Here is a 72,089-nt window from a genome sequence, read left to right as displayed (position 1 = left end):
CTATGTGGCAGCTCTCCTTCAAAACAACGACAACAGTCAGGCAAGTTTTCCCTCTTAACACATTGATTTGATGAGGACAAATTTATACACCAAAAATGGAAGAGGCAGGAGGTAGGAGAAGAATGAGGTGGGAAAAAATAGTGTATAATTCTAAAGCATATAATTACTGGGAAAGTGCTGAATTATTAAATAAAAGGACACTGTGTATGATGATACCAGATAATTCAATATGAATATCATATATGTGTATAATTTTTCTTTACAGGCAAAGCCAACAGATGTTCTGAGCTCTTCCCATGTAAAGCAGTAGAGGGAATAAAAAGACACATGAATCAGTTATTGCCCTAGAGGTATCTCTAATCTGATGGGAGAGCAACAAGCTAATGAACATTTATCCCACACAAATGAAATAAATCCTGTTCTTGAGGCGTAAGTACTTGACCGCACGGGGAGAAGTATGATTAACTCTGAGTGGGTGCTGGAGAGAACTTCAAAGTGGAGCCGGCCTTTGAGCGGAGTCTGGGAGGATGAGCAGGATGTTCAGAGGTAAAGCAGCAGCGGCCCACGGTCTGGGCGTGAGCAGAGGGTGGAGAAGGGGCAGGGCACCGGCAGTCAGATGTGAACACTGCACAGGGCGAGGAGGGTGTGGAACAGGAGGCTGGAGAGGTTTCATTACCCTCCAAAGTTCCCTCTTGTTCTGTCCTCCCCCAACCCTTCTCTCTAGGGACCACGGACGTGTTTTCTGTCCCCATCGTCTGCCTTGCCCAAAATCTCAAAGAAATGATATTGTACTGTATGCACCTTTTGAATCTGGCTTCATTCACTTAGCATAGTGCATTTAGGATTTATCCACGTGCCAGTAATTCTGTCCTTTCTGTGGCTGAGTAGTGTCCACTCTGTGCATGTCCGCAGTTCCTTTTTGATTCACCAGCTGATGGACATGTTGGTTGTTTCCAGCTTGGGGTGATTATGAATTTAAAAAAAGTCTCCATGAACACTCATCTAGATATTTCTGTGTAGGCCTCTGTTTCATTTTTTGTGGTTAAGTACCTAGGAGCAGGGAAAATGTAGATTGAACTTTGTAAGAAAGTGCCAAGCGGTGTTCTGAAGTGGCTGTACTGTTTTGTACTCCCGCCATCAAGGTCAGAGAGTTCCAGGTGCTCCGTGTCCTCGACAGTGCTTGGTACTGTCTGTTTTCTTCTTTTTTTCCTGACTTTTTTTCATTTTAGCCATTCTAATAAATGCATGATGACATCTTGTGGTGTTAATTTATAATTCTATAATGATAATGATGTTGAACATTTATTTGTGTACTTATCTGCCACTCTTACATCTTCTTTGTAGTTAAATATTTTGTCTACTTTAAAAATGAGGTTGGTTGTTCTCGTATTATTGAGTTATGAGTATCCCTACATATTCTAGATACTAGTTCTAGATACAGAAGTTTTATGGCTTTGGGCTTCACAGTTAGGTCTGTAATCTCCTTTCAGCTCATCTTTGCCTATGGTGTAAACTATGGGTCAGGGTACCTTTTTTTTTTTTAATGGATATTCAGTTGTTCCTGCACCCATTTGTTTAAAAAGACAATCTTCTTTCCATTGAATTGCCTCAGCATCTTTCTTAAAAGAAAACACCTATGTCTATATATGGGTAAAAATATTTCTGGACTCTATTTCTCCACTTACTTCTTGGATCTATCCTTTGCCAATGCCATACTGCTTTGATTACTCTCAATTTATAGTAAATCTTAGCACCAAGAAGTGACAATTCTTCAACATTGTTCTTCTTTTCCAAAACCATTTTGACTATTCTAGTGTTTTTGTTTTTCCATGTTAATTTTAGAAGCAACTTGTAGATTTCTACAAAAATATCATGCTGGGATTTTGTTTAGAATTGAGTCGAATCTGTCACTCAATCCAGGAGGGAAATTCATCTCAACAAAATTGTCTTCCAATTTGTGAACATCCCTCCACTCACTATCTCTCTCCATTTATGTAAGTCTTTTTTGTTTCTCTCATCAGTGTTTTATAGTTTTCAGCACACATATTGTTAGATTTTTGTGTAGATATTTTTAAATTTGTTGGTGCTATTGTAAATGATATTTAAAATGCTTCCCATGTTTATGACACTTTTATTTCTATATTTATTACAATTTCTGTAACTTATGTATTTAACAAAATTCATCTGCCCTAGGTATTACTAACATTTTTGACTCCACTTTTTAATTCTGTTTATAGCCAAGTATTTAAGTCTTTCATTCATGGTTACTCCTTTTGCATAGATTCTTGGTATTTCAAATTATTTTAATTATTTTATCTATATTTTTTCATTTTATCTTTATGATAATTACAGTAACAACAAAAAGACACTGTTTATTCTTCCTCTACAGTTTAATATACTGATATCAAAAGATTATTATTATTTCTCAAGGCTACAGTTTGATAGAGGCATTGTTTAAACCAGACTCTTAGGTAATGTGATTCTCTTATAAATACTTTTCACAAACCTGCACTCAAAGAGCACACAGTAATAGGAAAGGAGATTAAAAAGTGAAATTACTAGGAGTCTGCCAGGAAGATGGTGGAGTAGGAGAACCCTCAGCTCGCCTTGTCCCATGGACACAACTAGATGACACTCACAGCAGTGTAAATAACCCAGAAAATGCCCTAAAGTCTGGCAGAACAAACTCTATGACTAAAGCAGAGAAGAGGCCACACAGAAGAAGGTAAGAAGGGTGTGGTCTGGGAGCCAAATGGACTGTGGTCATCCTGGTGGGGAGGGAGCTGGTGATGCAGAGAAGGGTGAAAGATAGAGTTTCACACCAGGGAGCCCACAAAATAGGAGGGCAAATCTCTGTAAGATTTGCCTTTGAAAGTGAGAGGGGCCGAACTTTATGAATTCTTACAATCAGCAGGACTTAAAGCCTGGAATTTAAAAAATCAGTAGGCTGGGCTCTGGGAAAGCCTAGAGGGTGTTAGGAAGGAAAGTCCCTGCCCTCAAAAGGACAGCACCTTAAAGAGTCCTTGCAGATACAGCTTAGAACCAGTGGGTCGAAAACCACCAGGGGCAGACGGGAGAGCGATTTGCTCACCTGGGAGCATGCATGGTCAGACAGACTGGGACCACGGGTGGGGGTTAAGGGAACCACTTCAGGAACTAAGGAGCTGGCACCTGCCATGTCCTCTCCCCCTCCCAGCATAAACAACGGCCACATGTGGGAACAGGCATTGTGCCCACACCTGCTATCTACCTTGCTTACACCAAGCCTTGTCACTCCTTCCACCACACTTTGGTGCATCTGTGCTTCCCAGCCACACTGGTGGCTGCAGGCCACCATAGTGCTGCAGGCCATCCCGCCCCTGGTAGACCAGCCCAAACCCCTGCCAACGTCACATCTCTTGACCTAGAAATGCATCTTGCCAGACCTCAGCTCTGGTGGCGGTGCAGCCATCTCATTTCACAAGCAGACCACTGTATACCTTCTTAGAATGCACTTTACCCCTGCTGGGGACCAAATATTGTCCACAACAGGCAAAGAGATCCTCTGCAGACAACTGGACTGAAGGAAAAAGAGGCCACACTCAACAACAGAGCACACAGACACATAGGAGACACCATCTGAAGTGCCAGGTTCTGGGAAGCAGGGAACACTGCCCTGAAGGACTCTCTTTCATAAGACTATTACTGTTAAGAGCAAGAGACATAGTTAACTTTCCTAACACCCAGGAACAAACACAGAGATGCAGACAAAATGAGACAGAGAAACACCTCCTGAACGAAAGAATAGGATGAAACCAAAGCAAACAGATATAAGTAATATTGATAGAGAATTTAAAGTAATTATCATAAAGATACTCACTGGACTAAAGAAAAGAGTCAGAACATCAGTGAGCCCCTAACACAGAGATTAAAAAAAGAACCAATCATAGATCAAGGATACAATGAATGAAATTAAAATACACTGATAGAATAAATAGCAGGCTACTTGAAGCAGGGAAACAGACTAATGGCCTGGTAGACAGCGTAATGGCAAGTAACCAAGCTTACCAAAGGAAAGGAAGAAAATTATGCAAATTGAGAATAGACTTAGGGAACTCAGTAACTCCATCAAGTGTAATAACATCTGCATTATGGGGATCTCAGAAGAAGAAGAGAGAGATAAGGGAGCAGGATATTTATTTGAAGAAATACTACTAGCTGGAGGGGGAATTGGGTGACTCAGTTGGTTAAGTGTGTGACTCTTGATCTAGGCTCAGGTCATGATCTCATGGTTCATGAGTTTGAGCCCTGTGTCAGGCCCATACTGATAGCATAGAACCTGCTTGGGATTCTCTGTCTCTCTGTCTGTCTGTCTCTCTCACTCTTCCCCTGCTCCTGCTGTCTCATTCTCTCTCTCTCTCAAAAAAAAATAAATAAACATTAAAAAAAAGAAAGAAAGAAATACTAGCTGGAAACGTCCCTAATCTGGGCAAGGAAACATATCTAGATCCAGTAGGCACAGAGATCCCCCAAAAATTCAACCCAAGGAAGTCCACACCAAGATAATTAAGATGGTAAAAGTAGTGATAAAGAAAGAAAAATTGAAAGTAGCAAGAGAAAAGAAGACAGTTACATACAAGGAAGACCCCCACCCCATAAGGCCATGAGTAGATTTTTCAGCAGAAACTTGCCAAGCCAGAAGAGTGTGGGAGGATTCATTCAAAGTGCTGAAAGGAAAAGATCTGTAGTCAACAATACTCTATCTAGCAAGACTGTCATTCAGAATAGAAGGAGACATAGAGTTTCTCAGACAAACAAAAACTGAAGGAATTCATGACCACTAGCCAGCCCTGCAAGAAAATTAAAGAGGAGTCTGAAAGGAAAAGAAAGACCATAAGTGAGATTATTAAAAAAATTTAAAAAATTAAAAACAAACAAACACAGGGAAGTCTTGGGTGGGTCAGGTGGTTAAATGTCTGATTCTGATTCAGCTCAGGTCATGATCAAATGGTTCATGGGTTTGATCCCAACATCTGGCTCTGTGCTCACAGCATGGAGCTTACTTATAATTTCTTCTCTCCCTCTTTCTCTGCCCCTACCCTGCTCGTGTGCCCTCTATCTCAAAATAAATAAACTTTTTTTAAAAAAAAGTAAAAAACACAAAAGCAGTAAAAATGAATATTTTGGGGGGCTCCTGGGTGGCTCAGTTGGTTAAGCGCCTGTCTTTGGCTCAGGTCAAGATCTCATGGTTCATGGGTTTGAGTCCCATATCAGGTTCTGTGCTGACAGCTCAGAGCCAGGAGCCTGCTTCAGATTTTGTGTCTCCCTTTCTTTCTGCCCCTTCCCCACTCATGCTCTGTTTCTGTCTCAATAATAAACATTAAAAAAATTAAAAACAAAAACAAAGATCTTTGTAAAAATTGGTTAAGGGATCCATAAAATAAAAGCATGTAAAATATGACACCATATGCCCAAAACATGTCAGGGAGAGAAGTAAAGAACGGATTTAAACTTAAGTGATCATCAACCTAATATAGACTGCTACACACAGGAGTTATATACAAACCTAATGGTAACCACAAATCAAAAACCAGTGACAGATATGCAAAGAGTAAAGAGAAAGGAATCCAAGTGTATAGCTAAAGAATGCCAGCAAACTATGAAAGAGAGCAAGAGAAGAAAGGATCAGAGAAAATCTATAGAAACAACCACAAAACATGTAATAAAATGGCAATAAATACATATCTATCAATAATTATTTTTAATGTAAGTGGACTAAATGGTCTAATCAAAAGACACAGGGTGACAGAGTGAACAAAAAAATAAGACCAATCTATATGCTGCCTACGAGAGACTAATTTCAGACAGAAAGATTGAAAGTAAAAGGATGGAGGAGCACCTGGGTGGCTCAGTTAGGTAAGCGTCTGACTTCAGCTCAGGTCATGAACTCATGGCTCATGAGTTCTAGCCCCACATTGGGCTCTGTGTGGACAGCTCAGAGCCTGGAGCCTGCTTCCGACTCTGTGTCTCCCTCTCTCTCTACCCTTCCCCTGTTCTTGCTCTCTCTCTCTCTCTCTCTCTCTCTCTCGCTCTCTCACTCTCTCTCTCGCTCTCAGAAATAAACATAAAAAAAAGAAAGTAAAAGGATGGAGAAACATTTCTCATGGAGCTAGATACCAAAAGATAGCTGCGGTAGCAATACTGATATCAGACAACACAGTCTTTAAAATCAAGACTGTAAGAGAAGGGACAAAGAGGGACAACATATACCAATAAAGGGGACAATCTAACAAGAGGATATAACAATAGTAAATATTTATTACCCAAAATTGGAGCACGCAAATACATAAAATAGTTAAGAACAAACATAACTGATAGTAATATAATAATAGTAGGAGACTTTAATAACACCACACATACATCAATGGACAGATCATCAAAACAGAAAATCAACAAAGAAACTGGCTTTAAATGACACATTGGATCTACCACATATGTTCAAAACATCCCATCCTAACATAGCAGAATACGCATTCTTTTCAAGTGCACTTGGAGCATTCCCCAGAATAGATCACAAAACAAGTCACAAAACAAGTCTCAACAAAGTCAAAAAAATTTAAGTCCCTTGCATATTTTCTGACAACACTGCTCTGGAACTAGAAATCAACCACAAGAAAAAAATATGGAAATACCACAAATACATGGAGATTAAATAGCATGCTACTATACAATGAATGGGTCAACCAAAAAATAAAAGAAGAAATAAAAATTTATAAGAAAACAAATGAAACTGAAAACACAACAGTCCAAAATCTCTGGGATGCAGCAAAAGCAGTTCTAAGAGGAAAGTTGATAGCAATACAAATCTACCTCAAGAAGCAAAAAAAAAAAAAAAAATCTCAAATAAACAACCTAACCTTATACCTAAAGGAGCTAGAAAGAGAAGAGTAAAAAAGCCAAAAAAAAAAAAAAAGCAAAAGGAAAGAAATAATAGAATCAGAGCAGAAATAAATGATATAGAAACTAAAACAACAACAATAACAGCAACAACAACAACAACAAACAGATCAATGAAACCAGGAGCTGGTTCTTTGAAAAAATCAACAAAATTGATAAAACTCTGGAAAGACTTATCAAAAAAAATTTTTAGAGAGGACAAAATAATAAAAGAGAAGAAATAGCAACCAACACCACAGAAATACAATTGTAACAGAATATTATGAAAACCTACATGCCAGCAGACTGAAAAGCCAAGAAGAAATGGATAAATTCCTAGGAACATATAAACTACCAAAACTAAAGCAGGAAGAAATAGAAAATTTGAACAGACAAAATGTCAGCAATGAAATTGAATTAGTAGTCAGAAAAACTCCACCCCCCCGCCCCAAAAAAAGTCCAGAACCAGACAGCTTCAAAGCATTTAAAGAAGGGCTAATACCTATTCTTCTCAAACTGTTCCAAAAACTACAAGAGGAAGGAAAACTTCCAAATTCATCCTCTGAGGTCAGTATCACCCTGACAACAAAACCAGATAAAGACACCACAAAAAAGGGGGACTACAGGTTAATATCTTGCATGAACATAGGTGCACAAATCCTCAACAAAATACTAATAAACTGACCCCAACAACTTGTGAAAAAAATCCTTCACCACAATCAAGTGGGATTTATTCCCAGAATGCAAGAGTGGTTCAAAATTCACAAATCCATCAACATGATACATCACATCAGTAAGATGAGGATAAAAACCATATGATCATTTCAACAGATGTAGAGAGATACTTGACAAAGTACAACATCCATTCCTGATAAAAACCCTCAACAAAGTAGGGTTAGAGGGAACACGCTTCAATATTATAAAGGCCACGTATGAAAAAAACCCAGCCAACATCACACCCAGTGGTGAAAAGCTAAGAGCTTTTCCCCTAAGGTCATGAACAAGACAAAGATGTCCACTCTCATCTCTTTCATTCGACTAGTACTGAAAGTCCTGGCCACAGCATTCAGACAACATGAAGAAACAGAAGGCACCACAATTGATAAGGAAGAAGTAAAACTTTCACGGTTTGTAGATGATAGAATACTACATATAATACTAAATACTAATATACTACTAAAGACTCCACCAAAAACTGCTAGAACTGATAAATTCAGTAAAATCACAGAATACAAAATCAATGTACAGAAATCTGTTGAATTTCTATGCACCAATAATGAAACAGCAGAAAGTGAAATTAAGAAAACAATCCCATTAAAAATTGCATCCAAAACTATAAAATATCTAGGAATAAACTTAACCAAAGAGGTGAAAGTACACTGAAAACTATGTAACACTCTGAAAGAAGCTCAGGACAATGCAAAGAAATGGAAAGCTATTTCATGCTCATGGGTTGGAAGAAAAATACTGTTAAAATGTCCATACTACCCAAAGCAATTTACAGATTCAATGCATTCCCTATCACAATACCAAGAGCATTTTTCTTTCTTTTTTTTAAATTTAATTTATTTATCTTGAGAGAGAGAGCGAGAGTGTGAGTGGGGGAGATGAAGAGAGAGAGAGAAGTAGAGAGAATCCCAGGCAGCCTCTGCACTGACAATACAGAGCCCAATGCGGGGCTTTAACTCACAAAACCGTAAGATCATGACCTGAGCTGAAACCAAGAGTGAGACATGTTACAAACTGAGCCAACTAGGCGCCCCACCAGCAGCATTTTTCACAGAGCTAGAACAATCCTAAAATTTTGTGGAAGACCCCAAATAGCCAAAGCAATCTTGGAAGAGAAAAACAAAACTGGAGGTATCACAATTGCAGATTTCAAGTTATATTACAAAGTGGTAGTAATTAAAACTGTATGATACTGACATAAAAATACACACACACAGCAATGGAATAAAACAGAAACCCTGAAATAAGCCCACCATTATATGGTCAATTAATCTATGAAAAAGGAGGCAAGAATATGAAATGGGAAAAAGACAGTCTCTTCAACAAATGGTGAGGGGAAAGTGGTCACAACATGCAAGAATGAAACTGGACCACCTTCTTAGACCATACAGAAAAATAAACTCAAAATGTAAGACCTAACTGTGAGACCTGAAACCATAAAAAATCCTGGGAGAGAGCACAGGCAGTAATCTCTCTGACATCAGCCACAGCAACATTTTTTTTTTCTGAATAAGTCTCCTGAGGCAAAGGAAACAAAAACAAAAATGAACTATCAGGACCTCATCAAGATAAGAAGCTTCTGCACAGAGAAGGAAACAATCAACAAAACTAAAATACACCCACTGAATTGAAGAAAATATTTGCAAATCACCTTTCTGATGAAGGGTTAGTATCCAAAACATTAAAGAACTGACACAACTCAATATCCAAGAAATAAATAATCCAATTAAAAATGGGCAGAAGACTTAAACAGACATTTCTCCAAAGAAGACACCCAGATGGCCAAGAGACACATGAGAAGATGCCCAACATCATTTACCATCAGGGAAATACAACTCAAAACTCTGAGATACCAGTTCACACCTATCAAAATGGCTAAAATCAAAGACACAGGGGGCACCAGGGTGGCTCAGCCATTTAAGCGTCTGACTTTGGCTCAGGTCATGATCTTGCGGTTCTTGAGTTCGAGCCCCATATTAGGCTCTGGTGTTGATAGCTCAGAGCCTGGAGTCTGCTTTGGATTCTGTGTCTCCCTCTCTCTGCCCCTCCCTCACTCATACTGTCTCTCAAAAGCATATAAACACTAAAAAAAAAAAAAAAAAAAAACAAAAAAAAACCCAAGAAAACAAAAAACACAAGAAACAACAAGTGCCCAGCAAGATTGTGGAGAATAAGGAACTCTCTTGCACTGTCGGTGGGAATGCAAACTGGTGAGGCCACTGTGGAAAACAGTGTGGTTCTTCAAAAAATTAAAAATAGAACTAACCTATGATCCAGGAAGCTCACTACTGGGTATTTACCCCCCAAATACAAAAACACTAATTCAAAGGGATACATGCACCCCAATGTTTATAGCAACATTATCAACAGCAGCCAAATTATGGAAGCAGCTCATGTCCACTGACTAATGAATGGAAAAAGAGGATGTGGTGTCTGTATCCAGTGAAATATTACTCAGCCACAAACATAATGGGATCTTGCCTTTTGTAAGGACATGGGTGGACCTAGACAGTATAATGCACAGCAAAATAAGTCAGCCAGAGAAAGACAAATACTATATGATTTTACTCAAATGTGGAATTTAAGAAACAAAGCAAATGAACAAAGGGAGAGAGAGAGAAAAAGAAACCAAGAAACAGACTTTTAACTTCAGAGAACAAACTGATGGTTAGCAGAAGGGAGTGGGTGAGGGGATGAAGGAAACAGGAGATTGGAATTAAAGGGTACACTTACCACGATTTTTTTTTTAAAAAATGAGAACAAGAGTGAAACTAATACACCTACAGCAGGGGTGAGAGGAGGTGCTGGAACCTGGCCTCTGAGGTTCCTCAGGTCGGTATTCCTAGTCTGCCCAGTAGCGGACATAGTGCCTGTATCACATGATAAGTCAGTTCCTGACTGAGGCAGAACTTATGGGACTGAATTTTAAGACTTGCTTTACATCATTTTTAGGACTTTTGACTTGTGTATTTTTTCTAATTGAAGACTCAGATGACATCCTGTCATCTGATAGCTCCCACATGGGGTAAACCAATATTCTACATGTAAATTCATGTACTACTTAAGTGAAAAACAAAAAGCAGCATTCAAAATACCCAAATATAGAACATATTACCGTCATGGATAAACCTTTGGAAAAGCTTGCATGTGGGTCAAAATGTAACATAATATTAATGGTACCGTGGACTTGCCTGCCTATTGGTAAAATGTACAAAGATATATAAAAAATGAAGAATACTAACTACCTTCAGATTAAGATCACATTACGCGTTTAAGAGAATGACACATGTTTTCCACCCTGGAAAATATTACTAATTATCAAAATACAGGAAATAGCAGGGGATTGTGTACAGGATTTCAGCAAACAAGAGGATATTTCCTTAAGCTAAACATACGCACTGATCAGTGGCCCCGGTTCACTCTGTTCCCAGAAAACCTGCCCAAACCCAAATTGCCTTCACATACGACAAAGCCACCACTGTGACTCAAGAGCTAGAGCTGGTGGTAAATAAGATAGATGATTTAACAGAATATTCTTAGTCTTCTGAGGGAAAGAGATCTAGCCTTAGAAAAGATCAGAAATCAGGATTATTCAGGAAATTCCTGTTTGGGTCTTTGCTGATCACCCAAATCGTAATAAATCCTCCAGACGCAAAAAACTTTCCATTTGAGGACCACCGACCCACTCACCTGTCAACATAATTCAAACAAAGGTGAATTGTATTGGTTGCAGAGATTTTCAGTTTCGTTTAGGTAGAAAGAATCAGCTTTGTTTTTTTATGAGCTGGGACAAAACATTTTATTCAACACACGTTTAAATATACTTTTGGTCAACTTTGGTCCAAAGAAGGGAAGAATCCAGGTAGGAAAAGAGAAAGGATAAGAACAGGAGAACTAAGAGAAACCTATTTTCAAGAATGCATTTAAGGACAACTGTTCAGCTTGAAAAGACTGAACAGAGTAAGGAGCAGAAATGGGGACGCAGGAGGGAGCGGAAGGTGATGGCCAAGAAAGAACAGGGGTACATCCCACAGGGAGGCACACACGGTAATTGGGCGAGGACATAATGACGCAGAAGTCAGGGGACAGTAACTGAATGGCAGGTGTGTGAACACTTAGAAAAGAAAGAGATGTTCCCTATGAACCAGTGTGGTTGCGTTGCTGAGATCAAATCATATCAGCAGATCTACTTTCCTTCGATAACAGGCGGTGCCATCTTTAGATGAAGGGGACACGTCCATCGATTTAGGGTACAGCCGACACACTCTCTCAGGAACAAGAGGGAAATGTAATGTGGATGTTGGCGCAGCCGGGACAGGGGGACACCGAGTCGGATAAGTGTCTGCACAGCACGTCGCTAGCATGTCACTGCTCGTCCACTGCTCACTCTCCCAGTACGAGTTTCCGTGAGGCAGCTCCCACCTGCCAGCCGCCACCACAGCCTCAGGGATACTGAGGAGTCCAAGCTCACAATCTGCGCTCTCACCGTGTGTGAGGGGGACACCGTTCTGCCACCAATAACTGTACTAAACGGTCTGGGAACTACGAGAACAATCGGGACTAGAGGGAGATCCTTTTGTTTAATGTTTATTTATTAGTGAGACAGAGAGAAACAGAGCGTGAGCGGGGGAGGGGAAGAGAGAGGGAGGCACAGAATCCGAAGCAGGCTCCAGGCTCGAGCTGTCAGCACAGGGCCCCACGCGCGACACACAGACCGGGAGATCACGACCTGAGCTGAAGTCGGCCGCTTAACTGCCTGAGCCACCCAGGCGCCCCATTCAGGGAGATCTTTAATGAGAAGAAGAGACACTCACAGGGCCCTCCCAGGCCCTTCCTTATTCCGCATTTTTACCAGGAATGTAGCTAGTGACAGAAAGGACTTCTCATTCTGGCAGAGGTCAGGAAACCTGAACGGGTAGCTCTGCCTCGGAAGGTGAGACCCAGAGGGTGATGAGTGCAATGACTTGGGGTGTTGGGCTAAAAGCACAGTGGAAAAAATAGAAGTAAGTGCAGAGATCTACATTTAGATGAAAAACCACAACTGTGTGCACACGGGCCCTGAAGACCTAGCTGGGCAGCTGTGTGGACCCGACTCTTCACAGCACTCAGTCTGGACACCTTGAGGCTGTGGGTGTCACCGAGCGGTGGTGTGTCTGAGCCTGTGCAGGGGTGGGGGGGGGGCCTGGGGCACACTTCTCTGAAACACCTGACATTTCAGACAGGATTAGTGTTGACCACAGCGAGGAGGAGTATTTACGTGAAACCCAGCCCTTTTATACTTTTAAAGATATTTAAGGAAACAGAGCTCTTCAGTCTCAAGGAAAGAAGATGTAATGAGGCATGTCACTGTTTTCCTTCACAACGAGTAGAATTATTCTATGAAGTCCCAGAGGGTGAAATAGTAACTAACTTTTCAGTTGGGATTTAGTCTTTGCAGAGGACTGTCCTGTGCGTCATAGGACAGATTCTCTTAACGATGCTGTGAGGCAGGGATTATAGTAGGCCTTTCGTGCCTAGTACCCATTACCAAAATTCCACAGGTAAGGAGACAGGTTGGGGAAGGCTGGGCTTTACCTCGAGTGAAAACAGTGGGGTGCAGATCCCCACTCCCCGTGCTGTCCCCACAATCCCAGGCCGTCCTTTCACATAGAAGCAGATTTTATGTCGGTGTAAGGAAAGCCTTTCTAATCATAAGGACCACACGAGAATGAAACAGGCTGTCTCAAAAATTTATGACCTACCTTTCCCAAAAAGAGGCAAACGGGCTGGCAAACTTTGTGCCAAGGACACGTTGGAGGTGGTGACTTCTACTCCTAGAGAAAGTTGGGTCAGGTGATCCCCAAATCCACTTGAATTAGTGTTTACCACAGGCAAAAGGAGGAAAGCAAGCAAGCAAGTGATAATTTTGAGAGATTCAAGGTGATATGCATGAGTCATCCATAGAATTCATTTGTTCATTCAGCAAAGTTCACTGACCACTTACTATGTGACACTTAGTCCTGGAACAGTGATGAGACTTGAAAATAGAAATCTTGGCATTAAGTACTCACTGACTCACTTATCAAGTATATACCTCTTCGAGGATAAAAATTTCCATATGTTCACTGTGCATTATAAAATCCATCGTGAGCATGACAAGATTGGAGGAGATAACATTTTCAAAGGACTAAGTACAAAGTAGGAGCTCAGCAAGTGTTCATTCACTTCTCTTTAATTATGAGAGGTGCCAGGCAGTTCCTGGGAGGTAGTGTGCAAGAGTAGAATAGGCCAGTAAGACAGGGCCTGGCTGCCTGTCCTGGAAGACGGGGCAGCAGACCAGGGGGCTGGTCTCAGGCTTAACTTTGTAAGTTAGTTCACCAGCCTCGCGTCTAACATGCTCTGAAACTTGATTCAACTGAATTCTCAATCTGAGACTTCACTGATACTTGTCCGGCGCTGAGTGTTTTCTTCTCAGAACTGCATAAAGGAGGTATTAGCCTGGTGGTTTCTCTTGCAGACCAAATGCACATGGGTCTTGTTTTACAGTGATTTGTGCCTCTCACACAATATCCATCCAAAGTCACTTTGAACGTTTAATCAGAAAAAAAGGAACCATCTGTCCAAAGCCAAGGAAATGTCCACGCAGCAGTCACACATCTCTGTTCTGACGGTCGAACCTCTTGGCTGCATCGGAGCGGCTTGCTTAGCAGGTCATGTTTGAGATAGTTTTGCGAATTTCGTGTTCCAGCCAGAAACAAGAAGACCTCGGGGACAGCGGCCCGGCTGGTTATGAAGACTGTTGGTTGGAGCCTAAGCTCACAGCTATGGAAACGTTGCTTGTAAACAAAACCCAGCTTGCTCAGCCCTGCTGAGCTATTCTTCCAGAAATAAATGTGGGCAAAGACTTTATGTATTTATTTTTTCCTGTTTTTAACACAGAAGCTAAATATTTGCTCAGTTCTCACTTTAAATTGCTAACAAAAGCTATGAATTCCTACCAAATACAGAGTGGTTGGCCCACATTCATCACCACCATGTACACAGACGGGTAAAAGATACTGAAGCCATGTAAGTGACTCCGTGCCTGGGTCACATTGAGAATACATACTTCACACGCATGAAGTGAATGGACCACAATATAACACGTATTGATGTTTAGAACAAATATATACTTTGTACCTAACCTATTTAGTGCCATGCACGCCCATCCTGGTGAATGTGGAGGGTGTGAGATACGGACAGGGTAGGGCGGGTTTCATGAGAGTTTAGGACCAGGGCACTATCAGGAGGCTATGGGAAGATAAGATCATGTGTCTGTGTATACACACATACACACACGCACACGCACACACACCCACACAGAGGGAACGTTCCAGCCAAGCATTGCCCTAGATGGATAACTTGAAAATTACATAACACAAAGTTTAACAAGGAATGCAAAATAGGAATTCAGTTTCTAGCACATTCAGGGTCAAAACAAGAACTCTCACCTCCTAAGTATGTAAGGATCACCTGGGAGCAGGCTAAATGCAGATCGAGATTAACAGCAAGACCTGTGCTTCAGCAGGTCTGCGATGGGGCCCTGGCTTGTTGGTTTAAAAACACCAGGTGACTCTGATGTACATGATGTGCAGATCTCATTGTGAATTATTCTACCAAGGGGAGAAATTAGGGAAAAAATGGGATACAGCTTTTTCAAATCACAGATTCCAAAGATTTAAAATGCCTTGAACAAACAAACAAACAAGAAACAAAACAAAACAAAATCAATTCCTTAAAAAAAAAACTCTAGGAAAGAAAGAACTGTTTTTAAAAATAAAAATAATAACCCTGATCATTGCCACATTTCCCTCTTCATTTCCAGATGCTAATATCCTCTGAAAGGCTGCGAAGTAGGATCATCTCTAAGAAGAAAGCTAAGAGACTAGAACTTGGATGATAGAATGAACTATTAAAGAAGAGGCGAGATACTTTTTCCCCTGGTATAATTACGTTATGACTACATGACATCAAGCCATTAAGGAACCTAAAATATTGCACGTGAAACTACAAAAGCACGTGAAACACACTCACACAATACAATTAATGTATGGTGTGGACAGTAAGCCCTGGACCGGCTCCAAGAGTGCTCCTGTGCTCCGCTTGGATCTGGGAAGAAAGGGAGGGCTGGATCCTACCCCATAGACTGCCCTGGAGCTGGAGTCCAGGCTGTGCCAGGGGGAGGAATGGCCAATACCTAGCACCCTACCTCATCTGCCAGGCTGCGAAACCCATGCCAAGGTTGAATTCTGCAGTCATTCTGAGCTCGCCAAGTCATACCTTCAGTTTTTCAATGATCGAAACCAGTAACACGAGGTGGCAATAACAAGGAGATGAGGCAGACACAAATAAAGGGAAAATAAATTCCAACACAATTATTTCTGCAGTTAGGCAGACAACACATTTCCTCACGGAATACTCCTGGGTTGATTTAAAGGAATAATTGGAAGAAAACGGCCAACGTTTCCTGAACACTGATCATGCATCAGACACCGTTACAAGCACTTACATTATTAATTCCTTTAATCCTCCGACAAATCCTGTCAGATGGAAACTCTTCCCACAGTATTATCAGGGTTTCTAACAGCCCAGGACCCTCTAAAACAAGGAGCTTTAAAGCAAAGATTAATCCCATTCGGTCATTTTCAATACTCCCTGTTTTTATGCATCACAGAAGTTTGTGTTAGGAAAATACCCTTAGTTTCCATGAACAGTGCCTTAAAGCAGTTGAAACGTGAGTTTCACAAGTTACAATCAGGAAGTCCCTATTGAATGTTTAACACAAACTTCACATCTATTTGCCTTATGTATACATTTTAAAAATATTTTGTATTGATGAGAAACAAAGTATACACACTGGTGTCTCTAAGAGAAGGCAGTAAGGGTAGACAGAGGAAATGCAGAGGGCGGTATCAGAAGACAGCCATGCCAGCCAGAAAGAGCACAGCCCTGACCTCACGGTGGGGGAGAGTGGGGGGTATCTGCTGCAACCCTGCATTTATGGGAACAGACCAGTCCTGTCAGTAACAAGTCAAGTGGGTTTAAGGATTACAGCTCCTACTACTTAAACTTCCCAGCACTTCAGAAAAAAAATCAAGTTGTTTGTTTTTTGCAGTTGAGTTTTAGGGGTGACTCTTCTAGATAATATTCACAATTCCAAATATGTCTTCTGTTCTACTCCCAAATTCACTGAGCAAAAATTAATGACTTAAATGCAGATTCCACCTTGCTGAGTAATTGTAAGTTTCCCTTTGACACTAAGCACGCCTTCCGGGAACCTCGGTTTCCCCACAAACACCAAGCAAGTTGTCCCTCCAATGACTGAAGAGGTTCAAACCACTAAGTGGCTTTAAAGTCAGTAAAATAGTCAGTGATGTGTTAATTCCAGTTGTAGAGAACTTTATGGTGACATATTTAGTGCATGAGTTTCTAATCACGTCTAGCCATCTGTCATTTGGGAATTGTGTGAGAAATTGTGCATTTCTCACCATTAGTTGCTGCATATTGCTGTCATTCATCCATCTGAAATTACTGAATAGCATTTTAGATCCTATGCAGTACTTTGCTGTGCCGTATCTTATTAGAACCTTATGACAAATGCTGGGAATGATCCAGAAATCATCTGGCTTCTAATCCACAGTTCTACCACTAATAAATAAGGGTTATAAAAATCAAAGAGGACAGTGAACTCCCAGCTAAAATTGGTCAGATTTTCTAGTTTCCAGGGAACTAGTTTTCTCCAGTCTAACTTTTGAAAGACTCAGACCAACCCCAAAAAATCGATGTGCAAATTCCCTTGACATATTGATCTCATTCACCACATTCACCACAAAAACATGGACAGACCATTTTCCCAGAAGCGCAGAATTTTATATTTAAAAGAAGTAGCTGCTGGTTGAGATAATCAATCTCTGTGGATCTCTCATTTACTTTTAGATATTATTGGGCTTTATCTCAACCATTTCTATTTTTTTAATTAATTATTTTGAGAGACAGAGCAAGTGGGGGAGGGACAGACAGAGGGAGAGAGAGAATGCCAAGCAGGCTCTGCACTGTCAGCACAGAGCCTGACTTAAGGCTCAAACTCACAAACCGTGAGACCATGACCCGACCTAAAGTCAGATTCTTAACTGACTGAGCCACCAAGGCGCCACTCAACCACTTCTATTTTTTAAGTACTTGATCACTTTTCTAAATTCACATGTTAAGCACTTAGAGGCTGTGGCAGGGCTGGAATCTGGTTCGTGTGGTTTCCTTTTCCTCCTTGTCATTCTTTCCATTTGATCACCCTCTGGAAACGGGCTTGTGAGTATCATCTGACTGCCCCATCGAGCAAGAGAGTAAGGATTTGTTTATGCTTCTTAAGAACTTCCTGTTTTGTTTTTCCCATTTGGCGTACACACATGTATCAGAAGCTCAAACAATTTACTGGTCTTCCATTAGCCCTGTTGACTTCTTCTCATGCCTTTTTCCAATCAAAGGAACAGAACGATGGTTCACGTCACTCCTAGCATTACTTGGTGTCATCTTGCTTTGCCTTTTCCATCCCTACCACAGTCTACTCTGTATCTCTGTTTCCCCTATATTTTGATCCATTCAGTGACCACTGCCCGTACTATAGGCATTTGCTGCATTTGTTTATAATAACTGGCAGGAAGTAACTTACATAGTTCTGGCCAGACTGCACATGAATCTATACTGGGAACTGCATTACATCACAGCTTCTATTTCTATGAAAGCTTATATCATGTTAAAACATAACAAAGGTTAGGGCGCCTGGGTGGCTCAGTTGGTTAGGTGCGCGGCTTCGGCTCAGGTCATGATCTCACAGTCTGTGGGTTGCGCATGAGCTGTCAGCACAGAGCCTGGAACCTGCTTCAGATTCTGTGTCTCCTTCTTTCTGTGACCCTCCACTGCTCGAGCTGTCTCTCTCTGTCTCTCAAACAAACAAACAAGAAAAAAAACATAAAAAAATTAAACATAACAAAGGTTGTTAATAATCACTTAAAAATTTTTTTAATGTTTATATCTGAGAGAGAGAGAGGAAGAGAGAGATGGAGCCCAATTGGTGAGAGGGACAGAGAGAAAGAAGGCGCAGAATCGGAAGCAGGCTGCAGACTCTGGGCTGTCAGCACAGAGCCCAATGTGGGGCTCAAACTCACCATGAGATCATGACCTGAGCTGAGGTCAGACGCTTAGCCTACTGAACCACCCAGGTGTCCCAATAGTCACTTTTTTTTTTTTTTGCAAAGTCCTTTTATGTTAAGGAAAAGTGTTTCATGAGTTTAACAAGGTCTTGAAAATGAAGTTACTAAACTATGAGCACAGCTAATTGTACAAATAGATAGGAGAAAGCATGGAAGTGAAAATAAAAGCAAGAATGTGTCAAGAGCGAAGAGTGGTGCCAGAAGGCGAATGCTCAGTGACCATGGCAGAAGGTGGAAATATTATGCTAAGCGAAGTCAGTCAGAGAAAGACAAATAGCATATGATTTCACTCATATGTGAAATTTAAGAAACAAAACAAGTCAGCCAATGGATAAAAGAGAGAGACAAACCAAGAAACAGAGAACATAAATGGTGGTCACCAGAGGGGAGGTGGGTGGGGAGGGGGAGACAGGTGAAGGGATGAATGAAGGCACCTGTCCTAATAAGCACAGGGTGATGTATGTAAGTGTTGAATCACTATATTGTATACCTGAAGTTAATATAACACTGTATGCTAACTAACGGGAATTAAAGTAAATTAAAATAGAGTAAAATAAAAAAGATATTTTCGGGGACCTGGGTGGCTCAGTTGGTTAAGTGTCCAACTCTTGATTTCAGCTCAGGTCCTGATCCCAGCATTGTGAGTTTGAGCCCCACTTCAGGCTCCACACTGACAGCATAGATCCTGCTTGGGATTACCTCTCTCCCTCTCTCTCTCTGCCCCTTCTCCCCACCCGCCTCAAAATAAATAAACATTTTTAAATTAAAAAAAGAAGGTATTTTCAAGAATGAGGTAACCAGTCCCTTACACCTGAAACTGCCTGTATCACTTCTGGAATCTTATGTTTGTTTCTAGGTTCAATATTTTAAGAGGATTCAGGACGCCTGGGTGGCTCAGTTGGTCAAACATCCAGCTCTTGATTTCAGCTCAGGTCCTGATCCCAGGGTGGTGAGATGGAGCGGGGGAGACTCTGCGTTGGGGGTGGCGTCTCCTTGGGATTCTCTCCCTCCTTCCTGTCTCTGCTCCTTCCCCACATATACTCATTCTCTTTGCCTCTCTCTCAAAATACATAAACTTAAGAAAATATCTTAAGAAGATTCAAAGAATTATAAAGTACATTGAAATAATAGTGTATTTATTTGTTCATCTGTGAATTCATTCATTCTTTAGCAAACAGTTCTTGAGCACCTGCTGTATACCAGAACCACATTATGCGCTAGAAGATAGATTTATTCACTCCCTCGTTTGCTCATGCATGCCCACCATGTTCCCGGCACTGTGAACAAGCCAGTTAAGGCCCCACTGTCGCAGACCACACGGCTACGTAATAAACTTAGAATACAGTATGAAAGTCACTATAGAAAAGGGTGTGTAGAGCACAGTGGGGCATCTGTGAGGCAGAGGCCAGAGGACAAGATTTGGCTGGGAAAAGAAAGGCTTGGGATTGGGTCTTGAGGGATGAGGGATCACGTGCTGGAGAAAACAGCACTGAGGGCAGAAGAATGCACGTGCAGACAAGGCGGTGCAAAGTGCAAACAGGCTGCATCAAGGGGAAGAACCATGTGGTTGTAGGAGAAGCAGGCAAGAGACTAGAATCTTCCAACCTGGAGAAAGAGAGACTCAGGGCTGGGGCATTACTGCATTATTACTGGAGGTCTACCATGTGGAAAAAGGAATTCCACTCCATTCTTAGCACAAACCAGAATCAACCTACAGAAGCACAGAGAAATATATGCAGGGTCAGGGTTGTAAAAACCTGCAGCGAGAGGTGTTCCAGAAGTAAGGGGGTGCCTTTTTTGGAAGTCAGGTCCAGCTCCAGAGAACGCAGGTGCACCTGAACAAGGGTGAAGGCCGTGGGGACGGCTCATAAGGTGGCATGAGCACTGCCCTTTGGTGTCAAGTGTGAGTCTCCAGGTTCTCTGAAAGGTAGGTCAGGGCACAGTATCCCAGGCCAGCATGTAAGTGACCCCTGGACAAGAGAAGCATCTGATTATTGAATCCCCACCTTTCATGCTCCAGACAAGAAAACTAAAGCCTTGGGTAGATAATGGCCAGTGTGAGTTCCTCCAGCAAATCTGTGGCCCTATCTGGACTAGAACCAGCTCTTCTACCCGTGTCCTGATCATCCTCCAGAATATAGCTCTGCTGCTCTGAGGTGAGTGGGTTCTGGATCCAGAGCCTGGGTGAGTACACAGGTGTATAACAGAAGCAGTCTGTACTGTGAGGGGGTGTGTAGATGGCTAGAGATGGCTGTGCGGTTTTCATTAATTCTCGAAAATGAAGAAGGTGGCTTCTCCAAAACGCAGCCCCATGAGATCTTTCCCTCAACCCAGGGGAAATTCCTACACCAGCCTCACGAACAGTCATAAAGACGATCCCAAGAAACCAACACAGAGAACAATTCGTTCCAAAGTAACCCTTCTCTCCTTTCTAACGTGGTAAGAAAACGCATCTGTTTCTTCCATCATTCATTTCTTCATCTTATCAACGAGGAGAGATTTGTTTGAACACCTGTGACAGGTCTCACACTGAACTAAGCACATGGGCAAAATGAAAGATCATAACTCTTTCCGAGGAGCTCAGAAGAACACAATGCAAATGTGAGAGGTAAGAGGCCATGTTGGGGAGTGGGTGTGGCTGAGGAAAGCCTTCCCAGAAGCAGCAGGGTCTCCACGGGACTTATCTGAAGCATGGGGGTGAATTAGCTGGCTCAGGACTTTGGAGGCGGAGAAGGCAGCATGCAGAGAGTGACGTGCTTGGGACACTGCAGGGAGCCTAGTGCTTTGCTGGAATGGGTGTTTCTGCAGGGATACTGTTGACAAAATCTATAGAATAGTCTTTTTGCATAATATAAGTATACTATATAAACGGTACTGACTGGCTGAAGGGCCCCTCTCCAAGAGTAAAATGCAAGAAGTTGACATGAAACACAGCCGGGGGAAGGGGGTGGGAGGGAGGCTGTGAAAGGTTTTAACTAGCTTTGTTCAACTGTATTTATGAGGTTAAACATAAAGCAAAAATATAATTTGAGGGGGAAATAGCTTTATAATGACTAATATAGGAGTTTCACAGATATGATGCTTTAGTTAGCTAGAAATTCTTGAGACAAAGTGAAGCCAGTTAAGGCCCTTAAAGATACTGGGGAAGAAATACGAGCATCAAGTACAAGACTTCCTTCACTTGGAGGACTAGTGTGCAGAGGAGTGTTTTACAGGACAGGAAGCCTGAGTGACTGTGGCCTAGAAAGAGGATTTCCAGATGGCAGTCTAGATGTGCTATTTCCGATCCATTTACTCTTGGGCAAATCTCTTTGGGATCCTTTTCTCTGTCTCCAAACAGAGAGGGTTGGACCAAATACTCTTTATTAAATTCCAGGTATAAAAAATAAGTGGAGACACAGGTGTTGGGAATGGAGAGGTCCACCCTCCAGTATTAACACAAGTAAGCCACAGGGCTGTGCCGCACAGCAGGAGTAACACTGCAGTAAGTTTGGGATGGATGGTAAGGAGACTCAGCATGAAGATCATTTCATGAAGCATAAAAACACCAAGTCACTGTGATGCACACCACAAGGATTTTGTGTGCCAATTCTACCTCAATAAAAACAAACAAAAACCCAAAATACAATTAGCCTTCCAGCATCTGACTTATCCTTAGCTCCCAAGCTGTGAGGCCATGGTAGGACCTCCACGAATATTTCCTGAGTCAGTGAACAAATGAATGGATGAATGAATGAGCGTTCCTCTTGTGTAGGCCTCCAGCGCACCCTAGGACACCCTGGCTACCAGGGGCAGGCAGGCAGGGAAAATGGTCTGCTGCACTGGGTCCCTGTGAACATTCCTAGTTTGTTGGTCCGTCTTCCTTCACTGGGACAGCGTGTATAATCAGCAAAGGGGAAAGTATGCTCCTTTATAAGACTTTATTTTGAAATTACAAAAGTAATACATACTCAGTACAGAAAATGGCGAAGATGATGCAAAAATTAAACCTCCTGGTAACTCCATCCCTGAGACGCCACCATTTTTCCTGTTGTGGTCCACAGCCTTTCGGTCTTTCCCGACACACGGACACACACACTGGAGGGAGCAATCACCCATGTTGCTTTAAAACCTGTTTGTCCTCCATCAATAATAAAGCATGGATTTACCAAGGCAGAGTACCCCCAAGTATGAATATATTATAATTTATATAACCAACTTTTATATGGTTAAACATTTAGGTTATTTCCTTTCCTTCCCCCAACTATAAACTAGATTATGGTAATCATTTTTTTTTTTTACAAATTTGTTATTTCTTCTTTAGGATAAATTCCTGGGCATGGAATTGGTAGGTGAGAGGAGATAAGCATTATTAAGGTCTTTGAATACAGTTCATTACATGCCTTCCAGAAAAGGTTCTGCCAATTTATATTCCCTTCAGCAAAATATGAAAACCCTTGTTTTCCTGTCCTTTATCAGCAATGGGGAGGATTAATTTTAAAAATCTGTGCCAATTTGGGAGGCAGAAACATCCTAATTGTTGTAATACACATTTCTCATTTGCATTTACCTTTGATTCTAACTGTAATAGGTCAACATTAAAAATAAGGCTGTATTGGAATGTCTACCATACAGTGAAAAAAATGCACACAAGATAATTACACATCTTACACAAGCAAAACCATTTATTTGTTCACCTTCATTTGCTCCATTTATCAAGTGCTTTCCCTACACTGTGGGAAGTTGTGAACACTGGAGAAACAAGGTAGAGAGAGAATCCTTGTCACAGTCTGGTTAAGAAAACAAATGTGTAAATTATCAACACTCTAGGAGAAGTCTATACAAAATTGATAGTGGCTGGAAGATGGGCAGGAAGGATGGGTCTCAGGAAATAGACCCAGGATAAGGGGGGGGTGGGACCCTCCGTGACCTGGGGAGGCAGCAGAGACCAAGAGCTGTGGCTTTTGGCCAGAAGGAAGAAGTTACAATAAATCCGATCTTACATCACAAAGACCAAGCTTGCTATTACCAACTCATATATCCAATTTAAAAAAGAACTGTATTTTCCCTCTTTCAGCTGCTGGCCTGCCACCAATTAGTCTTCAATTATTTTTTTCAATTATTGTGTAACATTAGCCCAGTCAATGTAACCATCTTATGACCAAATTTAAAACAAATTACCAGGGAGGGAATAAAGATGATTCATTAGTAAGGAAAGAGGCGAGCAGTTAAAGCAAATGAAGCGTCCCTCCCGCAGGAAGCTTTCTGTACAGTTTACTTTGTGGTTTGCCTCCCTCAATAAGGCAGCATCCTTAGGAACAGTGTCAGCCTGCAGAGCCCATGACTTACTCACCCCTGACATAACTTCAGAGTCTCAAAGAAGTTTCCAAATGATCCCAAAGCCTTTCTTCTGACCATGAAATTGGGTGGCTTCACATGTTTACTTTTCTTCCCGTAAGCGTGGACAGGTTTATCGGCAGATGCAGGGGCCGCCACCCCAGGGCTCCACTCTCATTAGTCAGGATCATGTACTCTCTGTCATCCAGCAAACGTTCACTTGGAAGCCATGTGTTCAGAGCAGGGCATCAGGTCTTCCCGAGCATTTTCCCGACACTACGAAGCATGGGATCACAAGTGCACCAGTCTTCCCTCTACTTCCTAGAGGAGGCGGCTGTGTTCCCGGGATCAGTGAAGCCAGGACGGCGCTCAGATGCCTCCACTCGGAGCCCAGGGCTCTGTCCACTCGGTGCCTTGTGTCCGGGTGCGTGTCCCCGGCCTTGTTTTCTGCAGCTAATTCCCATTTTGTGATACCGGAGTGGCCCTCCTTCAAGACACACACCCTCACCAAGTGTCCTGGGCTCTGGGAGCCCATCCTGGTCCGTAAAACTCTCCCTCCTCGGAGCTCCAGCTTGTTGCTCATGTTATTGAACCGGCACTAACTCCAAAAATGCTTAGTGAGGTAATTTCGGTGCCCCTCTGGAAGACACGGTGGCTGTGTGAGGCTTCCCTGCTATCACTGAACCTCTTTTCAGTTCTACAGACGTACCTGACAACCGACCATGAGTCAGGAAACCATGCTCAGAGGTGAAGATGTGGTCCCTTCCCTCAAGAATCTGAGTCAACCCAGAAGGTAGACATAGAAACTTTTATGTTCATACGTGCACATTTTCATTCATTCAGCGATTAATTCTGTAAGTCAATGCTTTAATTTACTCGCCACAGAAATATCAATGGAACACAGTCTCTGTCTTTCAAGTTTTCATTCACTTGATAAACATCTATTAAGCCCTTATTATTTAGTGACCACAGTGTGGGGGACGACATGTGACTTGCATGAGCTCTGCTCTGCCACCACTGGAGGATTAGAGTCCTTAAAGGCTGAGACTAGGAACTACCCTCTGGTCTGTCCTGTGTGAGATGGGGCCACAGTGAGGCCTCAGCATATAGACACTCCCTTGTTCATTCATTCACTCACCCATTCATTCCAAACCTCTCTTGGAACATCTTACTTCACTCCTCCTTTAAGACCAATCTAGATAATGAAGCTATGACAGAATGGTCGTAACGTTATCATTCTAAGATAAACATTTCCAGTAATGCTGGGAACACCTCTTGTCCTGTGCCATACTAAAACAATGCCAGCCAATTTTTGGCTTTTATACAGAGAATGAAATAGAAATTTCTAAATAGATCCACATGGATCTGTTCATTTGGAAGAGCCAGCTGCAAACGTGGGAGCAGCATTTTTCAGAACATGCCTGTCAGAAACCTCCGAGTCCCTGCAAGGCTTCTCTGAGGTGACAGTGGTGGTGGGAGTGCGAGTGGGGAAGACCTGGATGTCTCACATCAACCAAAGCACATCCTGCTATAAATACTGTGCTTCTAAGTAAAAGTCCTTTTGGAAAAAAGTCCTGGTACTTAAATTTTTTTTTTTTTTTTAAACAACTGACTTAAGAGACTCAAACAGGGGTGCCTGAGCGGTTCTGTCGGTTAAGCATCTGACTCCAGCTCAGGTCATGATCTCACGGTTTGTGAGTTGGAGCCCTGTGAAGGGCTCTGTGCCGACAGCTCAGAGCCTGGAGCCTGTTTCAGATTCTATATCTTCCTCTGTCTGTTCCTTCCTCACTTATGCTTTGTCTCTCTCAAAAATAAACATTAAAAAAGAAAAAGCCCTTGCTATGAGGTCACACTGATCCACTTTGAAAGACCACTAGAGGGGCGCCTGGGTGGCTCAGGCGGTTAAGCCTCTGACTTCGGCTCAGGTCATGATCTCATGTTCGTGGATTTAAGCCCCGCATCGGGCTCTGTGCTGGCAGCTCAGAGCCTGGAGCCTGCTTCCGATTCTGTGTCTCCCTCTCTCTCTGCCCCTCCCCTGCTTGTGCTCTGTCTCTGTCTCAAAAATAAATAAAACATTAAAAAAAAATAGAAAAAATAAAAAAGTCCACTAGAGAGCTAATGTTAGTTACTCAGCACTTATTACTTGCTGCCAAGTGCTCTCCAGTTCATGTCATTTAGTCATATTTAATATCCCTTTGAAAGCCATTTCACACAGCCCTACATTAGTAGAAAACAAATTATATCACTGACATTAAAAACTAATTTCCTAAGAGATTTCCATTTTTGAAGGGATCTGATGTAGTGGATCGACTTTTTATTGCCATTTATTTGATTCTATTATATAATAACAAAACATTCAATGAACACAAATCCAACCTACGAGGTCCAAACTCATCTGTTTTTTTGGATGGCAACATAGCTAACACAGCGTGTGCTATTTCATTTCATCTTCTGTAAGATCCTTGTTTTGTAGGTAAACCGAGTGAGGAACTAGCATGTACAAGTAGGGACCCTAAAGGAACTGAGAGAAAGATCACGTGTGGACAAACTTTCTGGGTGAAAAGTGGGAATAGGAGAAGAGTACCCTTATTCTAGAAAGTTCTCTTTCACCTCAAACTTCTTGGATTAAACAAGCCAGACACAGGTGTCCATCTTCCACCCCAGTAACAATGAGAAGGCTAGACCCACACTGTCTATGGATACCAGCAGGTTGTTTCTCCAGTGCTCTTGACCATGAGGGCCGAGGAACACTACCTGATAGGGTAGCAGGGTAGGGGGAGATGGAGGGTTGGAACCCCCCCGCCCCTAACCACTCTGAGACATGTGGGTTAATAGGAGAGGCTTCTTGCAGGGAAATTTTCCGAGGAGGAACAAATTCCCTCAGTCTGGTTTTTTTCTTTCTTTTCTCTTTTCATACACTATGAACTAGCTTAAGTACCGAGCACTGTGATGGGCATGTGAAGGTGCCAGAGATAAAGGAGGCAGGGGCTCGAACACTGGGGAGAGAAGACATATACACAGCGCACACACTGTGAAGTGCTATGAGATGCTACGGCAAAGCTCGATGAGGCGGGGAGTGTGTTTTACTTGTCTCTGTAGCCCCGACTCTTCCCACACCTGACAGCACAAAGTTAACAGCTCAATACATGTCCTGAATAAACCATGTCCAGTCTCTTCTGACCGACTGTGCATGAGTGTGGGTGGGGCCCTGGGTCACACCTTCGAGGCAGCGAGCTATACCCGTCTCGGTCCCTGATGTGCAAATACTCCCCCACTCCCAGTCCTAGACGTCTGGACACTGACCAGCAGTCTTGTTTTGTGCTTTTCCAGCAACAGAAAATACAGAGCACATGGTCAACCTATCGCCTGTGACAAGTGCATTCCAGGGTCAGGGCTGAATGCAGGGACTGTGCTTGGCAAGGTCAACCAGGCTGCGGGTTGTGCTCTGCACAAACTGGGAGCAAGCCCGCCCCCTAGTGCTGACGCTGTGACAATCAGGACAGCGAGTCCCGGTCACCGGAGCTGGTATTTGATAGGCTTAGACAGTAAAACTGCACCGTCCCAAAACAAAGTTTCGTTCCAGGAATTATATGGAATTCACTCTTTAAATTTAAGTACCACATGCATGTTTCTGTTTTCCATCTTGACTGTTTAATCTCACTGCTTCCAGAACATAACAGAAAGTAGTGATTGCAGTGTGTAGAAAATATTAACATCACATTTCTACTTCAAAAATCACCAGTCAGCCCTGACCTTCACTAATCATGTATTTGCCCTTTGGTTTTGTTCTCTGACTATACTTATTCTTACTCAGGGACCCATCCATGTCCTGACTTAAGAGAGGGCTGTACACAGATGACTTCCTCCAACAATGCAGGGCGAGAGGTGCCACCCCGCGTGACTTGACTCCCCCAAACCTTAACCACTCAAAGCCTGTTACCCGGAGGCCTGAAGGACAGCACAGCTGATTAATGCCTATTTTGTAACACTGTACATGTTGTAGACTGTGTTCTTACAATGAAGTCAGGTAGAGAAAAATGTTTTTAAATCTTAAGGAAAATGCTGTGCTGGAGTTCATCAACAAAAAAAGTATTTATGAACCTGTGCTGCTCAAGGTCAACTATGTTAAGTGTGTGTCAAGCTTAGACCTCCCCATTCAACTCAAGAGTCAAACATCCATCACTCGTTCCACAAGTCCCCTGGGACATCTAACAGGTGGCTTCCCAAGCTCCCCAACCTGCTCAGCTCAGTTCTCCTACATTAGTAAATGGCTGCTTCAGCCTTCAAATGTTTCAAGCCAAAAATCTTAGTCTTCCCTGGTTCTTCTTTTTCCTACCCTCATCCAATCTATCCACATAGAATATTTGCTCTACTGTCAAAATACATGCCATATCTGACTGTTATTTCCACTGCCCTTGGGCTCACTTAAACTATGCCATTTTTCATCCAGATTACTGTATCACCCTCCCAACCTAACACTACAGGCTTCCATCCTTACGTTGATCAGAACCCTGTCTTCAGAAAGGCGGACAAGGCCCTATATGATCACCTACAATCAAGCACTCCCCTACCCCCTGTCTCTCTAACCTCAACTTCTAGTCCTGGCTACTCCTCTCCTCTTGCTTTCTATAGTCACAATGATCTCCTTGCTGTTTCCAGAAAACACTAAGCACATGACCAGCTCAGGGCCTCAACATGTAATATTCCTTCTGCCTGGTAAGTTCTTCCCCACATATGCAAAGGGCCCAGTTGCTCACTTCCTCAGATCTCTGTCCAGTATCACTTTGTCAGTATATATATACTGTTTAAATAGCAACCATATACTCACACACTCCCCAGATCTCTTCCTCGACTTATGTCCCCTTAATTACTTTGTCATTATGTAATAAACCACACACACACACACACACACACACACACACACACTCAGACCTATAACACCTGCTGGCATATAGCAGATCCTTTGGATATACTGAAATATTTAGTCCAAGGGAACGTGAACAAGCCTGATTATAAAACCAAATGGTAGAATAGAACAAGAACCCCCTTGGACTTGTTTATACAAGATAGAAAATTTGTTTAACCAAACTATTATAAATTGTTTTTTGTTCAAATAGTTGTATTCATTTAACACTGACTAACTGCTATGGAGAAGCCCTGTTTGGGCTCCCTAGCAATTCTGGTACATGTTAATGCTCTCTTACAGATGAAACTGAAGATAACAGATGTCAAGTGACTTGTCTAAAAGCGACATAGCAAAATGTGGCAAAGAGAAAACCAACCAGGGTTCTAATAATTACTTCTATAAACTCTCTTTCAATATTCAAAGTCTTTTAAGGAATGACATGAATCCAAAACAGGTAAATTTTCCACATTTGTGGATAAAAGTGTCTATACATTTGCTACAAGCCATTCTATTTGCATGTCAGAAGAATACTGCTAAAATGCTCAAGGTAAACTGAATACCACGAAAATCAGTTTTACTAAGCTTGATAAATTAATACTACTAAGTCTTAAACGACAAGTTGTTCAAATAAAGTATTAGTTTTTCATCTTACGCAGTTAAAATGCAACTGTCAGCAATCATATGAAAACAAAATTCTCCTTTCACCTTCAAAATACGTGAAGACCTTTTATGCACAATATGTCTTCTACAAGGAAAAATAAATTATGGGTACAGATTTACACATATTCAGTAATAGTCAATTTACACACACACACACCCAAATGAGTTTTGGGTAAACCTGACTTTGTACATTTTATTTACTCCTGTTAGCTTTAAAAATTAATTGTAAGGGTGGTATCTGATTATTTCAGAATACCCACATTCTAACTTAATATGTGAAATAATCCATACAACGATTTTCATTAATGCTTTAAAGCTGAGACAGCCAAAACACAGAAGGATAAAACTTCAAAATGATATAAATTTAGAGGAAACTAAAACATTTTAAATAAAACTTTTACTATAACTGTTCCACTTCTGCACCATAGATCCATTAAATAAATACAACAAAGCTCCAATGAAATTGGTACTGTTAAGATTCTATACTCATGTTAAAGTCTAACCTTGTAATAGATCTTAAAGAATATTTAACACATGGTAAACTAGAACACTTGCAGAAATGGCCTTATCATTAAAGGCTCTAATAAATTACAGACAAAGCACACAAAATAAGGAGAAAATGGTCAAAATAATAAAAACTGGTCTAGGGAAAGAACAAGGAAGCACTATCTGTATAGGATTCAAAGGGCTATAATGTGGATATGACAAATTTAAGATGTTTTAGTACGACTGAAGTTTGGCGAAAGGTAAATAAATAGTGCCTTAAAAGCTCTAAAGACTAGCTACAATGAAATAAAAGTTCACCAGAAAAGTCTCTACAGTGCTGAATTAGTGATAGTTCACCTATGTCTGGGGGCTAAAATCCATCTTTCCACAATCGATAACCTATAAAAAATGATCATAAAAGCAGACTGCTTTGTGGGTTTGCAAATACTGCTCACAGGTTAACTGCGACCGCCAAGAGAAAAGACCAAGTTGAAAGCAATCTGTTCTTTTAGTTATTACCAAGCACTTATGGAACTCATAAAGCTATGTTCATTTAAAAATCCTATGATGCAGAATATTTAGTAATTCACACTAGCCTTTCCTACTGAGGACATCAATAGATTTTGCTGTTTGGGTTTTTTTTTTTTTTCCTCCTAAAGAGAAAATGTACTTTCTTCGAAATGTTTCCTTGTAACATATGAGATGTGACATAAAACGTCAGCAAAGGAGCCTTTAAAGCCCAAAAAACCATTATCAGACTATGAATTATCAGTTTTCAGTGCACTTCTTCAAGAAAGCAGTCAAACTCAGTTCACATTCTATCTGCTTGTCAAGTTAACCACAAAATATATTTCAATAAATCCTTTCATAATTTCACATTAACAACTAGGCAGAAAGGACATGTTTTGTTGCAGAAACACTGAGTTCAAAGAGAAATGTTTCAGTGTGAATACTCTGTGTGTCCTGAATCTAAGCTACTCTATGTAACTCTCATCTGCCTTAAAAACTCTAGTTCTCTTAACTCTCTGCTCCCTTCCTCCCCTCCCTGCACAAAGCGATGGCATTCAATACTGTTAAGGGTAAATTTTTGGTTTACTAGATGAAAAGGCATTTACGAGAAATACTCCTCAGGGTCAGTCTGACATCCCACAGAAGGCCAGGTTAAGAAATACAGAGGGTACTTCAAACAGAGTAAAACCCAAATCAGCAAAACCTATACATTACACATGAAAATACTATTACTGTCAAACATGTATTATGTCAAGAACTGTACAGGCAGCATCTAAGAAACAAGAAATCATTTGATAACGGTAAAAGACACTATAATGTAGAGTCAGATCAGCACAAAGCATATACCAGTTTTTTAAATCTCCCACGCAGGTAAAACTATGGTAGCTGTTTAGAGACAACACTGTGTTACTTGAATCCCTGGCAATTTCCTAAAGGCACCAGGCTTCCTCAAGAATCACTGGCTCCCAGAGTTAACTGGACAATAGCTGAACCCACTCCTGCTCTACTTCCGGTAGTAGGACATTGGAACGCTCCTCTAGAAGAAGCAAGTCCTTTCCAACCGTAGAGCGACAAGGAGGATTTCATCCTATACAAAGAAAGTACTTCTGAAAACTGTACGGCAGGACTCCCGGGAAGGCACCTGAAGCTAACTAAGACACAGGAGAGCGGGGCAGTTAGACTTTTCTGCACTGCAGGCTCCTTACTGCTGTCCTGGTTGCTGATGCCACTAAACCTCTTCTCATAGGTTTCCCACTAAATTAAGTATAATTCAAACCTAAATTAAGAAGTGAAAGCCAACGAACGAGCCCACACCCAGACCGCTGAATTAGTAAACGAGTCTCCAAAGCAGGTGAGTGCCAGGACCCTCTGGAGGCACAAGATCCAGAAGGAACAAGAGCACAATGCAAGCCTTGCCCGGGTAGCTGACTTCAGGGCAAAGAAGTTTCATTTGAGATTCCAAAGTCTCAATGTATTTGGGGTAAGTACAAAGCAAAGAGTTTCACATATTTTTTTTTAAGTCATCTACATGTTCTGAGTGTTCCTTATTTTACTTAATAAAGATGACAAAGACTATTACTTCAAAGGCTATGATCTAACAACTTGGAGGATGTCATTCAAATCCTATTTTTTGAAATTAAACAAAAGTGGTCAACATCCTTCAAAACTTTAGAAGTTGTGCCGTGAAAGAAAGAGTCTATTAAATTATAAAGATTCAAATGTCTAAAAATCTGAACACTTTTCTTATAAATAAATCTGATAGGAAAACATCCCTCATGATGTTAAATTGTAACATTGTTGGTATGTGCTCAGTTCTAATAACTCACTGATTCTAATAGGAGGAGCATTTCAGTGTGTGAGTGGAGGAGGTAAAGAGATTTAGCATTTTTAAGACATTTAGAAAAAAATATTTTCCACTGCTGTATCAGTATTTTACAAAGTTGTACAAAGTGATTTCCTTAAAAGGCAAGTAAGACAGTAATCATCTCCTAGCTCATTAACCAAGAAGCAAACAAACCATAAAAATCTTTGTATCTGATTCTCCCTTACAGAGTCAATACTGAAAGTCACTCATGCCAATAGAAGTGTCCTTATTATGGAAAAATAATCTCTTTACCTCCTCCACTCACACACTGAAATTAGGAATGCTGTTGGGGTTGTGGCCAGACAGTGAAGATGGACAGTTCTTATGTCTGAAAAGCAGTGTCCAAACAGCCCTGGTTCCTGGTACAAAAGATGCCTTTCACATGAATTAGAAAGGCTGTCCTTTCCTCAAGAGACTTTATTGGTAATGTTTAGAAAATTGTGATAATTAGCAATACAGTGACCGTACCAATCTAAACGACCCGAGTTCTCTCAAGACACCGTATTTTATGACCTTCTCTTCCTATATGTATTTTAACTAAACCCACAACATCAGAGCTAAGGTTCTCTTTACAGCCAAACCAAGGTCCCTCACCAAAACTCTCCATATCACAAGATGACAGTTAGATATCACATATACAACAGTGATGATGACACAACTTTAATACTCGTCTTGATTCTCTTGTAAGGCTAATTTTGAGACCATTTATACATGACACTTGCTCTTTCAAATAGAGATAGAACTTTTAAACTAATGACAGAACACAGAAAGCTTAGGTTACATTAAGAATATATATGCAATGCTGACTTACACTTATTGACCAAACTATTTAATGGTTAGGAAACAAAACAGCTGGACTTAATGTATCCAATTTTTAACTTTTCAGATAAAGTATGTGCAAAGGACCATAGTACTTTCACAGAAAACCAGAGCTGCAAGCTGGAGAGCCCCCAGTATCCAGGAATGTGTTTATCTGCTGTACCAGAAAACCGTTATCCTAGAAGTGAAGCCAACACTCCTCCTAAGAGCACGCAGATGAATGTATGAGCCGTACCGTCAGCAGACCGTAATGCCAACTAGTGAGGTTGTTCAAAATCTTTAAAATTCCAAATTCATGGCAAGAAAGATCCTCCAAAATTCAAGAATGAAAATTTACAAAAATAAATACCACTCTGACACTCAAGGGACATCTTCACTGTAAGGCCTTTGTCACAAATCTGAATCTTTATTGTTCTGAAATAAATGTTATAAACATAACCCAAAACAAAAACTTGGATATTCAGTCTCAGAAGAGGTGTGGCTCAATGCCCATCACATGTAACAAGAAAACTTCCTTTAAAAAAAAGGAAAACAAAGTACTATGAGAAGTCTTTCACAAGAATGAAAATGCTCCCTTCGGATTCTTCCTCATCTCATCAACCTGTACACACGTGGGCATCAGAAGGTTTGCATTTTCTCCACAAGAATTCTTGCTATGATGTTTGACGGATTTTTTGCCACTCAACAAATTCATCGAGAAGAACAGGCCCTAGAAGTAAAGAAGCACTTTTTGTTAGATTCAGTGAACTCACTCACCCCTGTCACTATAAACACACTCTCCCTGAGCTCTGAAGGTGATGGGGACAGACCCCCCCACTGCCTCCGGCGTCTTTCCCTTCCAGCTGTCTGCTTAGTGTCCTTTTCTCTCAGCCTTGTCTTTTCTGACAGAAGGGACTTTCCACAAGGGAAGGTTGTATTCACTGCAACTTCCTTTGCAAGGTTGCAATGTTGTAAGAACTCTCCAATAACTAAGTCAAGATTAACCTCTCCTTTTGTCTAAATGCTCACAGGATTCTGTTACTGATATTAAGGAATATGAAAAGTGTTTAACATCTTTCTATGTTGCCTCATGAAGAGCCTGTAAGCCTGTTGAAGGGGTGGCCATATAAGAGACTTCTATTGTTCCAGTAACAGGACCGACTATAAATCTAAACACAAAGCAAGTGCCTAATGAATACCTGACATAAAAACTATTCTAAAAAAAGATTTGAGGGGCACCTGGGTGGCTCAGTGGGTTAAGCGCCGGACTTTGGCTCGGGTCATGATCTCACAGTTCCTGAGTTCGAGCCCCATGTCGGGTTCTGTGCTGACAGCTCACAGCCTGGAACCTGCTTTGGATTCTGTATGTGTGTCTCTCTCTCTGCCCCTCCCCGATCTGTGCACTGTCTCTCTCTCTCTCTCTCTCTCAAAAATAAACACTAAAAAAAATTAAAAATTAAAAAAATTATAAAGATACTTGTGTAAAGCAGGGTGTCCAAACTCAATTTCCTTTACAGAAGCCATTCCTTAAATGAGCTCACTCTTTTTGCTTAAAGAGGGGGAAACTCACTGCCAGAAAAAAGTATGCTGTCCCTAGTTTTCTTTAAACACATACCCCTCAATGGTCTTTCTCTCGTTTTTCATCGATGTACTTCTCTACTCTAAGAAAATCGGCAGACAGGCAGAATCATAATGGCAACCAGAACGCACCCTGGCGGCTGGCAAAGCTACGGGCCAGCCAAGTGAGATGCAAGTCTGACACGAGCTACTACCTGGCTTCCATCACTAACTCCAGGGAGTTATATCAGATTTTCGATCTTTTCAAACAAACCTGGAAGCTATATTCTTATTAAAAAACTGTTTTATATGTTGACTCAAACACACATGAATATACACATGTGTAGGCCTGCCTGCCAGCTTACTGCTGCTACCAATGTATTGTTTCTAAAGAATTACTGACTTTAGAACATTCTGGGGGAGAGGTCCCAATATTAACTACAAGGAGAATAACGTTATCCTTTCTTCAGCATTTTGTATGATCTTCAGTGCTGCAGAAAGAAGTCCACATTTTGATTTACTTTTATAGGAATGTATCCTATAATGTACTTTAAAGATCTGTTCTAGGGCATTCTGCCCTTTCCATTGAAGAGTATGGACAGATATTTTAACTTTAATGATTGAAAATTGGTATTTCATCAATTGTTTTACTCAGGCATCTGCGAGGGAAGTAATTTTGACATTATCTGCTATGCCATCAGGGGGTGCTATGATTAACCCTGAAGATTTTTCTACTGTACTTGCTGTTTAGCTTTCCTCTTTTTTAAATCATTACTGTTCTTTTCTTCCAGAGGAAAATGTCAGGGACGGCAATAAAGCAGAATTTTAGCTTTTAGATGCAGAAATTATCATTTAAACTGACCTATGATGTTCCATTACATTTCTGAGAGACTGGAAACATTCTACTTATCACCAGAGACTTTATAATACCACTCAATCTAAGCCCTCTCCCACACCTTCAACATGATGACATAAAAAGTTACTGTTACGAAGTTTGAATCCTTTATGGTACCACTACCCAAACGCGTGTTCTCATGTAACCGCTTACAGAACTTTACTGTCACGGGAAAACACAGCATTATACTTACAAGCACCATCTTCATCGTAGTTACTAAGATCTGCATGGACAGTTCTGCTGAATTCTAACACATTGTACCACTGATCTTTGTTCATAACACGATACTTTGATTGCTGTAGAAAACGATACAAATGTTTGGAATACAGAACAAACATTATCTATTAGGCCTTGACTTAAACCTAGCTATACCACTTTTTTGTGATCTGGTCTTTCTTAAAGCATTCACTCCCCTAATTACTTGGGGCTTCTAAGACAATCCTCAGGGATATTCACATGTTAACATCATCCAATCTACTTCTTTTTTATCTTTCTTTCATTTTTGAGAAATAATAGGAGCACCAAAGGTACTAATCGGATTCAGAGTCCAAGGTACCAATCGGATAAAACCTGGTTGGGTGTCTCCCGCATATGCACTTCTGCAGCCGTCACTGAAATCAAGTTATACAGCGTATCCTACGTGCACGAAGTTCCCTTGCGCCACTTCCCAGCACACCACTCCTCTGCGTGACATTCAATGTTTAGCCACATTCCGAAGTTGCCATTTTGCAGGCAGTAGAAAGAATACTGGCTTGGGTTAAAATCCCACTTGTGTCACTTAAGTGACCTTGGGAACATCAGTCAACAGCAGAGCCCATTTCTTCATTTGCTTACCAGGGATAAAACTTAATTCTAAGCAGTGTCAAACACCCTCCCCATAACAAGTGATGAAAATACTTAGTTCTCTCAGCTCCTTTTAGAGGTGAATATTTTTAGATTCAGTCCTATTTATTTTTGCCTCAAACTAATAGGAGGAAGAGTGGTAACTTCCCCATCAAAAACATATACTTTATTAGCCTTTCCTAAGCCTGCTCTACCAGGCTTAAAGATCTAAATGTACCCAAAACCCTCACTCAAGTCCCTGTCATATCACCTCTCAGCAGAAGCTTTCAACAAAATTACTCAAGGAATTTGCTATGATAAACGGCTTCATGAGAAATCATTTTCAAAGCAAAAACCAACAGTGTCTGTATTCTAGAAACATTGAGATCTACACCTTTGAAAAGGCACAAAAACATAAAATCAAAAAAGCAGTGGGAAAAAAAACCAAACAGTAGCTTAAGACCACTGCCGGAGGTAGGTGCTATGCTAAACTTTACTTCATAAATTCAGCAGACATTTTAAAGTTGTCAGTACATTTAAATAATTATAGTCATTTTCATATTTGTAGACATAAATTTTAATTATGTATATTGAACCCAAGCGGAAAGGAAAGTTTTAGTACTACACAATTAGTTCCCTTATGTGGCTATTAGCTCAAGATCCTGTAATTACAAAGAAACCTGAAACCTGATTTAGAAGCTTTATATTTGTACATGAGCATCAATTTTCTGTCAAAAACCGAAGAAACTAATTTTGCATGAAAAACGTCCTTGCTAAAACATATTTCTTGATGTTCATTTTTTTTTATTGGGGGTGGGGAGGCAGGGCTGGAATCAAAGTGTCTCAGTACAGAATATATTAATGAACATGAGCTTGTGTCTAAAAATGACGGTGTATGTATACACATTTTATCAGAAACTTTTTACTTAAGATTTTCTTAAAAGCACAGCATTTAAAAGTCCATTTCTTTTCCCTCACTTAAAGGTGTATTTTCAGAGGATGTTTTAGAACTAACATGGACTACTCATGGAAGAGCACAGCACATATACCTCCAGGTACTGGTAAAACACTGAGAACAGCGGCCACGTCCTTCCAAGCAGCAAGGCGAGCATAGACTTAGCGGTATCGATATCAAGGCTTCTCTGATCTTTATCCTACAATGGAAGTAAAAAAGTTTCCTAAGTGTGATTTCGAGATTTAAAAAATGTTACAATTACAAAACATGGAAATTCCACCTACCCTTGCAAAATCAAAGGCATATCTGTAGATATTCTTAAACGAAGAAATATCATTCAACTGTGAGCGCAAAAAGTCAAATTTGTTCTGTAACTTTTCTGTGCAGTCACACCTTAAATTAAAAAAGCCAAATACATTATATCATCCATAAAATTAAATAAAATCGTCATTCAGGGTCAGAAGAAATGTGTTAAGAAGAAAGCGAGTGCATCTATGAATTAATCTAGGTTTAAAAATCTGATTTACAAATTTACAGTTATTAAAAACTTAATTGCCTTGTACCTATGAATGGGATAAAAAGGGAAGATGGAAAAAAAGAGAAAACCTGGCAATCAATGAAAGTTCAGTCCAGTGACCTTCCGTTAAAAACAAAATACAACTCAATCAAAAACTCCAATATAATCACAAATGTCTTAAGAAGAGATGCGTGAAGATGTGCTTTTACTACATGTAAAGTTCAAAAGATGGCAGAACAAAGGAGATTAACCAGGCCTGTGTCACAGATTTCACTGGAAAATTCTCAGGCACAGCTTGGTGAAAAGAGATTATCCATTAGTGGTTTTAGAAATTCAGGATCTAACCCGAGAAAATTAACATATTATATTAATGCTTCAGTCATAAATTCAGATCCCTACATTTTTAGTGACTAAACACCAAGGTAAATCGGTGGCAGCACCTGACCTCAAATAAGGTATAGATGCCAAAGAACGCAAACAAGTTCCCGGTGTTTTCTCTAAAGATGAGACACTAAATATAAAGTACAGAGAATGCTCACGGACACTCACAGACGCTCTGACTCTCAGGGGCGGACATAAATTCCATTGCTCAGCAAGAACCAGGTCACCACGCCCCTGTGCCCTAGTCACAAGGCACTCACCATTCACCGAGGCCACAGCTATGTTTGTGTCAGCACAGATCACAGCTTCTACCTGCAACAGCGCTCCCTCCAACATTCTGACAAAACACTCACCAAAACCTGCCCCACGTGTTGCCGTCACTAAGCAGTCACCTGACTCCCTTTCAGTACATGGGTCACGCCACCTAATGTGACCGCAGTATTCCTCCCACAACTGACTTTTACTTCTCATCATGTACCAAAGACATCCAGCACTCCCACATTTAACTAAGACCTTCACTATTCTAAACCAACAATGTGACTTCTAACTTTATTAAGGTTTAAGCCTTTTGGATAAATTTTTTTTTAATTTTTTATGCCTTTTATTTATTTTTGAGAGACAGAGTGCGAGCAGGGAAGGGCAGAGAGAGATGGAGATAGAGAATCAGAAGCAGGCTCCAGGCTCTGAGCTAGCTGTCAGCACAGAGCCTGACACAGGGCTCTAACACATGAACTGTGAGATCATGACCTGAGCCAACACCGGACGCTTAACCGACTGAGCCACCCCCCAGGCGCCCCTTGGATAAATTTCTAATGTTGATTAAACCTTGCATTCCTAGAATAAGCCAAACTGGGTAATGTCTGTTACCTGTTTCATACATTGCTAGATTTTTTTGCTGTGTTCATAAGTAAGACTTGCTTGTAAATTTCATTCCTTCACACTTTATTAATTTTGATACGCTCACAGCATAAACCTCAGAAAATGAAATGACAATTACTCTTTTTTTCTATTTTCTGAAAAAGCTTACCGAACATTAGAATTAGCATTTGGCCAAAATCAGCTGAAAAGTCTGTATTTTTATTTATTTTTGCTTTCTGTTTTTCTTAATCATCTTGCCAGAATTTCCTAATTATTTCAACTGCAGGTTTGCTTTCTCTTTTACTAATGTCTAAACATCTTTTTATCTCCTCTTCTTCAGATTGATTCTTTCCCTAACTTATTAAGTTTGATAATAGTTTATTTGGTTTGAAGCTTTCTCATTTTTTTTAGTTTTCTTTAATGTTTATTTTTTGAGAGAGAGAGAGAGAGAGAGAGAGAGAGAGAGAGAGAGAGAGAGAGAGAGAGCTGGGGAGGGGCAGAGAGATGCAGACAGAATCTGAAGCAGGCTCTGAGCTGTTAGCACAGACCCCGAAGTGGGGCGCAAACCCACGAGCTGTGAGATCATGACCTGAGCCCAAGTCGGACATTCAATTGACTGAGCCACCCAGGCACCCCAATTTCTCTTTTAATGTAGCATTTAAGACTACAGATTTTCCTGGGGCGCCTGGGTGGCTCAGTCGGTTGAGCCTCCGACTTCGGCTCAGGTCAGATCTCACATTTGTGGGTTCGAGTCCCGCATCAGGCTCTGTGCTGACAGCTAGCTCAGAGCCTGGAGCCTGCTTCTGGTTCTGTGTCTCCTTCTCTCTCTGCCCTCCCCCTCTCATGCTCTGTCTCTCTCTCTATCAAAAGTAAATAAAAACATTAAAAAATTATTTAAAAAAAAAAAAAGACTACAGATTTTCCTCTAAGTACAACTAAAGCTTCACCCCAGTTCTGATAAATAGTATTGCTTTGATTATTCACTTGTAAATGATGCCTTGACATGATGGTTTCAGAGGAGTGGTAGAGATAAAGTCTTACTAGAACAGGTTTAGGAGACACCAAGAAGAGGGGAATCAGATAAAATAAGTAAAAGTGACCCTTGAACAACACAGTTTTAAACCATGTGGGTCCACTTATATGAGGATTTTTTTCCCGGTAAGTACAGTATAGTGCTGTAAATATATTTTCTTGATAGTATTAAGAGCATTTCTTTTCTCTTACTTTATTATAAGAATATAGTATATAATACATTTAACATACAAAATATGTTATTTGACTGTTTACGTTATGGGTAAGGCTTCCAAGCACCAGTAGGCTGGTAAATTCTAGGGAAGTCAACAGTTACACGCAGCTATGGGACTGTGCAGGAGCTCCCATGCTTTCTGCCCTCTCCTGCTGAGGTGGTGCTGGTGGCAGCCAGCTCAAACAGAATGTTTAAATAAGGTCCAGAGTTGGGGCACCTGGGTAGCTGTCAGATGGGTGTCCAACTCTTGGTTTTGGCTCAGGGCATGATCTCACAGTTCATGGGATTGAGCCCGATGTCAGGCTCTACACTGACAAAAGAGAGGCTGCTTAGGATTCTCTCCCTCTCTCTCTGATACTCTCCCTCCTCTGAAAATAAATTACCTTAAAAAATAAGATCTAGAGTTTTATAACATTTATAAAATTTATAAATTTTATAAATGTTTATAAAAATTTCCAGGCTTCAATAAAAATTCTTGCATTTTTCAAGGGGTTAAGTATATACACAAATGCTTTCTATGTATCTGGTTCTAATAGGAAGCAGAGGAGGGGCGCCTGGGTGGCTCAGTCAGTTAGGCGTCCAACTGTGGCTCAGGTCATGATCTCACGGTTTGTGGGTTTGAGCCCTGTGTCAGGCTCTGTGCTGACAGCTGCCTTGGGTTCTGAATCTCCCCCTCTCTCTCTGACCCTCCCCTGCCCACGCTGTCTCTCAAAGTAAATACATCATTAAAAAAATTTTTTTAATAGGGAGCAGAGGAAAGTGACACTAAACAGTGTGGGGTGGGGACAGAAGGATTTTTTTTATTTTTTAGCAGACAAATACCTTATGCTTCCAGGAAGATTAGGTAATTGTACTTTCCCCCCAGTCTCCTGCTCATTCTACTGAAAGCCAGAGACATCATACATAAAACAAACGGAAGACTGAGAGAACTCTGAAAGATTCTCAGGAACAATACAGTGTGGAGCTTCCTGGGTTTTCTTTTGCCTTTTCTCCCCCAGACCTGGAGATGAAGGAGTCAGCAAATCAGAAAAGCCAACAGGGTAGACAGAAACAGAAAAGTCCCTACAAAAGCTTGCTCTCCCTCTAGCAGAAATCTAGCAGCCTAGCAAGAAAGCAAGCGTAGAACACTCTTCTCCATTCAAATACCCCAGAAAAAGCCAGCTCAAAGCCCACCCATGCCAGCAGACTGATTGAAGACTTGAATGGTCCACCCTCACCAGGATATAAGTAGACCCCCCCCCCCCCTTCATCCAGCTTCCACCTCACACAGTGCCAGTGGGAACCACATAAAGATGCAGACTCACACTCCAAGCAGGTGGTAAGGAGCAGTGCCCTGGGGCTGTGTCAGAAGAGGCCTGTGAGGAGGCGGGGCTACACTGTCACCTAGTCACCAGTGTCACCCAGTTCTCCTGGGGGTGTGAACTCTCCCGCCTACTAACAGTGATGAAGAAGTCGCTCCTCCTGAGGAGGTGGTGGTGGTAAAGAAAGCTAGGTAAAATGAAGGTTTACATATGACCCAGAGTTTCATGACATAATACTTTGTATTTATCATACCAACAACCAAAATGGCAAAAGAGGGACAATATGTGCAAATCCGGAAATGACAAGATGTGTTTAAAATTATCTGATGCAGATTTTAAAACAGCTATGAAGAAAATGCTTCAATGAACAATTATGGACACAATAAATCAAGTGAAAATGTAGAAAGTTTCAGCAAAGAAACAGTGAGTGTAGGAAAAGAAATACAACAACAAAAAAAAGCCCCAAATGGAAACATTTGAATTGTAAAATACAGGGCAGACTTAAACCTTAATGTATCAATAATTATATTAAATGTTAAGTAGTCTGTACCAATTAGGCCCAGAGATTAACAGAGCAGATCAAAAAAACCAATGAAACCAAAATGACCCAACTCTATGCTATCTAGAAGAAATGAATGGACTTCAAACACAACATAGGCAGACTGAAAATAAAAGGTGAAAATGGACATATTCTGGAAACAGTAACCAAAAAAAGGAAGAGCAGCTTTATTGATATCGGCTAACGTAGACTTCTGAGCCAAGAAAATGATCAGAACACAGAAGAATATTACGTAATAGTAAAGGCCAATCCACCAAAAATATGTTAACAATTAGTTAGTTTGTTTGTTTTAGAAAGAGTGAGCAAGCACATGCAACCAGGCAGTGAGGGCAGAGGAAAGAGAGACAGAGAATCGAAGCTGAGAGTATGGAGCCTGACTGACACAAGGCTCAATCTCACAACCATGAGATCTTGATTTGAGCTGAAATCAAGACTTGGACTCTCAGCCAACTGAGCCACCCAGGCGCCCCAGTAGATGCAACAATTCTAAAAGTGTATGTGTCAAACAACAGAACTGCAAAGTGAAGCAACAACCTAAAGAAGAGGAGAAATAAACAAATATTCAATTATTGATAGAGATTTCAACACTCCTCGGTCAACAACAGAACTAGACACTCAATCAGCAAAGAATTCAACACCATCAACCAACAAGATCTACCTGGCACTAACAGAACATATAGAACATGCCACTCAGTGACAACAAAACACGTTTTCTTTTCAGGTGTCTGTACAACAGAAACCAGGAGATACCACAGCCTGAGCTATCAAGAAAAGGTTGACAAATATAAAAGAACTGAAATCATGCAGGATATGTTGTCTGACGACAATGAAACCAAAATAGAAGTAACAAGAAGATAACAGCAAAATCTCAAAACACTTAGAATCTAAACAACAAACTCCTAAATAATCCACAGGTGAGACCAAGTCTCAATGGAAACTCAATGAAAATGGAACGCAATGAAAATAAAAACACAACTCAAATTTTGTTGAGATCCTAAAGCAGGATCCTAGAGCTAAGGGGAAAATTCACACAACTAAATGCAAATATTATAAGAGAGAAAAAAAAATCTCAATTAATAATCTAAGCATCCCATCTTCAGAATCTAGAGAAAGAAGAGCAAAATAAACTGAAAGCAAGCACGAGAAAGTAGGTTAACAGCAGAAATCAGTAAAACTGAAAAAAACAATGAGAGAAAAATCAATGAAACGAAGAGCTGAATTTTTTGGAAAAAGTCAGTAACACCAGCAAGTCTCTAGCAAGAATAACAAAAAAGTGAAGACAAAAATTATCAACATCAGGAATGAAACAAAAGATACCATTACAGACCTGTAGATATCAAAAGGATATAAATATGGCCATTTAGACAAAATAGACCAATTCTTTGAAAAACAAAAACTACCCTAACACACAATATAAAACAAATAATTTGATACAATGATCTGAAATAAATAGTAATTTAGGTAGCCTTGTAACTTAAAAAATCAAATTCAAAATATCAAAAATTCTGAAAAAGAAGCCTGTAGGTTCATATGGTTTCACGGAGAATGCTACCAATCTCTGGAAGACGAATTCTATGCTCTACCTTGCAAAAAATAAATTATAAGGAAAAATTTCCCAACTCCTGTTATAAAGCCAGATTTACCTTGATACCAAAACCAATTAAAGGCAGTATCAAAAAAAAATTCACAAGAAAAAAAATTGTAACTATGTATGATGATGGATGTTAACTAGACTTACTGTGGTAATCATTTCCCAAAATTCACATTGAATCGGTACGTTGTACACCTAAAACAAACAATGTTATGTGTATTATACCCCAAGAAATAAATAAGAAAAAAAACCAACAACAAACCAATACTCTTCATGTTTTAGTTAACAAAATGTTAACTAAAAGAATTCAGCAGTATATAAAATAATTATAGACCATAACCAAGTGGGATTTATTCCAGGTATGCAAACTGATCTAGTATTCAAAAACCAATCAGTGTAACTGCAATATTAACACTCTAAAAGAAGAAAAACTACATGATTAAATGATTGAAAAAGCACTTAAAATAAATATTTAACATTCACTCATGTAAAGTCACAGAACATGAACAGAGAGCAACTCCCTCAACTTGATACGGAGCATCTACAGACAACCTACAGCTAACAAACTCTGTAGTAAAAGAATGAATTACCTCTAAGCTGGGGAGCAAAGGAAAGGATGTCCACTCTCACTAGGGTTATTCAACACAACGCGAGAAGTCCCAGCCAATGCAGTACATCAAGAAAAGGAAATAAAAGACATATAAGACCAGAAAAGAAACAAAACTGTCCCTATGTCCCTATTTTGTATTATAATCATATGACATGACTGTCTAGGTAGACAACCCAAGGAAGACACATATACATATAAACTCAGAATAAGTGAGTTCAGCAACATCATAGGATACAATACAACCATACAAAAATCAATTGTATTTCTACATTTTAGGAATGAATACATGGATATTAGAATTAAAAATACAATACCACTTATAATGGCTCAAAATAAAAACAAAATATTTACATGTAATTCTAAAACAACATGTACAGAATCTGTATGCTGAAAACTACATAAATGGAAGAAATCAAACACCAAAAAAGAGACCTATCTATCTTGCACGTATTCAAAGACTCAAAACAGTAATCCATTCTCCCGAAATTCATTATGTAGTTTAACCAAAATTTCAATAAGATCTTTGTAGGTAAAAAGATGAGCATCCTAAAATTTTTGGAAGAGCTAGAACAATTTTGAAAAGAGGTCAACCAGTCTCTGTGATTTCAAGAGTTCGTATACAGCAGCACTGTGTGGTACTGGAAGAGGATTAAAACACAGAATAACAGAACAGAGAACCTGGAGACACACCTACGCGCCAGTATGTCCAACTGATACTGGGCAAGGTACAAAAGCAATTCAAGGGAGAAAAGATCTTTTTCAACAAACAAACGGTGGAGCAAGTGGATATCTGTAGGCAAAGAATAAACCAAAACCTGTCTCTCACCTTTTAAAGAAATGAACTCTAAATGTAAATGTAAAATACACAAATATAAACCTTTCCAGAAAAAGAAAAGAAGATAAAATTCTCAGGATCTAGGGAAAGGATTATTGGATTTGACATCAAAACACAATTCACAGAAGGAAAGACTGATCAAGTGAAGTTCATCAAAATTTAAAACTTTGGCTCTGCCAAAGTCCTTCCATTCTAAGAGGCCAAAAACACAAGCTGCATAGTGGGAGAAAGTAACTGCAGCCCACATGCCTGATGAAGGGCTTACAGCTAAAATACACAGAAAACTCAACAGTAGGAAAAATTCTCTACTATGTCCCTTATTCTTTCCTATTTTCCTCAGATACTGTAGTCACCAATTCTTACTTTATCTATACCCTTTTCCTTTGTAACTCATCCGTTGAGTTTTAAATCTTTAATGTTTTCCACTTTCAGAGATTTAATTATGCATTTGAAATCTGATCATCTGAGACCATTCTTTATTCTTTAAACACATTAAATATAGTTTATTTTATGCTGAGAAGATAATTCAAAATTCTAGTCTTAAAAGAGTCTAATTCTGAAATTTAGGATGTTTCCCAATATGCTTAGTGATTTATGACTGTTAATCAATGAAAACTGAACCTTTTTCTGCAGAAATTGAGGCTTCTGTTTAAAATGCATTCCTGTACATAAGAATCACTTCCACTATGTACATGAAAATACTACTTACCTGGGACATTTGTAAATACATTTTTGGCTTGTGTCATACAAATAATCAATTCCAGCCTTTTATGTGTGTGATAAAGAATTTTTGGGCTAGTATCCAAAATATACAAGGAGCTCACTAAAACTCCATACACGAAAAATGAATGATCCAGTGAAGAAATGGGCAGAAGACCTGAATAGACACTTCTCCAAAGAAGATATCCAGATGGCCAACAGGCACATTAAACGATGCTCAGCGTCACTCATTATCAGGGAAATACAAATCAAAACCACACTGAGATACCACCGCACACCAGTCAGAGTCGCTAAAATGAACAAATCAAGAGACTATAGATGCTGGTGAGGGTGTGGAGAAACAGACCCCCTCCTACACTGTTGGTGGGAATGTAAACTGGTGCAGCAGCTCTGGAAAACAGTGTGGAGGTTCCTCAAAAAACTATCCATAGAACTCCCCTATGACCCAGCAATAACACTGCTATGGATTTACCCAAGGGATGCAGAAGTGCTGATGCATAGGAGCACATGTACCCCAATGTTCATAGCGGCACTTCCTACAATAGCCAAATCATGGAAAGAGCCTAAATGTCCATCAATTGATGAATGGATCAAGAAGATGTGGCATATATACACAATGGAGTACTATATGGCAATGAGGAAGAATGACATATGGCCATTTGTAGCAAAGTGGATGGACCTTGAGAGTGTCATGCTAAGTGAAATAAGTCAGGCAGAGAAGGATAGATACCATATGTTTGCACTCATAGGTCTAACAGGAGAGACCTTGCAGGGGATCATGGGGTGAGGAAGGGGGAAAGAGAGCGGGGGAGAGTGAGGGACACAGATCATGGAAGACTACTGAATCCTGAAAATGAACCATGGACTGAAGGGGGAAGGAGGGGGGGTGATGGTCATGGTGGGGGGCACTTGTGGGGAGAAGCACTGGGTGTTATATGGAAACCAATTTGATAATAAACTATTAAAAAAAGAATTTTTGATAAGAATTCTCTTGGGAATAAGCCCTTCACTGTATGCAGAACCAAGCGCAAGCAATCACATCTCCATCTACTGGGTACAGGTGACATCAGTGAGTTAATATGAGTTTTAGATCTGATTCTCAACCTACCCAGGCCTTACAATTTTGTCTCCTATTCAGAATATGCACCACAGGTTAATGACCAGACTCTAGGTGACTAGAAACAGATAGTAACCTTAAGGTAAATGTCAGCTCCATATATTCCTACGGTACCACCATCTCTTGTCATTTCTGGCCTCTGATTATGTCCCTTAATTTACAGTCAATGCTTTTTACAATACGTTTTTATATTTTATCCTGCATTTAAGTGTTTTACATGATAAATGGTTTCTTTGCACATTTTGTCTACCATAGGGCCATCAAAATTTGGATAGGTTAACCATTCAATTTTCTGGGGCCTAGTTCCTATGTACGAATGAGTGCATAATATATTTCATGCAGAAACAAGAAAAGATTCTTATTATTTATTAAAAACTTATTATTTACTATTTCATTAAGTGGCTTTTGTCAGCACAAACATTCTTCATTATGTGAAAAATAAAGCTTTAATGGCACTGAAAATGCAGTTAACTTCTACCAGAAGGATATGTAAAAAAAACAAAACGAACTCTCAGATTATACGTAGTGCCTATAATGCGGTTTGGAAATCTGGGTGTCTTCACGCTCTCCAGCGTTACCAGCTGATGAAATTCAGAGGGTTCTGCATTTTAGGGAGCCAGTATCTCCCTTGTGATGATCTATCTTAGGAGGCCTTATCTTCTAAATCTTTGTAGCTTCCTGAAGAAGTGTTTTTCCCATACTTTTTAATATTGTGATGCACATTTTCACACAGACTCTCACTGAAAACCTTAGTACACCCGAGACTCAGAAAGACAAATACAATAAAGGGTGCTGCCCACCATTCAGCCCTTCCTCTCATGACCACCAGGGTTTGATATCTTTCTTCAGGGCCTACTGTGCATAAGCTCCCCACAACTATTTGTTAAACAGAAGTATGAATACCAAAAATAAGCCACAAAGTATATAGTTATTTAATTATAAAAGGTTTCAAAATCCCTACCTGGGGAAAAGTTAGTAGGAAATTGTAGTTCAAACAAAATTATAAAGTCTGTAAGTGGTGACTTACAAATTACCAAGGAGAAAAGAAGCCAAATAAAATGAGTCTTTTGCAAATAACACTCCACAGGTACACAGAGCACAGTATTATTTAGGATGACCCCCCCCCACCCCCCACTGTCCAGTTAGCTTAAGACGGAGATGAGGTGAAGAACAAAGTTGCAAGTCAGACAGAGACAGACCTGGTAAAACTGTAAAACTGCAAAGTCTCAGTTTCCACACACGTGGCTTCAGGAAAGCTACTTAATCCTTTCAGCCTCGTTTTCCTCTGTTTTAAAATAACAACAATTGACAACCATGAGATTAAATCAGAATACACAAGTTAAATGCTGACAACAGTTCTCAGGTGAGATGCTCCTTTTGAGGTAAATACCTTAACAATCACCTTAAAAATCACACTGGTGTCTCTGTCCAAACTAGCCCACACCATTCCTAATGGTCTACCTAAATCTTGAGCAAAGAAAGATCTAACTGAAAAAGGAACAAGTAATGTTTTCTTGGAGAAGAGAGAGAAAAAAAAAGTACAAACTTGCACATTTATTATTGGTATCATAGACTGTGAACAGACCTCACAAAAGTGGTGAACACATTTCAATTGTTACATTTAACCTGGTCCAAAATAGACTCAGAAATTAATAATGTTCCACCTCATAACTTGGGAGGTTTAGAAAGAATATTTCCCTAGAAGTAAAAAGAAATGCATATTTAAGTAGTATATCATGGAAAGCAAGGGATAGTTTTTTAAATGACAACTAAATAAAACCCCACAGATTTTAGGGAACACTAGCACAACAAGATACCATTCTCCAAGGCCACTGAGGTTAGAATGAGTGGAGACAGGTTTAAATTTCAATATTAGGACTTGGATGTTAATCTCCTAAGTATTGCTAAACATGTGATTAACAAGGGAGGCTTTTAAATTTCTGCTTCATTAAAGACCTCTAAACTGAGAAGAAATTACCATTTATGTATTAACTCTAAGTGAGCTTCTCTTCCTTAATTAGTGAAGTCCCAATAAGTATGCTGTGACACCCCATTCTGTAACAGGAAGAATTTTATCCACAAAGTTCTGTATTTAGAACTCTCTCTGAATAAGGTCGATTGACTAGAACAAAAAATGACACCCCTGGTGTGAAACTGTCAAGATGACTCTCAGGAGAGCAGAAGAGAAGAATGCTAATGGCAACCAGTAGTTGGGCCCCAAATGCTAAGTAAATGGCAGTCACACCCCACACGTACCAGAGCACCCCATCCCATGGGAAAATCAGAGAGATGCTCCCCATCTCTCCCCCTAAATAAAGTCAAGCCAGACCACTGCCTTTAATCCTCAAGTCCAGGGCTCAGTACAGAGACCAGAAAGTGCACAACTTGTAATCTACCGACAGGCAGCTGAGTTACTTCCATCCCCATCAGAAGCTAGCTTCCTGATGGTTTTCTCAAGATCACTACCAAGGACAGTGTTCTCCACCACCTCGGTATTTCTCTCACCCTTGCTCCAACCTCACTTTCAGCGGGCAGACTTAGGGAGAGCTCTCTGCTCCAGCCAGCACGGTGTCCCAGTATAAATGTGAAGTACCCATGGACTCTTGCACTCACAAACACGAGGAAGAGGGAAGTGCACACGCCACACCATGTGTCTTCCCGGGGTGGGGGCTGGGGTTAGGCCTGCCGTTTTCACAAGAGTATGCGAGTACAGAACGTAAAACAACTGCGCAGCTACCTCCCAACCTCGGAGGTATCCCACGACCTAGCACACAGGCTGGCCTAGGCCCTCCATCGTGCAGCCATTACCCTCACTACCTGGAACGCAGACCAATTCTATCCATTTTCTTTATGTACCTTCCATTATAACAATCTAGACTACTTTCCTTTCCCAGGCTCTGCTCACAATTTCCTCTCCAGAAATAACGTTTCCCTGGATCCTGAACCATCACCATCCTAATCATTCTTCAAGGCCCAGTTCAGTGATCCCTGTATGAAGGTTCTCCTGTATTCACCTCATTACCAGCTATGAATCCACAGTATGCTATACTTTTATGCTAGCACCTGTCACACTGACTTGGATTCACAGGATTTCGATGGCGCCCCTGCCCTCTCGGCGTGTTAACCAAGGGTAGGAGCCACATCTCCAGTTTCCTTGGGATCGCCAGTTAAGAGGCACAGTACCTTGCACAACACAGGTACTTAACATAAATATCTATCCAATCCAATCCAATTACAATGATGGATATTACAAAGAGCAAAATCCCTGGAAGAGATAGGGCAATGGCACCTTCTGACACCTACAAGATGGCCATTCTAGTCTAGTTACGTACAAACTCATACCCACAGCTTCTTTCACACAAAAAAGGCAATCCAGTTATGAAAAGTCTGCATGAATAAATAGCCTTAATATAAATCAATGTACAACAATATTCTGAGCACTGATCAGCACATATAATTACAGGTTTTAATTACTCATGGCTATTACTGTCTACTATCCTTGACCACAGTGTATGTTTTAACTACCACAGTTTCTATTCTTCAGCTGAGCCTAAAGGGTTAATATGAACTATTTTGAAACAACTGATAAATATATTAAGACAATGTAGGGACCACAAAATAACCATGCCCAGGTCAAATAAAATCCTTAAAATATGGAAAATCTAGAAAGGGAATCAAGTCTGTGAAGGTTTACATTTTATGATTATATGTCAATTTAACACCAAACATACAAGGCCAACTATAAAATAAAAAATTAAGACTTACATATATTCTTTTGTCTCTCAGTTTAAATTTTAAACTACTGTATTCCTCAGCAAAATTTTTTATAAGGAAATTTAGGGAGTAATAAGACATAACTAATTGATAAAAGATACTCTGTATTTCACATAACAATCTAGATCATGGAGGGGAAAAAACCTATCTTCCCAGTCAAGAGCACTTGCCTAATTTGAGCAGCTCCAAGGCCCTACAACACAGAGTTGTAGGCAAACAGGCAGGAGAGAATAAATTAGTGAAACGCAAACCTCTGGGTCAATTTTTTTAAGTGTTAAATAATTGCTTTTATTTTGTGTAGCCTGTGAACTTCCTATAGAAAAGATGTGCTAATAAAACATAAGTTCAAGGGTTAAATCAATTTCTATTCTTATACCCAAAGCCATATGCTAATTACTTAAGAATAATTATTAGAAATGCTTTGTATTTACACATTTTTGTTACACAAAAGCTCTTTGTGTTATATCAAGTTATGCAGAAACATAAATAACAACAAACTTTTTGATTTTAAAATATACAAACTGGGATATTCAAAAAAGCAATATACAAAAACTTCAGGAGTAGTACAAAAAGCTGTCATAGTGCCAACTGAAATGGCTTACAATGCATAAGCCATGTTATAACTGATGCAGATTTCAATAAAACAGAATAAACTACATGAAAACCCGTTTATATTCTTCCCATACTTCTATGTATATTTTATCTTCCTCTCAGAAGCTAATTGAAGGCTATTTCCAAGAATTTCAGAATCAACATCATTTTAATTGGTCAGTTATGACACCTTAGATGAATGATTTGAAAAGGCAGTAACAGTCCTGTATTTTATAAAGAATGATAACGTACATACAGAAACATGACACAAAGTACAGTATGCTAGACTGGTGATGAGGAAATTTCAATTCTAGGTCCCAGCTCTGACAGTTAGCAGCTATATAAACCTAGGTGAACATTTTCTTTACCTCCGTGAGTCTGACTCCTTATCTCACCTACAAGTAATTGAAATGACAGGGTTGATTTTATGTTGTATTTTAGAAATTATAATTTGGCTCATATAAGCAATGATTTTTACCTAAAATATCTATATCTATAAAATAGTTATATGTTAACATTGGTTAAAAAGGAATATTACAAAGCATTAGATGCTGAAAATCCAAATATAAAAAATTTAAGTTCCAAATGAACACTTAAAAAAAATAACCAAGGTATTCTGAAATGTAAGGACACACAAACAAGTAATAGAAAATTGTTCAATGTATTAATAAAAGCATACCCATAACAGGAAACCACATGGCTAATTAATCCCCAGTTCTTGGCTCAAAAATACTATAAATTAATGCTTCCTCTATTTTAGAATGTTAATAATTAGTAACATCCTGCATGAATATTAGGAACATGACATAATTTAAAAATAACACATAATTACTGATTCTGCAACTAAGCACACTTTACGCTGGAAAGTCAAAATCAAATTATTTTTATCAAGAAGCAATTCTGTAACTTTCACAATCACAGGAGTTCAGAGGGAGCCTCTGTGCGTTTGTGACTAGAACACAGCTAAAGGCTTCAGGGAGCCATACAACCTTTCTACTTTTGTTCTTTATAAGATTAATTTGGCAAAAAAAGAAACAATAAAAGTGCCATGTAACTCTATCTTTGGATTTCTTTTCAAAATCAAGCATAAAATTGAAGAGGCCCCAGAGCTTGGGGCCGCTCGAAGAACAAACTCTTTCCATGGCAGAACTCTATATTCAGAGAAGTAAATAACTTATTGCTCAAACAATCTATGAGTCAACAACTTTTGATAGCAGACCCCTAATTCACCCACAAACAGCCCATTAGTTTAATAGGACTGTACAAGCTTCTCAGAGAAAATCAAAGATGGGGTTACCCGTTCATTTTGCCAAGACCACAATATAAATTTTATCAAACCCTAACTGATTGTTACAGATCAAACCCATTTGATTATTTAAGGTGAAACCTTACTTCTAAAAATTATGAAGCACAAAGTATCAATTAAGATCTTCAAATAGGCCAGCAAATTTGTTTTTTAAAAAAATGTCTTACTGTAATGAAGTCATCCCCTTTAACCATTCTTCCTTGGTAAAAAATCCCATGCTTTCAGCCTCCAATTTCCACGCTAAAACTAACATAATAATCTGGAAAGAACAGAACATAAAGGATAGGGGAAAAGTCAGCACAGAGATAATCATGTCTATATTTTATCATGGAGAGCATTTTTATACAACTATTTCCATCCTTCAACTATTAGAGTATAACCTTTGGAATTATTAACTCTGAAGAAAATTTAGATGGGCCAATTTCTTAAAAGTAAAAAGTTCTAACAGTTTCTGAAGTTAGAATCTCTCTCACTCTATCACAAATGACATTTCTATCAAGAAAGAGAACAGTGCCCAACTTAACTTGATTAAAAATACCTTAAATGAAAATCTACAGTATTAAACATGAAACAAAATCTTGGCATAAGATTAAAGTGTCCCGATTTTTAGAAATTTACAAATATGCTATATCCCACTTGTATTTCATTCTACTTAGAAATAAAACATACATTTTCAGGTTCAACACCAATGTCTTCACAAAACTTTTCCATTCCTTCTGGCCCTACAACTTCATCAGGACCTTCAAAGACAAAAATAATTTATATATTTTGTTATAATTTATTATCAACATAATACATAAGCCATTTTTCTAAAGGCATCTATGAATATACCATAACATTTTTAATAAATAACTAAATTTGAATTTTGACAGATCTTTGATAAAATATAAATATTTGCTGTATGAGTTAAATTGTAAAATTTTTGAAATATTCTTTAAATACCACATTACAAAATGAAATTAAGGAAAGAAAAAACATCAGTCACTTATCTGAACAGTAACTTGAACCTATCCATTAAAAAAAAAAACATTCATGAGAGATTCTTTGAAGAAAATTTTTGGCTATGCATAAATATAAAGAAGCATATGAAATTCTATTAGAACATGTAGGCCCAACCCATGATTCAAGACATTAAGCAAAGAATACTTGTTTTCTTACTAAAACAGAAGATCATTTATTACCCTTTTGAAATACAACCGAATAAAATTAAATACTTTACAAGGATATATGTTATGGAGATAACAACTTAAGGAAACTCCTTTTTTCTTTAATTATCTTGGTTCTAAAATATGCAGCAAAGCATTAGTTATGCCACCTTAACATATATAATAATATACAATAATTTCTTACTTAGCTTATGTCTACCATTTGTCCAAAACTTAATGATACTTAGCTTGTTTCTTATTTTTCTCCCTCAGTAACACTAAATATAAATCAATACACCAATTCTCCTATTTTTTACGTTATGAGATTCCCAAAAGATAGTAATTACATCACTGCTGGGTCTCTTCTGTAACTTGGTAAAACTGTAACAAATTTGTGACAGCATGGACAAACCTTGGGAGCATTAAGTGAAGTAAGTCAAAGACAAATAACATATGATGTCACTTATTTGTGGAATCTACAAACAAGCAAAAACAAGCACCCCAAACTCATATATTCAGAGAACAGAGGCAGGGACGGGGTATTGGGCAAAATGGATGAAGGTGGTCAAAAGGTACAAACGTCTAGTTATAAAGCAGGTAAGCCCCGGGGCTGTGATGTACAGCTTGACGACGGAAATTAATACTACCATATTGTTACACTGGAAAGCTCCTATGCGAGTTAGGTCTTAAAAGTACTCATCATGAGAGAAAAACATATAACCATGTGTGGGGACAGATATCAACTAGACTTACTGTGATCACTTTGCAGTATATACACATATCATATATACTGTCCTTTCTGTTATACAAAGACTGAACCAATTATTTAAAGTAATTGTGAATATAGAAATATGCTATTACATTTGATGTTTGAAAACAGTCTTGAAATATTATTGTTACAGTAACCCCCAAATCCCTTGTTTTCCTTTCTTAAGAACTTGTAAAAACACTCCAGGCTTTATAAATCACAAGCCAGACCATGGCTGCTCGGGGGGCACGCCCACCATCATTCGTTCACAAGTACAGCATGAAATCCATGCTCTAGGGGTGCCTGGGTGGCTCAGTCAACTGAGCGTCTGACTTCGGCTCAGATCATGGTCCCATGGTTCATGGGTTTGAGCCCTGCATCCGGCTCTGTGCTGACAGTTCAGAGCATGGAGCCTACTTCAGATTCTGTGTCTCCACCTCTCTCTGCCCCTCCTCCACCTGCATTCTGTCTTTCTCTCTCCAAAGTAAATAAACATTAAAAGATTAAAGAAGAAAAAAAAAAGAAATCCACACTCTATAGTTTGTCCTAACAGAAGAATACAACCGTCCAGGCCATGTGCCAATATATTCCTGTGGCTTCAGACAAGATCCACACTGCTAAGAGGATGTTAAAATATGGTCTGAAACCAAAACCCTTATTTAATTTTTCGGTTTAAATAAGTACTGCATTTATTTATGCGGTGAGGTGTTAAAAGATGAAAGGGTGATAATTATAGGGCTTTCACCTTTCACTTCTCAATATATATTTGAGAGCTGCCATCAATAGTAATCACAAGACAAAGGTGAAGAGCTGTCACCAAGAAATATGTCACTATCATGAAACACAGTCTCCTAGAAACTGGGGAATTGATCAGTGGTTAAAATTTGATGAGATTCAAATTAAATTATGTTATAAGGAAATATATAAGATATACACAAGACCTTTCTGTAAATGTTCAGTGACTTTCCCAAAGCAATGCAAATAATAACAAATCAAAATCTAAAACTAGGTCAATACCAATGTTCTTTTCCCAGACCGCATGATGTTAGTTTTACTTTCTGAAATACTCTTCCAATAAATCTACTTCGGGGCTGAATTTAACTCTTAGGCAAAAAATAGGTTTCCATTCAACTTAAGAAGTTTCTGAAATTATTTAGCTCAATCTACAAACGGAGAATTTTATTAAACTAAGCAATTCTATCCTCTTTTGGGTTCTCTGTAAGATTTTAAAAGTGCCTTTTCATTTTCCATGTTTTTGTTCACCAAAGAACCAAATCCTTGCTAAAATGTTTTATACTTAAAAAAATCAATTTTCTTTCTTTTCCTTTTTTTAATAACCATACAATGTTTCCAGCGCTATCTGCAGGGTGTAATACTATGCCACCCATAGTAGACCCTTAGGAAAGAAAACTGCGCTCAGTGAATGACACACACACATCCACCATGAGCTACACAGGAGCTACACTGTTAATTCTGGAGCAGTACTGTAAAAACACAGCCAGTCCATCTAATGCTGTAATGCTATTACTCTTTTAACAATGGCTTATGCTTGTGAGTTCTGACCACATTCCAGGGACTGTGCTAAAGTGCTTTACTTGTATTATTTTCATAAGGCACAATCACTGTCTCCATTTTAACAAGGGATACCCCTATTTTAAGACAGAACACCTACTGTTCATTTGGCAAATAGCTGCTTCCTCCTGGTCAGTTAGGTCTCTGCCCAGAGTCATGGCTAGAGAGGCTTCTGTATCACCCTACTTGAAAGGCCATCCAAACTTTCTACTTTGTCTCCCTACACTGCACTATATTTTTACCTTTATAACCCTCCGCAATCTATATTTATCTTGCCTACTTACCTATTTACTGTCTTCCCCACTAGAAGTCAAGCCCCCCAAAGGCAGGGAGGGATCTTGCCTAACTCATTCACTACTGTGTCCCCAACACTGATCAGTGCCTGACATACAGAAAATGCTCAGGAAGCGTTTACTGAATGAATCGTTCAATACATAAGATAAACTGCCCTCAAGTGCACTTACTAATATTTCTTTGTAGAAGGAAATCAGTTGCTATGTACATACTGGAAACAGAAATGACAAGACAGTACTCATTAAAAGCACAGGTTCTGCAAAAGAGTGACCTAAATCTGAATCCGAGTTCCTGTTACTGTGTGATCCTGGGCCAATTACTCAATCTCAGCCTCAGTTTTCTCATCTCTAAAAGGGGTAACAACACCGCCTACTTGATAAAACAATTTTAAGGACATATTATACAATTACGATTTTTGAAATAGAGATAGCAGTTACTATGTTGACTATTACAAATATGCTAGCAAATGTTTAGCAATGTTTAGCTACTTAGAATCTCATGCTACTCACCAAAGTCCCAATTATGCTAATACAAATAAGCATAAATGGAAAAAATGGACTAATTTTATGGTATCTTATGGAATCTTTTTACAAGTGAAGTAAGATGAGTGACTTTTTGATTCTATATCATAAATTCCAGTAAAACTGGCATTTTCAATAATGGGTCAACATTTTAAATGGAGGTCAGTAAGAAATGAATCCCTTTAACTTAATTTGGGTTAGACATTGTCTTGGGATGCCAGTAATAGCAGTGTTTCTGGTCTAGAAAGAATCTGTCCTGTTACTAAACAATTTTTAAATTATACTTTGGGGATTCAGCTGATTTCAAGTTACATCTTACTTCCATACCAAAGTCATACTTCAAGTTCAGAGTATACTTTAGACCTTAACCGATTAGCATGAAATGTAAGAGTAACTGCATCTACACTGTTCTTCGTTAGCCACTGAGAATGATAGTGACAAAAGGAGGAATGCGAAGCCATGAAATCATGAATTCCAGAAGACCAAAACCTAGATTCTAAGGGGGAAAAAATGTTTTCATACATATATATGAACAAGTTAGGAATAAGTGGGAAGGGGCCCAGAGCTTTATGCCCACCACCTGCAGGATTTAGCTTAAGTCACAGCTCCTTCAAAAGCCCTCCTGACACGAAGCTGGGTTACATATTCCTATGAACTATCCCAGTACGTCTTCCTAATACGGCATTTATCACACTGTATCACATCAGTGTTTTCCTTCTTATGTATTACCCCACTTATGGTTGAACTAAAGGGCTAAACAGCAATTATCAAAGGGCAAACGTGCTGTGCCATGACGTATCTGCATTTTAAATCTTTTACTGTTTCTGAAAAGTCTCAGAAAATGTCACTTTGGGTCCAGAAAATTTTCAATAGATTATGGAAAAGAAAAATAAGAATTACATAAAGTATAAAATGTTTTATTATACACTTCGTTTTCTAGAATATCAACTCTACTTGAGCCAATGGACATAATCCAATAAACTTATCTGTTTACAAATTAAATTAAGAGTGACTTTCACTCCTCTCTTAGTATATGCTGAACTATATTTATATGTTTAAAGAGGAAGCATCCTGACGTGGCACCAAATTCTTAGCCTACCCAGAATCGTCAGTCTTGACCCTGATCCCAGGTCACAGCACTAACACAAAGCAGGCCTGTAATAAATAATTTGTTAAATGAATGAACCAAAACACTTTTTAAAGCATGTGACTGATATCTTCTTATATTAATTTCATTACCTGCATACTCATAAAACCAAGCCAGGCACTTCTTGCTTGAAAAATGTTCCTCTCCACTTATTAGTCTAGCAGGGGGTTGGGATCTGCAATAGCTTAGAAAACACACAAATGCCTAAGAATTTTATCAAGTCTCAACTTTCAGTGAAAAGCTACATGCAACATGAACTACTTCAATTCAAACTAAACAAAGTATTTTTTTTTTTTTTACCACTGGTATTATAGGAAACAAACTGGAGTTGTATAGTATTTGCAATTGGAAACAGTAGTTTGTATGTAAAATTTTCTTGCTTACAAAGCCGAAATGCTACTTTTGCTCACTATCAAAGTCCAATAACAGCTAAAATCATTTCCCCAGATTTCAAATGACCACATGGAAGTTCAACCTAATGGTCTCAACACAGGACTAAGAGCTGCGAAAGCAAAAATCTTCACAGCGATTCTTCTGATCTGCATGAAAATTGTGTTTCTGTAAAACAGACATACATTCTAAAATAAAATCTCACAAAGTATATTTTGATACTTCATGAACCAATATTTAAAAAAATATATACATATTAACAGTTGTTGATCATCTGCCAAACTTAAATATAATTAAAGGTAAAAGATGAGTTAGGATCCAATAGTATAATTAAATTCCACAGATTGAAAACAAAAACGAAAGATATTTGTACAAATAGACAATAATTGTACAAATAATTGAGCCAAAGCTACTTAATGCCAAAGTCCATCTTTTCCATAAAATCATTAAAAGTTGGGAAGTTCATAAGTGGCCTTTAGGGCTTAATGAACCTCCGAGGACCTTTTCTCGAGGACTCAAACATTTATTTACACCCGCACAAGAACCCAGAAGCGCTGTGGCCTCGGCCACCGAGGACCCTAACAAATGAAGTGTCGCACGTGAAGTTTTAGGCTGACAGAACGGAGCCTCGCTCGGCTCTGGTAACGTGCTCAATGTAGGTAACTCGGCCGCTTGTACGCTTGTGCACCGAGGACGCCCACAAGGGAGAGGAATGGAAGCTAACTTGTACGTTTCCCGAGTTCTGGGGTTAGTTACCGGAACGGGTCGGAAAGCCGTGTCATCGTTCACAGGCTCTTAGCTAAACGCGGTGCAGCGGGGAAAAAGGAAGAGGAGACTGAGTCCTTCCGTATTAGGCACATCTCTCTGCAAGGAGAGAGCGCTAGCATCACGTCCACAACGCGGACCACCGTCTTCCTTCCATGGCAGCGCCTCAACTTACTCCCTCAGACACCCAAGGAACGGGTTCAAAACCACCCCTCTCCCACCTAGCCTGCGGATTCTGTGCAGCACACGGCGTTGCTGGGCCGCCTCAAGGACACGCCACAGCGGGATCAAAGAGCCATAATTACAGCTTGGCTTTATTTTCTCTTTTTCTCCGGGGCGGGGGGTGGGTACCGAGTAAAATAGGGACCAGATTGTTAATGATTCTGTAGACAGCGAACAGCACCCTCAACGCCCGGACACGGAAGCGCGAGCAGGGCCTTCCCGACGCCGCGCACACGGACTTGGCGCAGGTGGAGGCCCTAGACTTCCAGAAAACGGGCTTCCTGCTGGGACCTTCCGGCTCGGGCGGCTGCGAGTCCTCAGCGTGGAGCTCTCCCTCCCACCCCGGCGGAGATCGGCGCCACACCACTCCGCTCCGCACCGCCCCCCTTCGCCGGAGAAATTCCGGAGGCGACCCTTCCGCCGGTCTGCACGCCCGTCCAGGTCTGGAAGAGCGCGGGGAATGGGGGCAGTGGGACAGCCCCGGGCGCCGGAGCGCCCACTCAGAGCACGAGGCGCCGTCGGCGGTGTGAACGGAACTCACCCCCGGGCCCGACCCCCGGACACCCACTAACGGGGGAACACGGAAGGCTGGGTGGGGGCGGGGGGACGTGATACCTGGAGATTTTACACTTCTTGAGGGCTCCGTCTTCTGCCACTGCCGCTGCCACCCCAGGAGATTTTCTCTTCTTCTTCACCGGCATCTTCCGCCCTCCCCGGTGGGGCGGCCCGGGGAGCCCGGGAAGGGGGTCGCTGTCCGCCGGGGACGCCTCAGTGCCGGCACCTGGGTCCCAGGGACAGCAGCAGGCGCAGGAGCGGGGCCGCCAGCCCGCCCCAGCGCGGCCCAGCGCGGCCGCAGCCCGCCGCCAGGCCCCCTCCTCGTTCTCCGCCCGGGGCCGGGGGCGCTCCCGGTCGGGGGACACCGCGGCTCGCAAGCACCTGGATGCGAACGCGGACAGCGCGGCACCACCACCACTCACACAGTCGGAGGGCAGGAGGCTCGCTCTGACCCGGACGCGAACCGCTCAGAGCCGGAAGTGACGCGAGCGCGGCGCGCGGCGCCGGGAGGGGGCGTGACCGCGGTACTGAGGCGGGTGCGCGCGCGCGTGGGGATTCGATTGGCTGCGAGGGGTTCCCGGCGCGTCTCACGAAGCTGGGAGTCAGCCGGCGAGATGTGTGAGGACACCCCCGGAAGCCTGCGGTTCAAAGTGGTTGGTAGAACACGCCGAGGCGCACTTGCGCTAGTCCTTGCGTGGCCGCTGCCCACGCATCCGGGGCGCGTTTCCTCCGGGCCGGCCCCGGCCTCCCATTCCCGCGCCGCCCGGCCTTCGTCCGGGGTGGGGGCGGTAGGTGCCGGCCGCCAGGCGAGAAGGGCCTCCCTCGGCCCCGGTGCCTCCTTCCCCTGCCCTGGTGCCCCCCCCCCCCCCCCACCGCTCTGGTGCTTCCTCCACCGCCCCGATTCTTCCTCCCCCTTCTCGGTGCTCCTCCCACCGCCCTAGTGCTACCCCAACAACACTCTGGTGCTCCCCCACCGCTCCGATGCCCTGGCCCCCAATGCTCTCCCCACCGCCCAGTTGTTCAGTCTCCCAGTTGCTCCCCGCACTGTGCTACTCCCTCCCCCTGGCCGTGGTGCCCCCCACCCCCCATGAATGGAAGAACTGCCCCATGCTCTCTCTCTTCCACCCCTCCCTCCCCCGTGCTCTCTCCCCACCCAGCCCTGGTGCTTCCCCCACTTTCTCATGGCCCTCACCACCTCGGTGCTCTCCGCTGGTTCTAGTATTTCCCCCACCTGTCTGGTGCTCCCCCCCACCCCCATCCTAAAGAGGCCACAGGCCACAGCTGTATGCAGAGTGTGTGCAGGAGGGTCTTGGCAATCAGCACATGTGTAACCCAGAGTGGTGGTGGCCGTGTGCAGAGGGCCAGAGTTCTGGTGAGGCACCTCCACCTCTTCAGTGTCCTTTGGCCACTAGGAGATCCTGTTTTCTTAGTGCCATTAGAATGGTCACGTGACCCAAGCCTGCTTTCTCATAAGTTCTTTTTCTAGAGCCCATTTACACGTACTTTAGTTTTTCTTATCTCACTTGGTCTAATGTCTTCAAGATTCATCCACGTCGTTGCACATGGTGGGATTTCTCTCCTTTGTTTGGGTGAATAACGCTCTGATACGATACACACAAACTTCTTTGTCCATCTCTTGGTAGACACTGCGGTTATTTCCATTCTGGGCTCTTGCAGATAATGCTGCTGTGAACATGGGGTGAGGACATCTTTTTAAGTTAGTGTTTTTGTTACCTTTGCATACACCACTTGACCCTTGAATTGTGCCAGTCCACTTACCTGCAGATGTATTTTCCATCAGTACACCTCGGTACTGCACATGTGTCTTCCTTCCTTCCTCTGGCGGACTTTGTTGTGAGAACACAGTATGTGATACATGTTGCATACAAGGTATGTGCTAACCTGTGGTTCATGTTACCTGTAAGGCTGTGGTCATAGTAGGTCTTAGTAGTCAAGTTTTCAGGGAGTTGGAAGTTATAAACAGATTTTCACCTGAACATGGGGTGTTGATGCTTGTACCTCCATGTTGTTCAAGGGTCAGAGGATCCCCTGAACTCTTTTCCAGTCCACAGTCCCACCAGCAGGGCACAAGGGTCCTGTCTTCTTTCCCTGACAGCGTTGATCTCTTTTTGACGATGGCCATGCTCCTGGGCACAAGGTGGTGTCTCCCCGTGGTTTTGCTGTGCATTTCCCCAATGACTGGTGATAGAAAGCATCCCTTTGCCTGTTGGCCTTTCACATATTGGGTTTCCTTGTTGAGTTGTAGGAGTTCTTTGTATGTATGGACACTAAATCTTTATCAGGCATATGGTTTGCGATTTTTCTCGTTTGGTTCTTTCACTTTATTATTGGGTTTTTTTGCTGTGCAGAAATGTGATGTAGCCTTGCTTGGTGATTTTTGACTTTCTTGCTTGTGTTTTAGGTGTTACAGCCAAAAGTCATCAGCAAGACCACATCAAGGAGCCTTATTACTATGCATTCTTCTAAGAACTTCATGATCTCAGGTCTTACATTTAAGTCTTTAATCCATTTTGAGTTAGCTTTGGTGACTAGTTTAAGACCAAGGTCCAGTTTCATTTCCTTACATGCAAATATACAGGCATCCCAGCACCATTTATTGAAAAGACTGTCTTTCCTGCCCTGAATAGTCTTTAAAGAAGAGGGAGAACTCCTTTTTAGACAACAACTACCGCTGCTACTTCTAGACATAAGGAAGAGGGTCCCCACCCCACCTCCACCTGGAGAATTCACTGGGTAGGATCTTGCATCTGTGGAATTCTCCGGAATAAGAGTAATTAAAAGGCTGAGTTTATGCATGGTATTCATTCAGTTTATTACTCACATAATACCTAACGATCACTTAAACCAGGAACTGTGCTGGGTTTAGAGATAAATGTAGGCATAACTCCTGCATTCATGAGTCTTACAATCTGGAGGGGAAAATAGATGGGAAGCATTTGCATTTAAGGGAACTTTAGGAGCAAAGAATAGGGCAATAACCGGTGCTTGTCAGTGATGTTAAAGGGATGATGATTTCCAGGGTCATTGCCTTCTCGAATCAGTGCCAGCCGCCACCACCATCTACCTTTGCTGGCAGAACGGAGCATTCCATCATCCCAGTCACTCACAGAAGCAGACTGATGGCATCACTGTCCATGAGCAAGCAGTACACCCACCTACAGTTACGTGGTTTCAGTCTTTCCCGTTGCTCACTGACGTGGGCAGTACATGAATTTACAACTAGGAGGAGCACATAACAGAGGAACGATATGACACAGTACTATGGTTCTTTCTGTGTAGAATTTTTTGAATGAGAAGGAAAGGGAAGCATGAAGCATTTACCTGGAACAGAAACTCACGCGTGACTTTAGGTAGGACACATAATTTCCTTTACCCTTCATTTCACCTGTTACATAGAAGGCTATAGAAAAAACAGCTAAATATTCATCTTTAAGGACAGTGGACATATATTTATGCCAAAAAGTCTAGTGAGGAAAAGGACTGGGGGACTGAGCCACAGCGCTTTATACCTGCATCCCTTAGCTTTTGAAGGTCATAGAGTCAAGTGATGAAAAGGTATTTTAAAATAGTTGTATCTGAATCAAGGCAGCCAAAATGGTCCACTAAAAGCTGTTAATTTATTCCATACACAGTTTATTTTTTAACACCCCTTTAAAATAGGCATTAGCACTTGCCAGAAAAAGAAGCAACACAAAAATTAAGTGATCGATGGGGTGCCACATACATGGTCTCAAATCTACATCCTTTTCTCTCCATACATTAATGTTTTATTTTTATTTTTAATTTTTTTAATGGCCATTTATTTTTGAGAGAGCAGGGGAGGGGCAGAGAGAGAGGGAGGCACAGAATCCAAAGCAGGCTCCAGGCTCTGAGCTGTTACCACAGAGCCCAATGAGGGACTGGAACCCATGAGCTATGAGATCATGACCTGAGCCAAAGTCAAATGCTCAACCCAGTGAGCTATCCAAGTGCCCCTTTTAACATTTTTAAAACAACTTTGGTAGGGGTGCCTGGGTAGCTCAGTCAGTTAAGTGCCCCACTTTTCTTGTTTTGGCTGAGGTTATGAACTCATAGTTCGTGAGTCTGAACCCCACATTAGGCTCTGTGCTGACAGCTCGGAGCCTGCTTGGGATTCTCTATCTCCCTCTCCCTCTTTCTCTGCCCTTCCCCTGCTCGCATGGCTCTCTCTCAAAATAAATAGATAAACTTAATAGAAAAAAAAAAGGAAATGGAGTCTACATAATAATAACAATAAATCATAATTGGTTCAATAATTGTGAGAAATGTACCATACTAATGTTAGATGTTAATAATAGTGGAGACTGAGTATACAGTATATGGGAACTTTGTATTATTGCTGCCACTCTTCTTTAAATCTGAAACCCTACTAAAATGAAAAAAGTTTATTTTTAAAAGGGTCAAAGTGAACAGAAATAAGTAGATCAACATTTAAAACTAGTAGAGTACAGGAAAAAGTAATAACTCAAGAGAGCCATCTAGGTTGGATGCCCTTGGGAAGGTCACAATTCATAAAAGTCTGGATATGGGGTCCTAGGTAGAAAGCATTATCTTGTACACCAGGTAGGCAACACAGAAGCACTCTCAGCTTGAAATCTAACCAGGAGGATTAAGAGTGAATGCTCAGGGGGCGCCTGGCCGGCTTAATCCATAGAGCATGCGACACTTGATATCGAGGTTGGGATCTGGGCCCCACATTGGGTGTAGAGATTACTTAAAACATAAAAAAGTAAGTGCTCAGGAGGGATATCATATTAAACTGGCCCCCCGAGTTGCCCTCTGGTAGATGAATGTGTACCCCAAATGAGGCTCAGTAGTTCATAGAATTAAAATTAGTGGCAGAGAGTGCATCGTTTTTGTGCACGCATGGTAGAGTAGATCAGAAGTGGGTGCAAGCAACCAGAGTTTAGCTGTGTTCTTTAAGGCATTTTTGCCATCTCAAGCATGGATGACTATTGTGTTTTGTTATACTTTGTACTCCCCAAACCTAACTTGAGAAAGATGGCTTAGTGGAAACGGTGTCTTAGAAGGAGAACCACCAACAGACTAATGGGCTTGCTTTTTAAAATTTTGCACCTGTGGATAAGCCATTTGATCATGCTGTGACTCGGTTTTGCCATCTGTGTAATAAAATAACAATGTCTGCCTTACTGAAAAGTCACAGCATTGGACCGTGGAGAAAGTGAGAAAATAAATATAAAGGTGCTAACATGTATCAGTTGGAGTCCCTTGGAAACACCCAGCAAAAATCAAGATCCTCTGATCTAGAAAAGGGCTTGATTTCAGGTCGTCCGCAGAACCAAAGCTAGGAGGGAAAAGCAGGCATGTAAAATGGGTGGTTTGCCCTGTTTTTCAATATTCTCACCCAAATTCTGGTAATGGGGCTTTTCCTCTTGTACCACCACCACCCTTTCTGAATGTCAACAACCCTGTCTTTAGTTCCAGGAATCTTAGCCACATTCTTAGCAGATTTCTAAAGGAAAAAACCAAAATCAACTGGTTTTCTTGGCATTTCAACTTTTATACACGTAATTCTCGAGGCAACAAGAATGACCCGACTAGATTGGCCATGAGGAAGCATGTGCAGAGGAGGAAAGCACACACAAAATCTTTCTCTCTATAGGCTAAAAACCGGAGAATTCTCAGACAACTTGCAGTGAATTCTTCCACATCCCACTTGCAGCCAATGGTTCTATCTGCACATCTTCTAGGTATAAACTACCTGTAGGCCCAGCTGCATAATTCGTGGGGCCCAGAGCAAAATGAAGATGCAAAATCCCTTGTCCAAAAAGTACTGAATGCTCTGTGAGAGCCTGAAACCCTTCTAAGCATGAGGCTCTGTGTGACTGGATCCTGTGTGCCTGTGAGGCCCCCGCTGCACACACCTTAGAAGCAAGTCAAGGCCAACAGGTGGATTGAATGGAGCTCCAAGTTTGTGTCGCTGAGTACTGTGCCCGCTAAAAGTAATTTTCTCTTACTCCAGAGACACAGTGAGATTATATTCCCCACTGGCTTAGACCACCACAAATTGTCATCACAATCTCCCATGTAAGACTTCACTCTGTCAGTCAGCCACATTCAAAGTCCTCTGGAGAGAATTCTATCACATGGGGGACAGTGGAGTCACAAAATGGAAAAAGACTTGATGCCTGAACCGCCTGCCAAATACCACAGTGAACTCAAATGAAGGATAAATAAAATTCTTGTGTGTGAAGTCACTGAAATTATGGGGGTTTATTAGTAAACACTGCCAGACTACATGTCAGGACAGGGCTATGTTATAGTAACATACAACATCAGAATCTCATCATAACAAAAATGCACTTCTTGTTTATGATACCCATCAACAACATTATAGTCTGTGAATAGCAAGCTACTCGGAGCAAGGCTGAGGAAACTTCCATTTTCTGCTTCCCCGATCACCACAGCACTGGGAAGGGACTATGATAAGTGACACATGGGCTTTGAGGGTTTCTGTGTGTATGTGGCACATCGCTTCTACTCCTATTTCAAAGAATATAGCAAGTCAAATGGGCATGCCTATCTTTTAAAAGAGCAAAGAACTGCATTCCTACTATGTGGCATGAAAAAGGAAATCCAGATATATTTGGTGAATGAGAGCAAGGACTACCACATGAATCTGGATATGGGTGCTCGGAAGAAGGGTGCTGCCATACAGAAACTTAAGATATGTCCTACCGAACAAGTCATCAGGCAGCAGCCTGCTCACCTGGAGAGCCCTGCTGTGCCCTGGTAACATACTTAGTTGGGAAGTAGAAGGTAGACCAGGAGCCTAGGGAAACTCTAACTCTGTGGGAAGTAAATGGAAGCAGTGACCTGTGTTAGCTACAGTTATCTGCCTTTAGCAAGATGTTTTAAGAGACAGCTCACATGAGAACTGCTTGGTTTTCTAGAAGACAGAACGGTATTAAGGAATTCTGTCAATCAAGGTCCTTTTAGGGTTAGAAAAGCTGATTGCCCCTAGACCCTAAGTGATAAGAGATAAGAATGGAAAATATTTTAAATGGGAAAGGTACTAAAAGATCTTTGTTTCAAAAAAAAATGACAATTTTTCTGCAAAGATCAGATTAAGGGTTCTAAGCTTGCCACCCAAACTTAGTGTTTCAGAGAGCTGTCAGTCATCACTGGTTCAGAGAGAGGGGCATGTACATGAGAAATCAAAAAGAACAAATTATTCTTGAGAGTTTTATGTAAGAACTCAAGTGTGAAAATTACAATTCAGGAACAGAAGTGCATATAGCAGAAAGGCCACCTTTTAAAGGTAATTGTTATCACTAAAGAAACCTGGGGCATGGATAAAAAGAAGACTTTGATCCTTAAAACAAGCAGTCCCTCAGAGTGTCCCCACAGGAAGCCCAGATAACTTATCTTTCTGGTTTACATGTTGCTGGACCATAAGGAGCCACGTTTCAACTGGAGGCAAAGGACTGTGTATCACGTGGAGATCTTAGATCCTTTTCTCTAGTCAGGGACTGCCCCAAATGTGTTTCCATGGACTTCTAGCCCCATTCTAGGCAAGGTCACTAAACATGCAGCGGAAGTGACTTTCCTTCATTTCAGGGTTTTAGTTTCTTAATAGTGTAAAATTTAAAATTCCATATTTTCCAGATACCTTTACGGACTATAGGTGCCAAGGTAATACTGGAAAAATGAGATTTGCAACTTGCTGTCTTTTCCTTTAAATTATCTAGAGCTCCCTGCTGAGTACATTGGTGCTACTAATTTTGTGATGTTCTATTCTCATAGCAACAGGCCGTGACGTCAGAGGGCTATTTTATCACAGAAGTTATCCAAAAAAAGATGGTAGGCTGTGCAGGAGAAAGCCCTGGCTTCCTTGCACTTTATTCAATAATCATTTGACGTAAATAAATATGGAAATAGGAAATAAAAGACTCTAGCAGCTTATGTGAACCTTTATATTAATAGTTGCCATGGTATGACAAAGCTTTCCTTTTAGCACTTTATATCAGTTGTTATGTTTTTTTTTTTTTAATAACATAGGGCATTTACTTACAAGCCTAAGTAAGAGGAGGTAAGCTAGGTCAGGCACACAGGAGAGAAAGAAGCATCAAAGCCTTTAATAGAATAGTTGCTTAAGTGTCTGACATCGGCTCAAGTCATGATCTCGTGGTTCATGAGTTTGAGCCCCCATGTTGGGGTCTGTTCTCATAGTTCAGAGCCTGGAACTTGCTTCAGATTCTGTGTCTCCCTCTCTCTCTGCTTGTGCTGTCTGTCTTTCTCTCAAAAATAAATAAATGTTAAAAATTTAATAAAAATAAGGGGCGCCTGGGTCGCCCAGTTGGTTAAGCGTCCGGCTTCAGCTCAGGTCATGATCTCACAGTTCGTGGGTTCGAGCCCCGCATCGGGCTCTGTGCTGACAGCTAGCTCAGAGCCTGGAGCCTGCTTCGGATTCTGTATCTCCCTCTCTTTCTGACCCTCCCCTGCTCACACCATGTCTCTGTGTCTCAAAAGTAAATTAAAAACATTTAAAATTTTTTTAAAAATTTAAAAATAAAATTATAGTTAGCATCATTGTAGAGGAAAATATTGCCTATTACTATGTTGGCCCCCCCCTTTTTTTTAATGGAGAATCTTAAAACAGTAGTCTCAACAGCATACTTAATTACACCGAAAGGCAAAGTTAAAAGCACTCGCTTTGTTTATTAGAAAAATGATGAGCACATAACTTGGTCCAGGTGCAGCAGATTTCAGGAATCAGCAGTGTGTTCAGCAGCCTCACAAACTCACACACGTCAGTTAGTGGACTGGCCTGGCTGTGGCGCCCTAACTGCGGTGGTCTGGATGGGCTGAGTTGGGCCACAGCAACAAAGACACCAAGGGCCCAGTTGTTTAAGACACAGCATGTGTTTGCTCACACTAGTCAGCGGGGGACTCTTCTTTGTCACTAGAGCAGCCGCTGTCTAGACGTTTATTCGTTACTGTGGCAGAGGAAAGAGAGGGGTAGGTTATTTTGTGCAGTCCAAGCAGTATTGTTTTCCTTAATTTGAAAGATGTGGAGAAGGTGTGCAGTCACTGGGAAGGCTCTCAAGCGTCCTACAGCTCTCTTCCCTTCCGTGCAAGCCACAGTTGCATTTAACTGTGCACTTGCAGGTAACCATGTGACCATGTGACTTGCTTGGCCAAGAAATTGTGAATGGTCACTTGTTGGCATGAGCACTGGGTGTTATATGGAAGCGATGAACCATGGGAATCCACCCCCAAAACCAAGAGCACACTGTACACACTGCATGTTAGCCAATTTGACAATAAGTTATATTTATTTATTTTCTACATTTTTATTTTACTTTTGAGAGAAAGACAAAGCATGAACAGGGGAGGGGCAGAGAGAGAAAGGGACACCGAATCTGAAGCAGGCTCCAGGCTCTGAGCTAGCGATCAGCACAGAGCCTGACGCGGGGCTCGAACCCATGAACCGTGAGATCATGACCTGAGCCAAAGTTGGATGCTTACCTGACTGAGCCACCCAGGTGCCCTAATAAATTATATTTAAAAATTAATTTTACAAAAGTGAGCTAAGGCACCAAAAAAAAAAAAAAAACCAAAAAAATGAAAAAGTGAGTGGGACTGATGTGCAGAGATTTTCAGAGCCAGTAAGTGCTTTGCCACATGGTTTCTTTCCCCTTAATACGAAGAAGATAGTTGTCAATTAAATTCTTATATAATGTAAATACAAACCAAAGATCAAAAAGTAGACACAAGTTTTACCAAGAAGTAGAAAAATATAACACCATTGTACCTAAAAAATTTCTCTTGGAGCGCCTGGGTGGCTCACTCAGTTAAGCATCTGACTTCGGGTCAGGTCATGATCTCATAGTTGATGAGTTACAGCCCTCAATTGGGCTCTGTAATGACAGCTCAGAACCTGGAGCCTGCTTCAGATTTTTTGCCTCCCTCTCTCTTTGCTTCACCCCCACTCATGCTTTATCTCTCAAAAATAAACATTAAAAAAATGTTAGAATAGATTTAGTTGCTGCCATACTTCCCATAATTCTTTCCATTAGTATTATGTTGAAAATTAACTTTGATATTTAATTTTTATACATAATAGAGCACCAGCATTAAGATAAATAGTATTTAAAATTTGATAGAAGAGTCAAAATATTTAAATTATTCAATCATAATGTCTGTACTTTTTAAATGAAACAAAGTATTATCTGCAAGAAACTCCATACCTTTTATTCTCCTCTAGTGTCTGTTTCTGGTTCTCTCTGTTAGTGGAGACTGGGGAAGATCATACCCCCATTATCGTGTTTCTGGCACATTCCCCCATCCCCTCGACTCAGCCCAGGATTCCCTGGGGGGTGGAGGTTAGCAGATGAAAGGACTGTCTCCAGCTAAGTGTTACAAAGTGACAAACACTAACCCTCCTGCTTACTTTTCTTCTTGCTCTCTCTGTATCTCCAGTACACCTGGCTGCAGGAACTCCTGGCTCCCTATTGGTCCCAGAAATAGTGGCTAGCGATTACTCACAGACTTTAGAAACACTCAGAAGAAACAGAGTTCCTCTTACTCTACAGGGACACATACAAATACAAATGTAGAGAGGTGAATATATTTACATATTTGGGTTGAGCATTAAATGTCCGATTAGAGTATATGTTTCATTATGCTGGTGATTGAAATCTGGAAGGGCTACGGCTCAAGAGTGCGTTTGAGCTTCTTTAACTGTGAGATGAGGTTCTGAAATGACATCTCTCAGGTATGGTCCCCCAAGCACAGTCTACCAACACTAACTAGACGATTACTGCCTTACTACGAAAAATTGTCTAACAATCCCATGGTATTTTTTCTTTCCATTGAGTAAGTACAAAGAGTATATTTAATAAAGGGAGCAATTTTTATAACCAATGTTATAGTTCATCCAATATTTGTCAACCATAATGGATAAAACAGAAAAAGCCTGTTTTCCTGCAGTCGCTGCCATAGAATAGAGGTAGATCTATTAGGGATATCTGGACCCCTGCGGGAACTGAAGGCATTTTCAGGGGGTTGGGAGATCAAACCATTTTCACAAGGTAAGACATTCTGTGCCGCTTTAACTGCTTGACATTTTCACTGATGGTGCAAAAGCAAGGGTAGCTGAGGTAGGCACAACTCTGAAGGAGCCCCAAGGCTTCCGCTCCCTGGTGGGTTCACACTGTGCAGCCCTCTGACCTTAAGAAGGGCGCTGTGCCTGCAAACAGGATGGGTTGTCACTCCCACACTTAATTTACTAATCCGTTCACTGACAGTTCATAAAGAAGATCATGCACTGGGCCTGCTCTAATCAGGTGAATCCTTAAGAGGAATGAGCCTCTCTTCTGTTACAAGAGGTCTGAACACGAGAGAGAAGTGATGGGTGGAAAAGTTCTCCAGGCGGGCGCTGAAGCCAGAGGTGAGGAATGTGGTGGCCTCTGCAACTTACAACTGCAAGTCTTAGAACTTTAATTCTGCCTCAACTGTTTGAGCTGGAGGTCCCCCAAGCTGCAGCGGAGAACTCAGCCCCGCCCCATGTCTTGATTTAGGCCACAGGAAACCCTTGGTGGAAATCTGTGTATGCAGTTTCCCCATTACAGGGGTGGGACTTCGCACTAACACAGGGCTGTTTTTTAAGCCACTAGCTTTG

The 72,089-nt window shown here is 40.8% G+C and overlaps 1 protein-coding gene and 1 long non-coding RNA gene across 4 annotated transcripts in view; both read right to left on the bottom strand.

Annotated features, from left to right (window-relative positions):
* Positions 1-33,424: 33,424 nt before the first annotated feature.
* DCUN1D5 (defective in cullin neddylation 1 domain containing 5) lies at positions 33,425-60,867 on the bottom strand. 3 transcript variants are annotated; one of them, XM_029956424.1, is made up of 8 exons: positions 60,464-60,867; positions 58,564-58,655; positions 53,714-53,784; positions 53,212-53,303; positions 37,923-38,031; positions 37,733-37,837; positions 36,055-36,157; positions 33,425-34,139 (listed from the first exon to the last, which is right to left on the bottom strand). In XM_029956424.1, the coding sequence occupies exons 1-8, from the start codon at positions 60,547-60,549 to the stop codon at positions 34,084-34,086; spliced, it is 714 nt and encodes a 237-aa protein (XP_029812284.1). In that variant the 5' UTR covers positions 60,550-60,867; the 3' UTR covers positions 33,425-34,083. The 3 variants fall into 3 exon arrangements, with proteins under 3 accessions (XP_029812284.1, XP_029812285.1, XP_029812286.1); XM_029956425.1 differs by lacking the exon at positions 58,564-58,655 and having other exon boundaries at positions 60,464-60,547; XM_029956426.1 differs by lacking the exons at positions 53,212-53,303; positions 58,564-58,655; positions 60,464-60,867 and having other exon boundaries at positions 53,714-53,789.
* An 8,237-nt stretch (positions 60,868-69,104) lies between these two features.
* LOC115271679 overlaps positions 69,105-72,089 on the bottom strand; it is a 6,896-nt gene continuing 3,911 nt past the window's right edge. The window contains exon 3 of the long non-coding RNA XR_003900058.1: positions 69,105-69,402. This is a non-coding gene — a long non-coding RNA (uncharacterized LOC115271679). The remainder of the gene's footprint in view (positions 69,403-72,089) is intronic.

The sequence above is a fragment of the Suricata suricatta genome, chromosome 11 (genome assembly GCF_006229205.1).
Source record: "Suricata suricatta isolate VVHF042 chromosome 11, meerkat_22Aug2017_6uvM2_HiC, whole genome shotgun sequence".
NCBI classification, from domain to species: Eukaryota; Metazoa; Chordata; class Mammalia; order Carnivora; family Herpestidae; genus Suricata; species Suricata suricatta.
The sequence above is the reverse complement of the archived record's forward strand: the minus strand, read 5'-3'. Positions and strand labels throughout refer to the sequence as shown.

Bases quoted from the DNA above. Each gene is read 5' to 3' on its own strand.
- DCUN1D5 (XM_029956424.1), bottom strand. From the start codon at position 60,549: ATGCCGGTGAAGAAGAAGAGAAAATCTCCTGGGGTGGCAGCGGCAGTG. The intron at 38,032-53,211 runs GTAAGACATTTT...TTTTAATTTAAG, and splicing joins AAGGGGATGACTTCATTACA to GTGTGACTGCACAGAAAAGT. The intron at 36,158-37,732 runs GTATATGTGCTG...CGTTTTCTACAG, and splicing joins TGTTTTACCAGTACCTGGAG to CAATCAAAGTATCGTGTTAT.